General features: G+C 36.1%; 1 long non-coding RNA gene across 2 annotated transcripts; it reads right to left on the bottom strand.

Annotated features, from left to right (window-relative positions):
• Nucleotides 1–40,718: 40,718 nt before the first annotated feature.
• On the bottom strand, nucleotides 40,719–57,264 carry LOC306657043. Of its 2 annotated transcripts, none has more exons than XR_013762703.1 (4): nucleotides 57,200–57,264; nucleotides 45,552–45,691; nucleotides 44,708–44,873; nucleotides 40,719–41,086 (listed from the first exon to the last, which is right to left on the bottom strand). It is a non-coding gene; the product is annotated as an uncharacterized lncRNA (long non-coding RNA). The 2 variants fall into 2 exon arrangements; XR_013762704.1 differs by lacking the exon at nucleotides 57,200–57,264 and adding an exon at nucleotides 55,065–55,121.
• Nucleotides 57,265–72,089: the final 14,825 nt, after the last annotated feature.

The raw sequence follows: 72,089 nt of genomic DNA, 5'->3' as shown, positions 1-72,089 counted from the left end.
TCATCAAGAAGACAAAAGATAAAAACTGTTGGTAAGGATGTGGAGAAAAGGGATGAGAGGAATGAAAATTATTATAGCATGTGAAACTTTGGTGGTTCAAAAGTCAGTTCCCATTAGGAACTTCCAGAGAGAAAGAAAGGCAGGCTGAGCAGATACTCCTGGAATAAATAAAAGCATGTTCTTTAGTCTCCATGAGGTACAAAATTAATGATACTTGAGCACTTTTGCAAAGCAGAAGTTGAAATTTATTTTTTTATTTTATGAAAAAACTTATAATCATAAGAATGCTCAACATTTCCCATTGTTTGGCAATTTCTGTCACTCTCAGTGTTTGATAAATCTGCCCTGGGTTCCCACTTTCATAACACCCATGGCCCTCAACAACCATTCCAGAAAACAGAGATGATCTAACATTACCTGCTTTTAATTTCATCTACTACGTTTAAAATTCTTCCTCTCCTAAGAATCATTAAAATGTTTCATGCCTCTCATGAAAGGCTTGATGTCTCATACAAAGGTCCCCTTATTTGTAAGCGAGGACAAGTTTCCATTATAGTCTGTTCATCATAAAAAAAAGAAGACCATATTTCTTGAGGGTTTTTTTTTCTCCAAAATCTGAATTTCTTATAAATCTATAATGAACCAAATACAAGATCCACACTTCTTACTGGAATTATTTTTCTTATTTGAGTGTTTTTATTTATTTTTTCAATCCTGAATTTCTTCAAATCTACAAAGACCCAACCACATGATTGGAAACACTGCTTCTGATAAAAATACATTTTCTGATGAGAAAGTCCAATTCCAACTGGGGAAATCTACCTGAGTCCCACTTCTTAAAATACATTCACTTATCATACATATTTTGTTCAAGTCCTGACCTAAATGCAGAACTGATTCTATCATTAATCTATTCAATACTCAGAAATCATTGTGGGACAGGAGGAATTTCTTTACAGTTCTTTTGTCCAGTCATTCTAATCAGCCCTACAACCTCAAGCAGAGTTGACTGAGCCAAGCATATATCAATACAAATAAAACATTGCAAGAGACTTGGCAGGTCTGTGTGGTGGTGTCTGAATATTTTCCACTAGGCAACGCCAGCTCCACCACTATTTAACTGCTCCTATTCTACTTGCAATCAAAACTCCAACATCTGGAAAGAATAATTGTGAATTTTAACATGTTAATCCGTAGAGAGCTCAAGAAAATAGAGAAAATAAGAAGCCCCGAAGGATGTCTAAGTCACTTAGAAAATTAAGTTGTAAAAAATACTCTTTCTTTCCCCTACATTTGTAGTTAAGAGGAAGATCAACACTTAAATATGCTACTTTTATTGTCGTTTTCAATGACTAACAAATCTTATAGACTTTTACTGGCACTGTGGTAGTAGCAGGAATAGTTTCCGAGTGAACACTTAAAGGCCAGCTTTAGGATAATGTCATTCTTGCCTATTGAATCCCCTAAAGTCTTGAGTGACAGTGATACTGGCAGCACCCATCCTGGGAAGTAAGAGAAAGAACTCAGGCCCTGAGATCAGATGAACCACAATTTTCAATCCCAGCTCTGCCACTTTGTAGTTTGGTCACACTGGGCAAGCTACTTAGGTCTTAGATCCTAGGTGCTCTCATCTGCAATAGAGGGCTAATGGTAATATTATATGAATCACTCTATAGTCTAGCCCAGTTCTGAAACATCATAATAAGTACTGATTGAGATAAAATCAAATGAAAAATCTACATGTATCAGACCCTTAAGGTCCCTTGGAAAATTAATGGAGAAGAATATGAATATCACGTTCTAGATTAATTCACTAAGGATAACAAACTATGGCCCTATTCCATGTAGGAAATTCCCACCTAAACATAGGAAATTCATCCCAAAGTAGGACAATGCCACTCAGAGTTCTGGTAAAGGGTGGTGACTTTGAGTTCTGAAGGGATGAGACCCATCATGACCTCAGGGTACCTTCTGTGGGCCCCCAAGCTCATACTCAGAGGAAGAGTATTTCCCAGTTATGAGAAGTGGGCCACCGGCACTGCTGCTGGAGTGTGGCAGAAGTGGAGACATGACAGCATCCCCAGAAGTGGAGAAACAGGGCAGCAGCCGTGATAGAAACCCAGCCCACATCCAGGAGCCCTGGGGACCCACAGACCAGAGCCTAAAGAGACCAGAAGTACTGCCTGGTAGGGCTGAGAGCACAGACCATCACCATGCCTACCCATGCTTATGGTGAACCTGGACAGAAGTGAAGCCAGAATTGGGGACAGGCAGTTAGTGTAGAAATAGGGATGGGGTCAAATCAAGGAAATGAAGACCATGGAGGCCATCAAGAGTCTGGGAAGTTGGAGACTGCCCCTGGGAGATTGGAATGTCAGTGTCTCCAGAGCCCATGGATTACCAAATTCACCTGCCCTTGTCAAGGACTACAGGCAGGGAGCTGCTAATTAATGACCCCTGGGCCCTTACCTGCCTGAATCACTTTGACCCTCCACCTGCCATCTGCTGCTCACCTTTTTTGCTATTTTACAGGTAACTAACTCCTGGACCTAAGTAGGCAGGAAGGAGAGAGATAAGGGGGAAAGAAATGGAGAAAAAAAGAGACCTTAACCTACAAAAGATGTAGGGCGTGCTCATTTCTTGGGACTCTAGAATATCAGCCACGGCCCCTTTCTCCCTCCTGGGAGAAGTCAGTATTATTACCTTTAAATAAAACCTGCTTGATATGCTTATCTTGGCGCGCTTCTCTGATGTTATACTTCAACACCCGAGGAAGCAGAACTCGTCACTCCTAAACGGCGGTATCAGGACTAGAGAGAGGAATCCTATTTTATTCAATCAGTATTTGTTCAGTGCAGTGTAGAAGTCACAGCTTGGGTTCCACTACAGATCTGACTACAGTTTTACAGAAAGGAAAATAATTCTGTAATTTTTCACGTAAACAAATGGCAGGATGGATACAAAGTCGCAGAGGCGAGAACAATAAAACAATCATAATGCCAACGTTTTGTTTTGAAACAAGCACTACAAAGATGAGCGCTTCAGATTCCTTGATAGTACATTGGATAGAGTTGTTTGCCTTGAACGCTCCACAAAGTACTTCTTTAATTGTGTGATGATGTCTCATTCACAGAAGCAGTGAACTAATGTTTGAGAGTTCTTTAGTGAAGAGGGGTTTAACCAAAGGATCACTGTGGCAGACATGAGTCGGGTAGGGCGATAAGACATTCCAGGTAAAAGGAACCATGTGAACAAAAAGCAGAGGGCTTAAAGCCCATGATATGCTTGGTCAGCAAGTCCTATTGCTTGTCCACTTGTTACCGAAAGCTCAGTCCTTTTCCCCAATGCCAATTCATGCCAATTTAATAATGAGGACACAGTTTCAAGAAAAAGGAAAAAGAAGGTTTATTGCTTTGCTAGTAAAGGAGGAAACTAGTCCCAAAGGCTGTGATTTTCCCAATCAGGGAAAACAGAGGGCTTTTAAAGAAGCTATTCGAAGGCTACATTCCAGGTGTGCCCTGGCAGGGGGTCCCAAGTGCACCCTGATGGTGTGTTGAAATTCACTTGTTAATTTGGAAGATAGTCCACTTCCTAAATTCTTCTGGTGCCATCTTCCTGTGGAGAATAGATTACTCAAGGTAGTCTTGCTCCCCACCCCTAGGTTAGGGATGGGGAGAGGGAAAAGAGGAAAAGAAAAAACATGTCCCTTTTAAAATAAGCAGCCAGGGCTATATTTGAAAGGTAAAGTGTACCACAGCCTATGACACATGAGGAGTAGACACTAGAAAATGAGTCAAAGGTCAGAGTGCAAAGCCAGGCTAAGTGATTTGGTCTTTTGTCATTAGGCAATGAGAATGCCACTCAAGGTTTTGAAGCAAGAAAAGTGACATAATCAGATTCCTGCCTCAGAGAATTCAACCCAACAACAGTAAGCAAAACAAATTGGAGATAATTATAAAGGGCCTTATATTAATGCCAAATATGTGTCACTCAAGTACTTTGTCTCAGGAGACCAAGAAGAACGCACATCTTGTTTACTGCTGTATCTTGTTGGATACAGTGCTTCATACAGTGCCTGGCCTACAACAGGGTTTCATAAATATTTGTGAAATTAATTCATTGTTACTGGAATGTTATTTGTTGCAGAGATTTCCACAGATTTCCTTTACCCTTATTAACCCTTAAAGCTACAACATCTGGCACTATTCTCACATATTAACATCCTAGTCCTGTTTGTGTTTACAAGAAGTGACTCACCCTTCAGCATATGATAGAACCTTAATTAATCCTTGAGAACTGAAGAACTTTCGCAAGATCTATTCAAATGAACACAGAGAATGTGATGCTGTTGATCTTTAGCAAAATAAATGTGTCCCAATTATTTCCTACATATGTCATTTTGACCTGAATTTGTACAATAGTGAAGTCCACTCCTGAAAAGCAAAATAGTCACCCTGCAAAAGGCATATACATGCTTTTACTGGCACACACACTTTCAGGAACAAAACATGACCAATCAGCTAACTAGACAACAGCAGAAGCCCGTTACTATCCAAATGGAAGTTAATAAGCACAGTGTTTTCATTGCTTAATTGTGATAAGAACATTAAATTTAGGGGGGAAATCAATGAGTTTATGAAAATAATCATTAGAAATGTTAGTAAGTAAAAAGTATCCCAATATAAGTCATTTCACATAGCTCAAGCTGATGTTTGCTCAACACAGATTGTCATGTTTATTGAACAACTCTTCATGACAATGTGTCCAAATGAGTTCAAAGACAAAAAAAAAAAAAATTGTCTTTCTTCCTTTACATTTGAAAGAAAGCCAAGTATTTCAGGAGAAACATATTGATTAAATTCTAAAATGTTTAGCAATGTTAGATAAAGCATAAAGGCAAATTTCATTTACTTTATGTTAAAGATTTTTTAAAAAGTCATTCTAAAACTTTCATTGAAATTTTTACATAGGCTAACAATTCTTATCAGCTCTTTATTCAGAACTAAATCCAACAGTCAAAAATTTGAAAGCACCATCAAACTGGTTACTCATCATCACATAAAATAATGAAATCTGATTGTTTTTGCTAAATTCAATCAAATTTATTTGCATGTACCAACACAACCATATTGTGGGACAAACTTACAAATGGTGTTAAAGACTTCTTGTGGCCTAAAATAGCTTACCCCAGAAGGTAATTAATCTGGTAAACAAATAGGATAATTTATAAACAAATTGAGTTTAGCAGTCCAACAATGGCCACTGGAACAAAGAACAACTCATTAGGAGAAAAAATACAAAACACAAAACCAGGAAAAAACAACTGTGGCTTTTTAGGGGAAGTATTTGCAAAATTCAGGCAGAGGCGTGTTAAATATGGAGAATAAGAACAGTCACACTGCACACAAATCTCATGGAACAAAAGGAAAGGAGGAAAGACCCTAGAGTTCTCTTCCCCACAAATCCCTGAATTTCATCATTAGCAATTTCTTGTGTCCTGTAAGTTCCGGTGCCTTCTGACTATTGATGCTTTAAGAAATATTATTCCTTCCCAGGAAGGATGACACCCTATTTGGCAGAGACTGGGGCCTTCATGTAAGAACATAGTGTCCATATTATGAGCTCAGGATTCAAGAGTTAATGGGCACAAAGAGAGAATATAGGATTGCTGAAGACAAAAACCTGACTTCCCACCATTTACACTGATAAATCACAAAGACAACATACAACAAAAAAATACCCCCAACCAAATCCTAAACAATGCATTATGTGATTCAGTAAAAATCATTTTAGGACCCAGTAGCCTGTCTTTTTACTAAGTATCCCTCCAACAGTTAAGATACGAAAGGTCACAACTGCTTAAAGATAAAATGTCCAATACACCAGATTCCAACATCAGCAGAGATGTGACTTTAGGTCCAGTACAAGTCAGCAGTGTGGCCAAATCTTCCCTGCCATACCACAAATCTACCAGAATCTTCTCAGTGATTCTAAATTGATTTGGGAAACTTGGTTTAATAATCCCAGTATCTACAATTCATTGAGAGTTTATTGCTGCTGAGTCATCTGACAAGCATGCTATGTAATCTTGGGTATGCATATTCATACCTGTCTTATAGATGAGGAAATAGACCCAGAGTGAGTCAAGTTGCTTAAATTACCAAACTAGAAGAAGTGGGCCCTGAGCCACACTATAATCAAAATTAAAGGGAATTGAGTATAGGTAGAACTGCCTGTAGAAATGTATTGCTTCTTAAATTAGGCACATGATAAACATGTGACAGAATAAGAACCTCTGCCATTAAAAAATAAGAGGGCCAGGGATATAGCTCAGTTGGTAGAGTACTTGCCTAGCATGGCCCTGGGTTCAATCTCCAGCATCACCAAAAAAAAAAAAAAAATAGAAGAAGAAAGTATAGTATAGAATAGTAAAGCAGTGGAACTAGAGATGCATTTCATCCTATCTATTCAAACAGAAGTGCATCATCCAAAAATTTGTAAATATTCATGGAGTGATTGATTACCTCTCCCTTTGCACTAACATTCAAACTAAGATATAATCAAGGAGGTAATTGTAGCTGCAATTGATTGCTCATGACTATGGCAGGTAATGGAGACAGCTAATTCAATTTTAAACATTTACCTTTATTTGCTAAGAAATCAAGTACTGTGAATCAGCAGGCTAGATATATACATGGTAGATATAAATAGAGGTGAAAAAGAAAATATTTCTGCAAATAGGGAAGGACTAGATTATTTTTATAACATAGTCCTGGGAAATTACTAAGGAAGATGATTATTTAACTTTCAGATTATTTATCAAAATAAATTCCAGTTCTATTATCAAGGTAGGTGAAAACTGAAGTAACACACTATTGAAAAAAAATTAACAGACCTCAAGTTAAGGAAAGATGCTCTAATGTGAAAGCAATAGAAGAAATCACAAACTATCAGAAGATTTGTCTATATAAAAATGCTAAACTCTAGTTCTTCCAAAATATAGAAAAAAATGAAAAAAAAATCAATTTTCTGTGAACCTAAAACTGCTTTTTAAAAAATTAAGTCTTTAAAGAAAATGATGAAGCCCAAGCATGAAGAGGTTAGGAAAGTTGCCTGAGAGCACCAGCTAGTCGTTGAATAATCTGAGTAAAAATGCAAATATTCTTGACCAGAGTACATACTCCCAAATCCTGTAGCAGCTGGTTCTCTAAAGTGACCAGTATTTGCCTTAGTGTTTCTGTAATTCATTTTTTACTGAAAATAGAAGGGACTGCAACATATTTACTGTTTAGATATTTAGAATTTCTAATGATTTTTATTAAGCACTAATTTACACATATTCAAAAACAACAATTTTTAACTATAAATAGGCAGTACAATCTGTTTAAAAAAATTACAAAACATAATTACAAAAAATATCTATTAATGGACTAAGAGCTCAACAAATCAGTAAGATAAATATTAATATCCAACAGAAAAAATGAGAAAAGTCAGGGAACAACAGTTCATAGAAAAATTTAATTAGCCAGTAAAATGTTCAAATCACTATCATCCAAATACAAATTTAAGCAAATCTTGGTATATTCAAATTATGAAATACTATTAAGGCCACAAAAAGTCATACTTTGAAATGAAACAATGTAGCAAAAAGCTTACCATAAATATCAGATCAAAACATTTACATTAACTCCATTTACAATTTATCCAAATTTGTTGAAAGAAAAATAGGAAAATCTATATAGCAAAAAGTTATGGTCAGTGGAATCACTGATATTTAATTTCTTCCAAATAGTTTTATATTTCCTAATTTTCTACAATGACTATACAATATCAACATTTTTAAAAGAGTGTAATTATACTTTTGAAAACAAAGGATAAAGGAAAACAAACCAATTTTACATTAGAACACAGATTTTAAAGTCATGCAGGTATAATAGGGAAGGCAAATTTATTAGCAAGAATGTATCTTACAGTGAAAACAGCATTTCTAAGAAAGGTCAGTGCTTCTTAATTTTTGTTCACATAAAATAAACTGAATTAATAAATCATAGCATTTGATAATGAAATAGAACAAAAGGAAATGGTTTCCTCAATCAAAAAAGAACAGTCTAGAAATATTCTTCTAGAACATCATAAAATTGTAGTATAGGACCAGTATAACTCCACATCATGTACAACCACAAAAATGGGAACTTATACTCCATGTATGTATGATTTGTCAAAATCCATTCTACTGTCACGTATAACTAAATAGGACAAATAAAAATTGTAGTATAGGACATTCTCAATGAAATCAGCCATTTTACCAATTAAAAAACAACCTAAAAGTCAGTTTCCATGACAAACCACTTTCATGTACTTGAATTTTTATGGCAATATGGCATAATATATTTTTCTCTTTGTAACTGAATACAGAATTGAAAAATATAACAGTTATAAAACATAGAAAGACTATTCATCCATTAGTATTCTAGCCAAGATAACTACAGTTAACATTTTCATGTATTTCTTTTCACCTTTTTTCTATTTACATTTTAAATACTTAGGATCATCTACTTTGCATGTTCTTACTATGCTGTTGTTTGTAACTGAATGCTACAGCACAGGCCTGTTTCTACGTCTATAACACAAGGTGCTCTTCTTAAACATCACATAGATGGCTAGGTAATATGATGGCTAGGTGATTTATAAGTATGTAATGGGGGCCTGGCATTTGAAAGCACTCACCAATACTGAGCATTGTTGAGAAATGCTGCTGCTCCTGTCTGTCCTGGAATCATAACAGGATCCTCACAAGGCAGGTGAAGTCACAGGACAGATAACTAGCTGAAGTTTTCTAAGCATATGAATCTAAATTTTTCTGAATCCAGAGTCAAATAACATTACAGCAGACATGCATAGCCTTGTATTTTTTGTTGTTGTTCTAATTTCCTTAGCACACATTTCCAAGGGAGTGAGAATCTGAAGGCAGGAGTGGGCCATGAATAAGGAATGGGTCAAAAAAACGTGACATATGTTACCATTCTGTCTTTCAAAAGTGTAGTCAATTGGTTCTTTTATTCCCTCCCAGATACTAGAATATTATCATTTTCAATATTTACTAATTTACTAGGTAAAATGAAATCTTTATCTTGTCTTTTCATTTATTTATTAACTGTACTAAAGATGATTTTATATGTTTATTGGCCATTCATGCTTCTTTCTTTAAGGAATTTATTCTGTTCATGCCCTTTAACATGTCACAACTGAGATCTCAGAATTTCTATCATCCATTTCTATACATACTATATATGATAAGAATAATCCTACTTTATCACATTTATTCTGCTTTCCCTTTTATTTTTTAAAACTTATTTATTTTTAAGTACATAAAGACATTTTAAATATGTATAATATGTATTCAAATCTGTGGAACTTCACATTTTATAGCACAATATATTTTTAAAAGAAACTTCACCCTGTCTCTCAGCTCACTTGGGAAAAAAAGAAGAAGAAGAAGATGTAATGTGAGATCTTGTTTTCTTTTATTTGGACAGAGTAATCAATCCTACAACATGACCTTCTGCAGGATGAGGTTCAAATAGGAGAGTCCAAAGTACAAGACAGAATAACAGTCATCTTCCCAGATCAGTCAGTTAAAGAAAAAAAAAGGAGCAACTTGGAATGGGAGAAAAATGCAAGGCTAGTGCTTTCCAAATCTAAGAATCTCACCACTATTTTTTCTGGGAAATCTTACTCTTCCAAAAGACCACAAACCACTTCTAGGCCTCATAATTGTAGGAAAATTATGCCAACAAAGCTTTGAAATTCACAGTATATAAATACAAGATAATAATCACTGCAGGGCAACCACACGTTACCATCAACATTCTTACCCAATCGATTACCAAGAAGACAGGGCTATTCTAGAGACAAGATCATTCCATTCTTTCTACCTGAAATATCATTCTGCTTTCTCCCCCGTTACTTCTACCTATGAAACCCATTCCAAATCCAGGTCACTATTTACTGTTTTGTGAAGTCCTCTGTGATCACTCTGCTAGACATAATCTCCCTCTGAAAGCCTAACTGCATATCCCACCCATGTGGCCCCTATCACACATCTTCATTTTTCCCTATACCCTGTTCAGCCCCGCCCCCTCTTATCTTGGATACAATACTCACAAAATATTTTCTGAATATGTGAAAAGATGAGGGTTTTTTTTTTTTTTTTAAACACTTTACTAGTTCCTCAAGAATCTCAAACAGAAAATACAAACTTAGTGAATAACAAAGCTGATTCCTTTATGACAAATGAAGTTTTCTGGGTAATTTTCCATGACCATACCATTGTTAAGTCATCGTTAAGCATAAGAGGATTCAGGAACTGTTTTCCCCCTAGTCCTATATCTTATTATAGTCCTAATTCCTGTTATAGGAATATACTCTGCTGTGGGACATGGCTGTACAGATAAGCCAGATGACAGAGGTGGAAGTGACTCCCTTAGCTCAGCAAATGTTTGAAATGAAAATTCACGTCTTTCAGCTTTCCCTGCTCTTTGACTCTGCTGGACATCAGACTTCCTGAAAACCCGGAACTTGAGGCCATTGACTCCCTTACTATATCATTCAAGTCCCACACCTGTCCAAGTCAGCAAAATTGTTATTCTCCCAACCTCTTCCTGAAAAGATTTTCTAGTTTTTCACCTTATGACACCACTGAGCTTATTTGATTATTTATTCTTCTTTAAACAAATATTTATTATCTACTGTGTGCTCAGTACTAGAGAAACAATTGTGTGTATGAACACACAGTTCCTTAGCAAAACTAATAGTAACAGGAAGAACATAAAATTAAACAAGCCTAAGACTAGTTAATGAGAAGTTAATTGTGTATATATGTATATATGTATTTATATTTATTGTATTTTTAAGTACAACTTTTTGTCTTGTGTGAACTCTCCAACAAAGCTGATGTTTACCTTCTGTGTTTCAGAGTTTGGAATACCTTGTCTAAGGAGCTTGCTTTATGCTTGCTGTATTTCAAAATGTAAACCAAGTGAGGAAACCATATCAAACAAGTTGAGAGGGTGATACAAAGAAGTTGATACTTCCCAGGGAAGAGAAGTAATCCAAAACCAAAGTGTGTGTGTGTGTGTGTGTGTGTGTGAGAGAGAGAGAGAGAGAGAGAGAGAAAGAGAGAGAGAGAGAGAGAGAATTGTGGGAGAGGTGTTGGGAGCAGAAGGAACAAGGAAGGAAAAAGAAAGTTTACTGGAGTCACTTTATATCCAACCCCACCCAATGTAACAGGAGGAGGTGGGACTGAGTAAGAAGATGCCTTTTGAAAGATGTAAGCACTAACCACCTTGGATTCAAAGACGGAACTTGTGGTGAAAGAATTAGATGACTCAGCAGTCTCTACCTTTGAAAGACCCAGGTGGAGCCTGGAAATGAGCGTCTCAGGAGTGACTGTAACAAATTACTGACCTCTGCTCCATCTGTCCTGTACTGACTGCCTAAGTCCCACGGCTGTACCTAAACCCAAAGGGGAAGGAAGAACCTCAAAAAATATATGAAATTTTTTCTCTTGCCAGCTCTAGTACAGAAGCCCAACTTCAACAGAGAGAAATACAATATTTCTTACACCCTGTGTGTCACAATTTGCAATCATTTACTACACAGCAATTATAATACATTGTGAGAAACAAACTAAGTCTTAAGTCTTAACTATTTCAGGTTTTGCCCCTTCTAAATTCTTTTTCTTTACAGCTCCACACTCACCAGTCTCATTAGTCCATGGAACTGCCCAGAATTCATTTCTGTTGGTCCCATTAACAAGTCTAAAACATTCATTCAGTCCCTTTTTCCTGCACTAGTATAGTGTCTCTTTGTTGATCTATTTGTTTTCATAGCGAGTTGTTTATTAATTTGAGCAAGGAAGCACAGCTTTTCATACACAAGACCAAAGAAAGGTCTTTTTCTTGTTTGGAATGTCATTCCTTTTAATTGAACACAAACTCTGTGAGAGTTGTCACACAAAGATGAATTAGGATGAGGATACATGCCCAACTACCCAGATCATACAGATATACCCTGGGGAGCCTAGAGGTGGCAAATACTGCAACTAAACAAGGCTTGAATTCTACTGCAAACCTAAAGCACAACCTATTTACACACATTACAACTCTCCCAAGATTTGAGGTTCTCAAGTAATCCATGACAATTTGAAGAAAGGAAACTTTGTCTTTATAGTTACCCCAAAAGTGTCCATAATGATGGAACCCAGTAAGCCATCCATTGCTACAATTCAAATCATTGGCAATGCCACATTAATGGTACACTCACTGTTTTAGTAAGCTTTTTCATTGCTGTGATCAAAAGGTCTGACAAAAGCAATTTTAGAGGAGGAAAAGCTTATTTAGATCTCATGGTTTTAGAGGTCTCAGTCCACAGATGACCAACTCTACTGCTCTGGGCCTGAGGTAAGGCAGAACATCAAGGTAGAAGGGTGTGATGGAGGAAAGCACCTCAGGACATGACAATCAGGAAGCAGAGAGAGAGTCTCTCTTCCCAGGGACAAAAATATGTACCCCAAAGGCTCAACTCCAGAGACCTCTTCTAGTCACACCCTACCTGCCTGCAGTTATGGCACAGTAATTCTTCAAATGGATTAATGCACTGATTAGATCAAGACACTCATACCCAATTATTTCACTTCTGAACCTTCTTTCTTTGTTTCATATATGACCTTTTGCAGGACACCTCATATCTAAATGATAACACTCGCCTTTCATGTCAGTTCCTGTCACCCAGACATTTATTATGTTAAACTCTTTAAAGTCAACTAATTACTAACGAACCTTGCCATGCCACTTTGAACATTCTTTAATTCAAACTTTCCAAAATGTTTCCTAGGAGACATGGTTCTAAATTAATAAATCATAGGTTGTTTTACATACTGGCCTCCAAAAACATTTCTTCTTAGCTACACATAAATAAAGAAAATTCAGGAACACCACCACATTTAGCCATTATGAAAATTATTTTCAGATCATTGACCATTAACTCTTTTTAACTGATATTTGTTTGTGAAATGAATGATTAAAGAAGAAAAAGAAGAGAATTGCTTAACAAATATATGCTGTTCTGAGGCTTTAATCCTCATAAAGATTAGCTTTGTTTTAATTTAAATTTTATTTTAACAAGTACATGAAAACACAAAAATTGTCCATGTTTATATGTTCATATGATGTTTCAATACATTTATACCTTGGGTAATGTTTCAATCAGGTAATGTTAAACGTATCTATCACCTTAAACATTTATCATTATGATGAAAACATTCAAACTCCATTCTTCCAGGTTTTTTAAATGTACAGCACATTATAATTATCTACAGTCCACTGGGAAATAGTACACCAGAACCTGGCTTATTTCATTTATTATCATGACCTCCAAGTTCTATCCATGTTGAAATAAAGGACAGAATTTCATTCTCCCTCATGGCTGAAGAGTATGAAAGGACAACTAGGAGGCATTATACTATCTGGCTTTAAACTATACTACAAAGCCATAGTAATCAGAACAGCAGGGTATTGGTGTAAAAACAAACATACAGAACAATGGAACAGAACAGAGATATTCTGTATCTTTATACCAATTTTCTTTATCCATTCATCAGTTGATGAACACTTAGGTTCATTTCTTAGCTATTTTGAATAGTGCTGCAATAACATGTGAATGCAGATGTCTCTTCATTGATCTTATTTCCTTTTGAGATATATTCCATTGTGGAATAGCTAAACCTTAAAGTGTTTTGTCACAGGGTGAGAGGGTTGTTTTGTTTTGTTTTTTAGGAAACTCCAAACTGTTTTCTGCATGACTCTCCTAATTTATATTTTCACCAACAGTATGCCTGGGTTCCCTTATTCCTACATCCCACATTTTGTCCACAGCACTTGTTATCTTTGTCTTTTTTAAATAATTTTATTTATATATATATATATATATTTGTGTGTGATGTGTGTGTGTGTGTGCATATGTATATATTTCTTTTCTTTTCTTTTTTTATTTTTATTTTTTCTAGGTAGTGCTTTACCACTGAGCTACGGGAGCTGGAGACAGCTAGGGAGTCTTCTCTTTGTATTTTGGATAATAGCCATTCCTACCAAAGTGAGGTGATAGTGTATTGTGGTTTTGACTTGCATTTCCTAAATGATTAGGAACATTAAGTATTTTTTCCATATACCTGCTGAACATCTATATGTCTTCTTTTGAGAATGTTAATTTAGGTCTATTGTCCATATTTTATAAGTTGGTTATTTTTTTTCTATTGAGCTTTTTATGAATACCTTGTAATTCTGAATGTTAACACTGTGTCAGAAGTATAGGATAGTTTTCAAATATTTTCTCCTACTCTGTAGGCAATCTCTTCATTCATTTGATTATTTCCTTTGCTGAGCAGAAGTTTTCTTGTTTGATGTAATCCATTTGTCTATTTTGCTTTGGTTTCATGTGCTTCCAGTGTTTGTCCAAAAAATCCTTGCCCATTCCAATGTCCTGAAACATTTCCCTATGTTTTCTTCTAGTACTTTCACAATTTCAGGTCTCATGTTTAAGCTTTTAGACCATTTTGAACTGATTTTTGTAATTGGTTATCCAATTTTCCCAGCACCATTTATTAAAGAGACTGTCTTTTCTCCAATGCTTATTCTCAGTACCCTTGTTGAAATCAGTTAGCTGCAGACACGTAGGTTTATTGCCCCCACTCTCTGTTCTGTTCCATTGGTCTGTATGTTTGTTTTTATGCCATTACCCTGCTGTTCTGATTACTATGGCTTTGTAGTTTTGTTTGTTTGTTTGTTTGTTTGTTTGTTTTGTGTTGCTGGGGATTGAACCCAGGGCCTTGTGCTTGCAAGGAAAGCACTCTACCAACTGAGCTATAGCCCCAGCCCCCTCTGTAGTATATTTTAAAGCCAGAGAGTATAATGCCTCCTAGTTTGTTCTTTCACCCGAGATGACTTTGGCTACTGGGGTTGTTTTGTTATGCTTTGTTGTTTGTAGTTCCACTGTGAATTTTAGGGCTGTTGTTTTAGTTTTGATTTGTGTTGTTTTGTTTCTAGTTCTAGGGGATTGTATTGATTCTGTAGATCCCTCTGGGTGGGATAGACATTTTAACGATATTGATTCCTCTAATCCTTGAACATAGGATGTGATGCCATATTTTTGTGTCCTCTTCAATTACGTTTATCAATATTTTATCATTTTCATTATAGAGATCTTTCACCTCTTTAGTTAAATTTATTCCCAGGGTTTTGTTGTTGTTGTTCACTGTTTTATTTGTAGCTATTATAAATGGGATTGCTTTCTTGATTTCTAGTTCAGAGAATTCACTATTGATGTGTAGCAACACTACCAATGTTTGTATGTTGATCTTGTATCCTGCAAATTTGCTAAATGAATTTATTAGTTCTTACAGTTTTTTGGTAGTCTTTGGGATTTCCTATATAAAGATTATTATGTCATCTGAAAGCAGTGACAATTTGACTACCTCCTTTCCATTTGGATACCCTTTCTTTCTATCTCTTGCTTAATTTCTCTGCCTAGGACTTTCACTACAACATTAAATGAAAGTGGTAGAAGTGTGCATCCTGATCTTGTTCCAGATCTTAGAGAAAAAACTTTCAGACTTTCCCCATTCAGAACTATGTTAGCTATCGGCTTATGGTAAATTGTCTTTAGCATGTTAAGAATGCTCCTCCTATACTTAATATGTTCAGAGTTTTTATCATGAAAGGATGTTGAGTTTCATCAGATGACTTTTCTGCATCTATTGAGGTAATTAAATGGTTTCTGTCCATTCTCTTGTTTTGTATCATGTTTATTGATTTGTGCATGTTGACATAAGGGATTAACTTTCACAAAAGTTAACATCATTCCTCTTTTACAAAAGTTCAGGAAAATTCATTCTCAGGGCCTCTGAGTGAGTGATTGCCCAAGGTCAAAGTGAGAAGTCTGTTGTTAGCAACTTTTTGAGTGCTTCCTCCTCACTTAGTCATCTGGTAGGACATTGAAATAGGGGTTTGAACCCAGGTTTATCCATTCAAGGTTTAAACACTATGTTGTTCTGATGGGTCACAAAGGGTTGTTTTGGGAAATAATCCCTAAATAAATGAAGGACCTTCTGTGTTTTAATCAAATACTTGATGTAGAAAGGATTTCTATCATCTTATCTACACTTAATCAAATCTGCTAGTGTTATCTCCACAATATTTCTCTGTCCAATACAAATATGCATACCAGAAGAGGTATGAAATGTGGGAGTGGGGTTTTTCCAGCAGAGTTTTGAAATTACCAGGACGTCCTATCCAAATAAAAAAATAAATTAAATAAATTACATATTGAAAAAAAGACTTAGTACTAAGTCTCCATTTAAACATTGGCAACCTCTCCAGTGTTCTAGTTAAAGCAGGCAGATTTGTGTGCCTGAACTATTTGTCACTGAAAACAGGCTTCCATGATAAATGGCTAGAAAGCACTTTCCCATTTCAAAGTATTACATAAGTACTGATTGACAAAAACACAAAACTATGCCAAATTGCAACAGAATGCCCCTTATGAATTATATAAGCAAAACCAGCATCAAGCAAGTCAGCCACTCTTTTCTATATCCTTCACAAATTTAGCAGATTAAAAAAGACTGTTGCACATTTTCAAGAAAACTGTTTAAATAAAAGCAACTTTTTCTTACCTCCTAAACATTCAGGATCCTTCATTTAGATTTTTTAACATGCATCTTAGCTATCTTTTCTTTCAAAGAAATTTTAAACCTTTACCTTCCACAGGACTTTAAATAAAGTTCCTTGACTCTAGAGAAACAAAATCTATGACAGGTGAGCTGAGAAGGATGCTCTGGGCTGAGATTTTCCTGGCTAGAAAGGAAAGAACCCATGGTAGAAAAAGAACCTATGATCTGAGAAAGATGTACAAAAAGATGCCACAGCACACAGCGTGGACCAAGTGTTTACAATGTTCCAGAACTTTTTACATCTGCTCAACCATTTAGATTTTTTGTAAGATCCTACAAGAGCAAGAACTTAGATTTTTCCAGTTCTCCTATCAGAAAGCAGTAAAAAGGAATTTTTTTTTTAAATCTTTTTCCTTTTTTACAAGACCTCACTGTAGGCCAAAACAAAGCCAGGCCACTGATAGACAAGCCATCTGTTTCTGAACATGACTGTTTTTATGGAAAGGAAAGTAATGAACTGGCAGAATTTCAGAGTAAAATGTAAAACCAACTACTCTTTAACATTCTTCAAATAAATGAATATATTTTTCACCCAAGTATTTTTAAGTTACTAGATGAATAAGCATAGAAATCCTATACTCTGATACTATAGCCAAATATTAGCTGCATGCAACCACCTGTTTAACAGTGTACCTTATCTACTGAGATAAAATTATCCTTATATCCCTCTAATTTTGTCTCTTTCCATGATTATCACCTTCTAAAGATAATGGTTTGGTTAGACTTTACATACACATATAGGATATTTCATTCATCAATGACTGAATATACTTTCTTCTCAGCAGCACACAGATCCTTCTCTAAAATAGACCATGTTATATAAGCTATCACATATGTTGGCATGCAATTGCAATATTTCCCTAATATATTTTTAGTATCTGTAGGGTTATTTTGATAGCTCCCTTTCCATTGATACTAACTTTTCTGTCCCTCCTTTTTTTCTTGATGAGATTTTATTTTTTTTATCAACTTTTAGCTGTATTATTTCTTCTCTGTTTCATATATTTCTGCTCTTACCCTTAATTTTTTTCCTTCCTACTACCTAATTTGAAAATAATTTGATTGCTAATCTAGCTTCTTTCTGATACAAGTACTTTAATATATAAATGTTCATCTGAGTTCTGTTTCATCCCAGATATTCTATTTTAAGCTTTTATTATCACTTAGTTCAAAGCACTTTTTATTTACTTTCTTATGCTTTCTTCATTGACCTGTGAGACATTTATAAGTGTGCCATTTAATTTTGAAGTAGTTGAAATGTGGGAGTGGGGGTCTATATATCTTAAGGTAATTGATTTCTAATGTAATAAGTCATGCAGGAAACACAGCCTGTGTGATTTCAAATTTTAAAAAAATTAATGGAAATGTTTTTTATACTGATTGTATTGGTTACATATGGGTCAAAACTGATCAAATTGCATACTTCAAATATGTGCATTTTGTTGTACTTCCATTTTACCTCAATAAAGTTATGAAAAAAAAAAGATTATGGTTTAGGTAGGAGATTTCCCCCCATTGTTAGTGACAGAAGTGAAATGATTAGATTATCATAGCTGTAACCTATTCGGTCCATCCTAGTTTGAATGGGCTAACTGGATGGAAAATATAGGCAGGTGGACCATGGCTGGAGGAGGTGGGTCACTGGAGAGCATACCCTAGAAGTGCTCATCTTACTTGCCACCCCTTCCCTTCTCTCTTTCTGCTTCCTGGCTGCTATGAATGGAGCACCATCGCTCTTCATCACATTCTTCTACCATAATGATTGGCCTCACCTAGGGCCCACAGCTATGTGGTTAGGAACCATAGACTGAACCTCTGAAATCATGATCCAAAATAAACTTTTCTTCCTCAAAGTTGTTCTTGTCAATATGTTGGTCAAAGCAACAAGAAGTTGGCAATCACATAAAGTACAACATAATTTACTTATTTTTATGCTTATTATTTTTGGTCTGTTCCCACTGCTAGAATGGAAGTTCCACAAAAGCAAGGCCGTCATTAGCTCAAAGCAGGTGCTCAATAAATATTTGCTAAATGAATGGATGGTTAACTTATTTTAACATTCATATTCAAAGAGTTTCTGAGCTAACTCTATTGTAGTACTGATATTGTTACCTGGATAGTTAAAAGATGGAACATAAAAATGCTTATATTAAATTCAGTTTTGATTTCTAAATGGGCCTCAATTGTTAAACTATTAAAGAAAACTTTTACAAGAAAGTTTTTCTGAATGCCTCTTGGCCTAATATCTTACTGGTTAGCTTTTTGTTTGTAACAGTAGTTATAGCTATATAGATCTGATTCAACTTCCAGGTTTATTATCCTACCTAAGTTACCTAGATATAACTTCTGATATATATATCTACCATTGCCAATGTATTGAATTATGGAATTTTAGAACAGGATGAGAATTGCGCTGATCATTTAATATCTCCACCTCAGTATCCAAATAAGGGTTACCAAAACCTCAAAGAATTCAACTTTCTTCCCCAAGAGCACACCAAAACTTATATGTGGTACAAGGACTGGACATCTAGACCAGTGTTTCCTATATTTCCACCTCAGACAGCACATTTTCAAAGAACGTCCTAAAGATTTTTTTTTTTTTTCTGTGCTGGGGATTGCATTTGCAAAGCAAGCACTCCACCAACTGAGCTATATATACCCAGCCCATATCTTACAGATTCTGAACAATGCACAATTATTTGTATTTTCTCACCAACCTTTTTTTTAAAAGTTAATTGGCTGTTTTCATGTTCTCTTCAAACATCTAGCTAATGTAACAAATTATAAGGGATTTTTTTTCCTTTTTGTGAGTCATCCTGCTCAACTAACATCATTAAAGATATCTTAACTTTGAATTATGCAGCTTTTTACAAAGTATTTTGCCACTGTGGTAGTAAATGGAAACTTCGTAATGAAAATATCAAATTTTCTGGTTTCTAGAGTTTTGTGGTCTGTTATTGCACAAAGTAGCTCAACTATTAGACTATATTGCCTGTAAGCATTTGTTCAATTTGAATGTTAGCATTAAAATACCATAAACAATGGTATTAAAGTGTAGTTAAGTGGTAGAACATTTTCCTATTGTGAATAAGGCCCTGAGTTTATCCCAAGCACTGCCAAATAGATAAACAAAAATACCTATGTAATAGTTTGTGCCTTTCACATGGCTTTAATCTTAATAAGATTTTCTTTCATTGAGATTGCTAATATACCTCTGAAGCAGCATAAAATTTGAATCTTACTGAATTAATTCATTAGTTTAACCATTAATGTTGCAACATTTGACTGTTCTTACATATTCATATCATTTTCATGTTAATATTCTTTTTATTAAGTTATGATTCTCATATCACAAAATTCAGCATTTCAAGTGTACAATCCTGTGTATATTCACAGTGTGGCAACAATTGACATTAATTTCAAAGCCTTTTTATCAGCCAATAAGAAATGACATCTCATTCTCATGGTAAGAGCTCTTTTTTAAATAAAATAAATTTGTATTTTCCTTAATATTTTCCTGAGTAAAATAAAAATTATACCTTCTAATATATTCCCTATTGGGACTTCGTCTTTCATAGTTGATCTCAAGCATATTGACTTCAAAATCTTCCAATAAGTTCAACTGAGGTCTTGGAGTTTCTGCTAAAATAAAAGACTTCCAAAGCATATTTGGAAAGTAAATATATAGGAAAGTATTATCTTCCAGCGGTTAATAATTTGGACTTTAATGTCCTAATAAATTATCCTTCCTAGTCATCCAGTAAGCTAATAGTCATTGAATGCCTACCACATGTCAACTGTCCATAGGAAGTACCCTGAGTAATAAGACCAGTGTGGAAGGAAGATGCTCAATATAACAGCAGATCATATCCATACATAATGTGTTAATCAGCACTTGAGTACAAATGAAAAAGCAGTCAACATACAACTCATGTAGCATCATTAGCATCTAAATCTTGGTAATACAGATGACCTATTGCTTTATTCATTCGATTTTTGCTATGACACTGTAAGATTATAACATGGCTTAAAAATTACAGTACAGATAGAACAATTTTGGTCCTAAACACATCTATGTGTATCAGAAACCGAAAGTTAAGTAAAGTGAAAATGTCACAGTTGATGTTGTGGAATTGTTTCTTAAATGCAAAAGAAATGATTCTTTATGTACTGTGGTTACATATAGTTTATTTTTCCCTATGCTTTCCCTTTAAGTTGTTATACAATTATATGTCGAATTTCTTAAAGAAGAACACAGAAATGTAGTTCATTCAACCAAGAATATCTATTAAACGTTGAAAAAGACATGTTTTTAGTATCTTTTCCTTTGGATAACAAGTGCTACCCATTCCATGAAAACCCTGCTCAGTCTGTGAGACCAGATCTCCTTTTGTGGACTTGTACTGTCTTAAATCATTTGAGCAGTCTTGTTTAGATGACTAAAAGTTCTTAAATTTTGAAATGAATTCCAAGTATCTGAAAGAGTTACTACAAGGTACTCTTAGAAGATCATAAATAGGTCAATGGCAATAAAATTGCACCCACCTGTCAAGAGAAATTTCTATTTAATGAGAACACCAAACAGCATCACTGTCAAGGAATCCAAAAAACTTAAGGGAGATCAGCATAGGATGTTGAGCCAAATTTTTCCAGTGCTTGAAAGAGCAAAGAGCATGTTAAACTGCTTCAGCCATCTCCATTTGATATGTAAATACAAAGAGGTAGCACTCCAGCCAGTTGTGCAGGAGACAGCAAGAAAGTCATTTCTGTCCCAGGGAGATGACCACATTAACAAGATTGCACCATAAACAAACACAGTAGCAGGTATAGAGCCATGAGCCATTTCAACTGTCAGAGGACTTGCTATATATTAATTGTAACACTACTATCCTCAGCAAATGAAATCAAGGCAATTATGATGTTAATGAAAACTGGAAAACATGATTAACTCTTTTCAACTTCTTTTACTTAAAGAACGCTTTCTCTTTTATCAATATAATCATCTTCTACATTAAGAATGGGTTCTGGTATCAAAGTTTTATTTCCCTATATTGCCATTTCCTAATTTCCCAGTGTTTCAGCAGGACTCATGATGGGGAGTGAACAATTGTGCCTCCTCCCATCCACAGACAAGGTCAGTTTGATGGGACACTTTTTATTTGACCCTCTCAGCACCCACTTATACCTATTGTGACATTCACACAGAAATACAAGGAAGCTCTGCAGGAATTTTCAACCAAATCATTAATATTGCCAGAGATCTTGACAGCTATGGCAAGGCAGCCAAAGAATCAGTCCACTTGAATGAAAAAGATTTTCTGAAAAAAATACAACTCAAATATCAGGTTATTAATAACTATAAGTCATATCATTTGTGCCACATTTAAGAATGTGAACTGATAAAAGAACTAAGGAGGAATATATACTTATAGAGTCTATTTTGCATAACTGTAATTATACATAATTGAATGAAGGTCATTTTGCAAATATATAAAAATAATAGTTTTTTAAATTTTTATCTCTTCTATTAAAGTTCACTTCAAAACTACAATTAAGTATGTCTCACTTCTCTCACTCCACTAGGGAACTCCCAGAAACCTCATTACCTTTTAAGCTTTAACCTTAGAGCATTCCTTAAATCCTCTCTTAGGAAGTAATATTTTATCTTATCTGTTCACTATACTTCTGCTGTTTTCTTCAGTAACCTTTCCACTTTGTGAAAACAACAAAGTTTCTAAACTACATAGACCTCTGAAAGAGCAATCCTCCCTTTTTTTACAAATATATGCAAATAATACACCTCTTGACAATATTAGTTATAGTAATTATAGTTAGTATAATTTATAGTAATCTTATTATTATTAATGCTAGTAATCTTATTTGAGTTTTCACCTCTGTTTTATCTCCACTCTCTCACTAGAAAATCTTATCCACTCTTTCATTCGTTTATGCAGCCATTCAACAATTGGGAACATAAGAATAAGTAAGAATTGCATTCATTCTTACTCAAACACAAGAAGGCAAATAACTGGAAAGATGTAAGAAAGGGAAATATCATAGACACCTCTAAAGACTATAGACCAGAAGAAGGAAGCACCACACAAATGGGTATCTTTTACTGAGTGAGACTGACAAAAGGAGTCAAGAAAGATTGCCAGATAGGGTGAGAAGACTTACCTGAAGAACAAGACTTCAGGTACGTCATCTTTCACCAGGAGATGAGAGGGAAGAGAGGAAACAATATGAGAAAAAGAATGGTTTCAATTATCATTTGTGAATTAAAATATCAACTGATTGCTACCTTGTTGCTGATGATGTGCATTCCATCACTCAGTGACTTGATGTGCTTTGTACAGAATCCTTTAAGACATCATTGCTGGCTCTGCTGTTAGTCTTTCATATGTCTGTAATCCAAGTAAACACAGGTAACAGTATGTTGGAAGTCCAATCACACTGTACAGATATGTGTGTTAGCTTGTCATTCCTATGACAAAACACTTGAGTAAAAAACAAAGAAAACACTTATTTTTGACTCTCAGTTTCAGAGGTTTCAATCCATGCTTAGCTGACTCCATTGTTTTTGGGCATGTGGTACGACAGACTATCATGGCAGAAAGGTATGGCAGAGCAAAACTGCTTACTTCATGACAGTTGAAATGAGAGGGAGAGAGAGAGAAAGACAAAGGGGCCAAAGACAAGATATAGTCCCCAAAGGCACACACACAGGACTCATGCCTTTCAACTAGATCCTACCTCCTACAATTTCACCACCACCCGACAATCCATTCAACTATGGATCCCTCAATGGATTAATCTACTGATGAGGTCAGAGCCCTCATGATCTAATAACTTCCCTGAAGCCCCACCTCTGAACATTGCTGCACTGAGGACCAAGCCCTCAACATATGAGCCTTTGGGAGACACTCTAGATCCAAACCATAAAGGTACAAGTATAAAACTCCAGACTGAGGATATAGCTCAGTGGTAGAGCACTTGCCTAGCATGTGTGAGGTCCTGGGTTTATCCCCAGCACCACACAAAAAAATTAAAAATTCCCACCAATTCTGATTTTGATTCAAAAATTCAGAACACAAGGAACTGCAATTATGTCACAAATGTTCTCCTTCCTTTTTACACACCCACCTCAAGACCCCTTTCCAACAGCTTTATGGCCCCACCACATACAAAATAAGAGAGAAAGGAAAACAGAACCTGAAGACAGAGAATTTCACTAATTTACTCAGTAAAAGAAAGCAAAACCAAAGATGGTATCATCCCATTTTCAAAACTTGATACAAAGCCACTTGATACAAAAACCACACTAATCGAAACAGCTAGCATGCAGGCAAAAGGATACATATGAAGACCAATCAAATGGAATAGAGAGTCCAGAAATAAGCTTTCCTATCCAGGGTCAAATGATTTTTTTTTTTTTTATGTGATTGCCAGGACCTTCAATGAGAAGAGTCTTCAATAAATGGTGGTAGGACAACCATATGCAAAAAAATGAAGTTGGACCTCATAAATAAAAATTAACTCCACATGAATCAAAAACCTAAATTTAAGAACTAAAACTTTAAACTAATATATTTAAACATAATAATCATAAAAGAAAACACAGGTGTACATCTTTACTACCTTGAATTTTGCAATGATTTCTAGACATGCCATTGAAAGCACAAAGAAACCAAGAAAAATAAGTAAGCTGGTCTTCAGCAAAATTATAAACTTTTGTTCATCAAAGGACATCAAACTTTTGTTCATCAAAGAGAGTGAAAAAAATCCACAGAGTGGAAAAAAATGTACAAATCATATGTGTAAATAAGATTATATAAAGAACTCTTACAAATCAAAAACAACAAAAGGAACAACCCGACTTTTAAAAGGGATAGGGTATTGGAATAGATATTTATCTGAAGAAAATATGAAAATAGTCAGCAAGGACATGGAAAAATGCTTAATGTCATTAGTCATCAAGGAAATACAAATCAAAACCACAGAAGATACCAATTCATACCCACTAGGGTGGTTGTAATCAAATAAATGGAAAATAACAAATGTTGGAGAGAGCAGAAGAAATTGGAGCCCTTATACAGTAATGGTAAAAATGTAAAATCATACAGCTGCTGTGGAAAACAATTTGGCCATTTCTCAATAAGTTAAAAGTGGCAGCACCATATGACCCAGCAAATCTAGTCCTGGGTATATGTGCAAGAGAATTGAGAACAAAAATATATACATGAATATTTGTAGTAGCACTATTCACTATAGCAAATAGTGAAAATAATTCAAATGCCCATCCAATGGGATAAATGGATAAACAAAATGTGGCATATCTTTACAATGAAATAGTATTATTTAACCATAAAAAGGAATGAAGTTGATAATAGTTACAACATGGACAAACTTGGAAAACATCATGCTAAGTGAAAGTTAAGTGAAGCAAAAAACAAAAGGCCACATATTGTGTGATTAATTTATATAAAATGTTCAGAACAGTCAAATCCTTAAGACAGAGAGATTGGTGGTTACCAGGAGCTGGAAGAAGCAGGGAATAGGGAGTGACTACTTAATGGGTACATCATCCCCTTGGGGTGATGAAAACTACCACTGAATTTTATACTTCATAATAGTTAAAATGATAAATTTCATTTTAATGTAAATTTTACTTCACTAAAAAAGAAAGTAAAAATATTGTCATCAATTTATTGTTCATTACAGAAATTATATTTCTCAGTTTGGGGCCACTATAATAAAATAACTGAGGCAATTAACTTATAAAGTGAAAAGACTGATTTGGGCTCATGGTTCCAGAGATCTAGTCCAAAATTGAGTGGCCTCATTGCTTGGGGTCTGTGGTGAAGACAGCACACCATGGAGGAGTGTGCAGTGGAGGAAACCACTCACCTCATGAGCCAGGAAGCCAAGCATACAGGGTAGAGCCAGCATTTCAGTGATATGCTACCAGTGATGCAAAGAATTCCCACTACATGCCACTTGCTCAAGGTCCATAAAACTTCACAGTATTGCCGCCTTGGGTACCAAGTCTTTTATACGTTAAATAAAAAATTATTAAAGTCAATAAATAAAAAATTATTTAGTGTGAGTGTGTGCATTTTAAGCTGAAAGATCACAGAGTCAGTTCTTGTGTTCCTGGAATGAAATTCTAGTTAGATGCTCATAGAGCAGAGAATAACAGCAAGAACAAGTCAAAGAAGGATGCAGGAATGGTACTAAATGATGTGACTATGTGTTACTCTTGATAAAACCATCTACTTGAGTATTTAACTACAACAAAATTAACTTCAAACCTCAAACAAGAACTGCTAACCACATTTTGTACATACATTTTTTTCATTATAAGTTGATTTTCAGAATTGGAATTTCTCCAAAAGCTGTTGTTTATTCCCAGATTTAAATATCTAGAAACACTTTCCTCTAACTCTATCAGTCTATAGCATCACTCTGTAGCAAAACCAGAAAAGTCCTGTGTTCTCACTGTGCAGCACACCTCCTATTATAAACTTCTGAAGAGCTCAAGGTAGCTTCCACTAGCCAACTCTACCAAAGAAGTTCTGATTTTGAATCCTCAAGTATACACAATGTGCTTCTACAGTAGGTGGCAGAGTTTTTGTGAGAGAAATAAAATGACTTTCCAATTAGAAATTGTGTCTATTTCAGCTTCTGCCTTCTGTACTTATTTATGACTGAGCAGATTATTCAATCTCTCTATACTTTCATTTTCTTGCCCATAAAATCAGGTGATAATAATAGAACCCATCTTATACTATCTGTACTATTTAATACACACAAAGCACTTAAAACAGTTTGGCATATTTTAAAAGTTAGCTTTCATTATTATCATTGTTGAGTCTTACCTCAGACTTATAGAACTGAGAAGGTAATTTAGACTCTTAGAAGACTAATAAAACCATGGTAGAGACCTGGAGAAGAAGAAGTGGTCGTGCATGTTAGTTTCTGTCACTGTGACAAAATACCTGGGATACACAACTTAAAAAGAAGAAAATTGTATTTTGGCCCATGGTTTCAGAGATTTCAGTCAATGGGTTCTTGGACATGTTGCTTTGGGCTCATGTCAATATTGTACATCATGGTGGGAAAACATAGCACAGGAGGTTTATTAGCCTCATGGCACTTGGGAAGCAAAGAAAAAGACAGGATGGCCCACCTCCTAAAAGTTCCATAACTGCCAAGTAGTTCCACAGTTTAGCAATGAAGCCTTTAGTATATTGACCTTCTGGAGACATTTAAGGTCTAACTCATTACAGTGTGGCAAAATATTTTTAATTTGGATACATGACAAAAATGGTGTAGCAGGTGGATAAAAACTGCATGTAGCAAAAATCTGAATCTTGAAGTATGAATTATGGGTCAAGCTATAAGAAATTAAATTGTGAACAATGCACTTTTTATCAAATGGACTAGAGAGAAAACATCAAACTTGTGCTGGTCAGATACCTTCTCTTTTATGATTAGGTATGCATAAAACAAGCAAATACTTTGGTCTAAATACATATTATTGCTTGAGTTTTCTTATTGCTAACTTAAAATGAGGGAGTAGAAAACTTTTGGGAAATAATAATTCCCCTATTTGGAAGATTTTATTTGTGGTGGAAATTTATTTTGTTTTAATAAATACCTGCCCATGATAAACTCCACAACTGAAATGAAAGTAAATCCACAAACCAAATCAAGTAGCAAAATGTCTGCTAACTTGAAACAGCATTTTAACTACAGAGTACACTGCTATTATATCTTAACAACCTTCAAACAAGACCTAATTCTTAGGTAATCTGGACAAGGAGATGGTCACAAAGATTGACTTCCATTCATGGTGAATTAATCCTGCACCATCAAGGTTCATGGCTCAGCAGGATATGGCTATCATAATGAGGTATTCCTTCTGGTGAGAAGCAAACTTCTGAAGCCACCACTGAACAATTTCATCTATGTCTAATTTTATGGCTGTGCAATAAGGTTTAAAACATGCATGGCAGATTTAAGTCACAGCTCCTTCCTACAAAGGAAACACCACCCCATGAAGAAAGGAATGAAGATGGTCCATTTCCGACAGCTCAGAGAAGTCCCTTCAACCCTGGTGATGAATGAGGTGGCAACTAGAAGACATGTGGAAGCACATGACAGATGGTTGAAATCTGCACACTGGGACACATTTGGGAGTCTTATATTGGTTTGGTTACTCAAAGAGTTCCACATTTAAATGTAAGTTATACAGTGCGAACAGTGAAGAATTAAAGGAATCTGAGCCATGAGTTCTGCAATCTTTCCATGTTTGAAGGAAAGTTTAGAAGTAGAAAATGAAGGGGAGAATATTTATTTGCATTTCCCATGATGGCACTTGCTATGAATCCATTGTGTCTCCCCAGTTTAGATGTTGAAGCCTTAACAATGTGATGCTCAAGGTTGCCTTCAAATACACCACTGTGGTGGTATTTAGAGACAGGGCCTTTGGGAGATAAATGGGTTTAGATGGAGCCCTCATGATGGAATTAGTGCCCTTACAAAAAGAGGTACAAAGTAACTCTCTCTCTCTCTCTCTCTTTCTCTCTCTCTCTCTCTCTCTTCCTCCCCATATGAATGCGCAGAAAGATAGCCACCTACAAGCCAAGGAAAAAACCTTCATCAGAAGCCAGCCATGCTGACACCCTGGTCTTGAACTTCACCCTTCAGAACTGTGAGAAAATAAGTTTTTGTTGTTTAAGCCACGCAGTTTATGATATTTTGTTGTGGAAACCTAAGATGATTCAGACAATCCTTTCCCAAAGTATGCCTCCAGTTTTCAGTTCCTCCCTCCAGAGACATAGGTGTGCTTCACCTGTTATGCCAGGCGCAGCTTCAAAGACTACACTCCCCCAGTGCCAACCAGAATGCAGAGACCCATTTTCTAAGGCTTTGTCCTCACTTTCTATCCTAAAGATTTCTCTGCCTGTTGTTCTTTCTTCCCTTTTGGGTCCTGCTTGTTACTTCTCAAAATTATGGCAATTTACTTGATAATCACACTGCCTTAAAAGAATTCATAGGTCATCATAAACTTCTAGTTGCTCAGAACATTATCTTTTCAACCAGGAACCACCATAATGACTTTCCTAAGATGAGAGTCCCTAATGGTTCCTATTTGGAATATTATGATAACTTCTCTCCAAAGATAAGTATGAGTAAAAATACATGTAGATTTCCATCAAGACATGCTTCCTCCATGCACAAAGTCAACCTTCATTGTAACAGTGCTCTTATATCTGACATTTATTGCTGGACATTTTCCTATTTTGAGCCCTTATCACTTTGAAGAAAGTGTTTGAGACTTACATAAAGTCAAGAAATAGACTTATTTAATATACATTTTTGTTTATATATACATTCTAACACAAAAATAAATGACATTGTTTTAGCTGTTTGCTTAAAGAGAATTTTTACAATCATTAATCTTTTTTAATCCGCAACCATTAAAACTTTGTAATTTAAATAATGCTGTAGCCAGAACAGACCTCAAGAAACAGGTAGTTACATAAGAAAATGTATAAAACTAATTGGGGCTGAATACAGTTCTGGCTCATAGTAAACACTCAAGCACACAATGAAATAATAAATTACTATCCTCAAATCCTAGTGGAGTCTAACATTACAGAAGTTCACCTGAGGAAAGGCAAAGAATTGAAGAAGCATAGGCACCAAGGGCTTCTGCGTATCAGGGCAGAAGATGATGCAGAGAGGAGCAGGAGGTAAGAGATGTGCCACAACTAGGTTATAGACCCAGTGGGTGACTAAGCAAAAACAAGATTTCAGGGCAGAGGACCATCTGAAACTTGACAACCCATGATAAAAGATTGGATAGGAGAGCTGAAGTCTGAAATTCACCTAAGTGCCCCTTGGACCAAGATTTTCCCAGCCCAGACACTAGTCATACAGCATCACTATCAAGCTTCTCCTAATAACTGAGAGGGAGTTTGAAACCAAAATCTAGAACTTCTTGTAGCTGCCTAGTGGCTTTCAGGGCACTACGTGAGCACATAGCAAGTTAGAAGTTGCAGTGGGGCCAAGCCAGAGGCAGCAGAGACTGATAGACATGTCATTACACTCATTTTGCTGGATAAAACTAGAGTGTAGTGAAATTAACTGATTTATATAAGACCACATTGCCAGGAAGTGACAGGTCCAAAGATGCAACCCAAAATTGAAATATTCAAATCACAGATTTGCTTAGCACAATAGAACTTTCGAGTTGCTTGCAGCTAACCTGCAGCAAGATTATTATCAACAGCAGTACTAAGATGAAAATCTGTTAGAAAAGCAGAATCTCAGTCCCCACCCACACCTACTCAATTGGAGTGGTTTTCACAGGATTCCTGGTGATCTGCGTGCGTTTAAAGTTTGAGGTGCTCTGCTCCACACAACACTCCTGCTTAGCCAGGAGTTTCTTCCTTTTTTCTCTCCTGTCCTCCTTCTTCCTTCCTTCTTTCCTTCCTTTCTACTTTCCTTCCTAAACACTTATCTTATAATTTAAGAGCAAAAATATTTTGTATCAGGAGGAAAAGAGAAGTTCATCTATGCAGAGTGTTCGGAGGAGGCAGAGAATTTCCAGCTAAAGGGACTTGGAGGTAGTGCATTTGACCTGATCTTTGAAGAAAGGTGGGATCTGCACAGGCAGTAACAGGATGTTCCTTGCAAAGGAAACAGAGCAAGTGAAAACACCTAGGCGGGAGAGTGCAGAACTATGGGAAAATGGTCGGTCGTTCTGGCTGGAGCATAGGATATATGAAGAACAACAGAAATACATGCTTCAAAGACAAATAAGGAGCACACGAGGAATTGAATAACAGGAGTTATAGAGTTTTATTGGGTAAATTTTGCTGTACAATTGAAGGGTTTTGAGCAGAGGACCAACAATTTCAAAATTAACCTTTAATAAGGTTGATTTATATCAAGTTGCAGAAATTAAAGTGGAAGATCAAAAAGGAAACTAGAATTCTAATGATAGATGAAATGTAAAAAACAAAACTTGTGGGGTAGAAGTGGGAATAAAGAGGAGAGGAAAGATTTAAGAGACATAGTATGTTAAACTTCAAGCTGATGCAGTTAGAAAGGTGGAGCTCTTCAAATGCTCACCTTATTTAGCACCTGTTCATTCATGCCACAGTGCCACAACCAAAAGTACATTTATCATTAAAACAAAAGCATTTAAAATCCAGCAAACCTGAAAAACAGGATTAGAAAAAAAAAAAAAAAAGTCCAGCAAACCGCAAACCCCTATAGTGCCTGATTCATTGTAAATACTCCCAAATTGGCAATGAATACTGCTGAATACCTCCTGGATATTGCCACAAAGCCATCTCTTTAGGCAACAAATAATATGTGACCTGAGAGCCAAGACCTGAAAAACCTATTCTGTACTTGGTAATTGTCACTCTTGGTAGGATTCTCTCCCTTCATAGATTTTATAAAAAAAAAAAAAAAAAAAGTTTCATTGATCTCAGAAGAAACATAGAAATAGCTATTTACATTGAAAATTGTTGAGTTTAAATAAGTGCTGCAGCAAACTTTCTCCCCTCCCCACCCCCATATGAATGGAAAAACTCTTGAAAAGAACAATCAGGATTGCTTCTTAGTTATGACTAGACCTGTTTTCTAACCTGGATTGATATTTGGGGTCAGATAATTCTCTGCCCCAGAAGGGGGCAGTTCTGTGAGCTGTAGGATGTTTAGCAATATCCCAGACCTCTTGCAGTAGACACATCACTTGCAACCCATCACTGTCCCCACCTCTTGATCCATTCCGCCACCAGGTGTGATAACCAAACATGTCTCTGGTCTTGCAATGGTCCCCTGGGATGAGGAGAAGCAAAATTACTCTCTAATCAAGAACCATCACTCTAAAGAACATGAAATTACAGGCATGATTCACATTAAGCAACATTGTGAATATGTGAGAGGACTGGGGATCACTTAGAAGTCTGAGAACCCTGATGGCATTTCTTTGCATTTATTATTTGGAATAGTTCAGTGTAATCAAACCACCAACCTGTCAAATTTTACTATCTCATTGACAACATCCATACTAACACTTCCTAAATCTCCCATAGACTTGTCTGTGTTACATTGGAAAATGTTTGCTTTGCTTTAGAAACTAGTACTTGAGTCCCATATCATCAGGACATAAAATACAAAAGCATCCTTTTAAGAGACTGCACATATACTAACAAATTAAAGATCTTTTTGACAAGAACTCTAGAGTTGTGAATAAAAACAAGAAAAGGAGACTACACCCAGCATAGCAGGAATTATACCACAGGGCTGTGGAACTTGAGAAGAAATGAGTCCCATCAATATGCCTTTTCATCAGGTTCAGTTCTCATAGCCTCAAACTTAAGAAGCTTCATCCAACACTTTAAATGCATTTCAGCAGGAGCCAAGCCACACAAGTGAAACACTGAACTCCATGTAAAGAGAAACCAGGACAAGTTTTGCTAGCTCAGGCCAGAGCCATAGTTGCAAAGATGGCCAATTCAGTCAGAAAGTTAGTGTGGAAATGGGGTTTTCAGCATTTCTGCATTTGCCGGCACTAGTTATTGGTCTTGCCAAGGCTTCAGTAACACATTTAAGTTCTTGAAAACTTAGAACCCTTTGGGATTCTAGAAAGTCATTCATATATTTTCTGTCTGTTACTTGGGGCCACTGAGTAAATAAATAGTGCTGCAAATCTTCCACAGTTATCTTAATGTTGATAGACTTCAGAATTTGGAAGGAATAACTACAGATTTTTTTTCTAAAAAAACTTAGTTGAACTATTATGATCTGTTTCTCATTATATTTGTGCTATTCAAACCATACATAACTCATAACATCGCAAAAAGAGTCACAAGTAAAATTGCAAGAGTTGGAAAAGCATAATCTAATTTGATACTCCCAAATTGTTCATAGAAAGAGCTGCAAAAATGTAACAGCTCCTATTTGCCTCCCTCTGTACCAAAGTCTATATAATCATTCTCATAGAAATGCCTCCCTATCCTATAAGAAGAGTACAAATAACAAATACTCAGAAAATAAACAAACAATGAGGATACAAAAATGGATAACCAAATGCATGCCCAAGTGACTGGGGCAACCCTCCTGTGTTGTGATCATACACAGGGCTAGGCATGGAAATGCCACCACTACAATTCCCATTCGGCAGAATAATATTCAGGAGGTATTAGATATTATATCCACTTCCACAGAGACTCCCCATCATGGATTTACTACTGTTCATTCACTTGAGAAGATTTCTTGAATACTTATGGCTAAGATGTGTTTTCTGGCTTAAATGGCTTATGGTATAAAGAAAAAATAAATTCATTACAATGACCTATTAGATGAGGCATAAGAATAATAAGCCCAGTAACTTGTTATAGCTCAAATGCCTTCCTGTAGGAAGCCCTCACAATTTCTACTATCAAAATACTTCCTAGAGACATTCTCCAAACTGTACTATAGCTCTGTCATTGCTAAATATCTGTGCTTCCCAGTAGATGAAAGCTCCCTGAGGGATAGGGTGTGTTTTTGTGTTGCTTTTATTCTATCTGTTGGTGTCTAGTGTAATACATTATCACAATATCCATGGCTGCTATTTTGTAAGCACTGTGGATTTGATCTGACCTGAAAAGTGGGATTTTGTGTTGAATATTTCTTTTATTTGTATGATTCTGTGGAGGGTAAGCTTGCTGCCCTTTGCTTCTGACCTGGCCTTGAAGTTGGTACAGTCCCTCATGAGCAATTAAGAATATAATTCCCAATAATTACATTTTGAATGAAACCTGACTACCATACACCTCTAACGCTCCATAAAACTTCCCTTAATGCTCTTCTCTTTGCTCAGTTCACTCCAGAAAATAAGGAACAGTGTATCAGACTGATGAATTTGGGAATAATTTGGCAGGCTGCCCACTTTCTTCTTCTTGGGAGCTAACTGTTGGCACAGCTATGCATGATGGCCTATCTCAGTTCAGCATTGCCAGGAAATGGGTGGGAATTCTGCCTAGTCACAGGATTCTAGTTACAGACAAAATTTGAGTCACACACTAATCTATTTCTTCCACCAACCTTTATTGTTGACACAGATAATTCTTTGTTTTCTACATATTCTTAGTAGAATGTAACTACCACATAACAAGGAATTTGTGTCTGTTTTGTTCAGTGATTAAATCCAAGTTTTTAGAGCAGTTCCTGATGTATAAAGGGCAACCAATAAATATTTGACTACATATTGAACAAATTTGTCCATAACCTGGTTAAGAAAGAGAGTACTACTTATTGGATCCCATCAGAGAGCCCCAAACTACCTCAAATGGCTATTTGACAAATGTTTGCTAAGTAAGTGAATGAATGATCCTCTCACCAATTATAGCTTTTATGTATTTGCAAAATTCTCATCTTGGTCATGATAGTTAAGATATATGGCTTAATATATGAATTTTTATGTATCCTAACACCATAGATTTATTTATCTATAGAAAAGAGTTGAACTTCCCCTATAATACTAAGTTACATAGCAAATGGTCCAGGCTCAAAATCTAATTAGCACCCAGATTCAGCTCCAGTTTTTGACCTGTGAAATAGGTTTGGCCAGGGATACTTGATCTCCTGTTCAGTCAATCAAGCGTATTCTCATGTACCATCAAACTATAAGCTATACGGAGAAAAATAATGTGTGTTTTTAGCTAAAAAGGATCTTAACTCTGAGATTCTAATCTAAAGCTTTCCATTTTGAGCGTTAAGTAGCAAGAAAATTGGAACATGTACTTCTAGAACCTGACCTTCAGCAGATAATGATGTGAAACAACCTTGTTATCTTGTCATCTTTTTACTTTTGTGTAATTTATTATTTAAGAAAAAAGTGAGGAAAATGAAGACAGAAAGAACATTACTTTTTTCCTCTTTAGAAATGAATCATACAGTTATTTTGATAAATTAAGACCAAAATAAATATCCAAAATAATGTATTGTCAATAAAAAGTTTTTAAATAATTTATTCAATGTGTTAAAGTATTTTTTGTACTTAGATTAGTTTTAAAACAATTAGTCTAATTTTATGTTTGGGCTAATTTAAGACTCCCCATGTGGGCAAGAACATTAGTGAAATTAAACAATGCCCCTTAACCTCTTCATAAGTTTAAAACTGACAAAGAAATCCAACATACTAATGAACAGATGGAAGTATGTTTAATGTATCTAAATATTACAGTAGTATTAGTTGCCTGATAAATGATTCTGGCAAAATGCTTTGGGGCCCAAGGTGACAAGATATTACCATTTGCTGTTTCTCTATGATGAAGCACTTTTAAGTCAATCACTTGCCTTCTCCACAAGGCAAATATGGTAACCAAAAAACAAACAAACAAACAAACTTTTTTTCACCATATTTGTAACATTTAAATTATGGAGAAATAGGTGTGAAACGATAAAAGAGAGAAACAATACAGTTAATTGTATGAACTGAATGAATGGAGAAAAAAGCAATTACTAGTTTTAGAAATGAGCACAAAGCAATAAATAGGGATAAATGTTTGCTAAGAAAAACAAAATTGGATTCCAGAGTTAGGCAAAGACAAAAGCCTGAGAAAGACAAAGAACAAAGCAACTGCTTCTAGAATAATGAGTCCACTGAAATGGACCTGAAGGGAATCTTTCCCATCCCTTGTCTCTGTCCCCATGTATCTTTCCCTGGGAAAGGCAGTATCATCAAAATGCAGTAAAAATCATTTACAGAAGTAGTAGCCTGGTGTATGTGGACTTATCCTTCTAGCCCATCTATTCCTCAGTGTGAATTTTTCCTCCCACCATTGGCCCTCTTTGTGCTTAACAATAACAGAAATAAGATCAGGTTTTGGCCTTTGTGCAGATTAAAGATATCCACAAATACTTTGACCCTGCTCCCATAAGGAAGTGAAGCCTATGTCCTCTCCTCCTGAATGTGGGTGGGCTTAATATCTACCTTGCCCAATAGTTGGAAATAACACTGCAACAGTTTCTGGGGCCAGTCCTTAGTAGAGTGGTAGTTCTATTTCTTGTCTCTTGGAACACCCTGCTCCAAGAACCCAGATACCATGTTTTGAGAATATTCAAGCATCAAGGCCTCCAGCCCTATTTCCCAGCTGAGTTACCAGCCAACAGTCAGCCCCAACTTGATAGCCATGAATAAGCCAGCTTGGAAAAGGGTCCACAAGTCCCAAAGTTCCCCAGATGGTATTCTGCGGAAAGAGAACAGTCATCCCCAGCAGTTCCTGCCCAAATCTCAGATTTGTAAGCAAAATGAGCAATGTCATTTTAAGCCACTAAGTTTTGGTGTGGTTTATTACACAACAATAAATAACTGGAATAGATTTCTAGCAGAATGAGCACGTTTCACATGAGGGAAAAATTTCTGAAAGTGGGTAAAGGTTGAAAAAGGAAAGATATTTTAGCCCCTAGATGAAGTGAGGAAACTGTCCATCCATCCGTCTTTCTCTATCTTTAAAATTCTTACAATCTTTTGTTTTAATATTGTGAAAGTAAAAAAAGGCAGTCTCAGCTGGAACCTTCTGTCCTTGGTTTCATGTGGTTCGTTGACTCACAAGGCTCTTTGAGACCTCAAAACATAAGAAACAATGACTAAGCAAAGCAACTAAGAGAGGCTCACATGTACTAGTCCATTTGTTCCTAAGATGCCTGTTTGCCATTTGTAGCCGAAGCCTTTAGAAAAGTCTTAGTGACAGAGGTGTTCCTACAGAGGATGTTAAAACTGATCTATTTTGATTCTAGATAGCTAGCCAAAGATATCTGTATAAGCAACTTCCTAGACATTCGGGCATGGCCTACTTTACTTTCCTTGGTAGATATCAATTCAAACAGCAACAGCAAGCCAACCAAAATCAAGCAACTCTGGTTCATTCAATGGTGTAATTGGCTTCTGCTTTTAGAAATACTTTCCTCTCTGTCCAAGTCACATGGCACCATGAACTTCTTTTGTTCTGGTGTGTCCCATTCTACCTTGTAATATAAACTTACCTGTCTCCCACATTGGTCTTGCTATGTCTGGAAAGAAAGAAGCAGGCCTCATAGTCTTTATATGCCCATTTCTTAACAGTGCTTATCATACTTGAAGTGCTCAATAAGAGTTCATAAGTGAACTACAGGAAAATGAATAAATGCATGTTTAAATGTAGATGTATGATCTATCAAAATGTATAAATACATTCTACTGTCATGTACAACTAATTAGAACAAATTAAATTTAAAAATTTTTTAAATTTTAAAAAAGATTCACAAAAAAAAAAAAAAAAAAAAAATGTAGATGAGCAGTGAACTCCTGGAGGAGAAATAAGAGAATAACTTTTCTCCAGAATTTTTCAATTGACTTTTTCTAAACCCAAACACAAATCTTATCCCTAAGCATCTTTGGATTATACTTAGATTTTTGTACTTAGAATTTTGTGATTATGGCCAAAGTACATCACTTATTCTTAATAATATTTAATTTTTAAAAATTGGGTCTACTTAATTCAAACCAGAACCAACGGATGATTTAGATATGAACGAATAAGATTAGCTAAGGGATCTGCATTTAATGGGTCCTGTGCTTCTGTTTGGAGTTCATTTCTCATAGGTAATAATGCTTATTAACTCAAGTAGGAAGACATTAAAATTTTATAACATTTTGAACTGAAGAAAATTTTATTTCTAAAAAAGTGGTTTCCCCTTATTTTTAGAATAGGCATCAGAAATTTCAGATGTAATTTACATTAAGAAAGAAATGGAGAGGTGCTATAGTTCTAGAGTGTCATAATTCTTTCAATAGAACAGCAAAAATAAATTTAACAGACTTTTTATTCTTACAAATGATTGCTTCAAATTTTGTTTTGCATAATACTGATGTTTCTAACCCAAGCTTTCTTTGTTAATATTATTCCAGCACATCTTTTTTATGCCTTTAATTTTCAAGCTTCATTGCTTTATTTGTGTATTTTGTAAGCATCTCAAAGAGCTGGACTGTTTTAATACAATCACATAGATCTAATGTATGGGCTTAATGTATTTACATTTCCTGTGATGACTGATATATTTGGAATGAATTCTGCCATTTTATGTTTCATTTTCTCTCTGCCATCATCTTTTCATGGTATTTTTGCCTTTTCTGCCTTCTATTGGGTGAATAAAGATTTCTGTGGTCCCTGTTTTTCTTCTGCAAGTGTGGAAGTTACAGATTATAACTTTATTCTTTGGATGGTACTTTTAATTATTAAAATACATGTTTGTGACAAAGACTGGCTAACTTTCCATTCTCCTTTTCTCCTGAGCACACAGCTAAATTTATTTTTGCAGTCCCTCCTGAAGTTGGATAGGTGTGACTATGTAACTGAGCTATAGTCTAGCCACCCACAATGTGTATAGAAGTGAGGAATGCCACACCCAAGCTTGACTTACTAAAACTTCCATTCCTTCTACCTCAGCCATCTGTATGTCAATGTCTGGATGTAGGTGGAGCTTTGAAAGCCTTACAGTGTTTATCAACCTGGGTCACTAAATAATACTATGAAACAAAAATACTACTGCCATCTGTCTCACCCACCACCTGGAATATATGTTGCCAAAAAATGAACTAACGTGGCATTATAATACTGTAATAAAATACAGTGCTTCTTTTCTTATCCAAGATTTTGCTTTTCATGGTTTCAGCTACCCCTTAGTAAAGTGGGTCAAAAATATTAAATGGAAAATTCCAGAAATAAACAATTCATAGTATTAAACTGCACACCAATGTGAGTAGTGTAATGAAATTCTGCTCTAGCCGGTTCCATCCATCCCAGGGTGTGAAGCATACCTTTGTCCACTGTATCTACACTGTATACCATTTGTTACTTGGTAGCCATCTCAGCTCTAAAATCAACTGTCATAGTGTCCTAGTGCTTGTGTTCAGGTAACCTTTATTTTCCTTAATATTATCTCCAAAGTACAAGAATAGTAATGCTGGCAATTTTATTACAGCATTTCCTTTAAAAGGCTCGATTGATTATTATTTCTTGTTGTTAATATCTTACTTTGCCTAATTTTTAATTTATGTTTTATCAGAGGTATGTAAGCATAGGAAAAAAACATAATATACAGTACATATTGTTTGGTACTCTGCAGTCTCAGGCCTCCACCGGTGATGTTGGAATGTATTACCCACTGTTAAGGAGGGACTACTATAAATATTTACATTCACACATATAAAATATGTTTACAAGAGTGCTACTTGCTTGACACATTGAGAACTGGGAAATAACATCAATGTATCTGGTTTTTTAAAAAAAAGAAAGAGAAGTAAATAAACTACACTGAAACACTGAGTTTCAGCAACTAAGTTTTTAATTAATGCTTACTAATTAATAGCATAAAATAGACCTATTTAGTATCTCTATTACAAATAATAACTGAATATGATATTACTCTCTGAATTTCTTCCTCTTATAATAGTATTGTTAGAACTTTTTGATATTCTTTTTAACAAATAAACTTACTTTCACAGTCACTAATTAATTGCATTTATTCACATATTGGTAGCAAATTATTTTTTACTACTGATTCTGTGTCCTGTACCTTCCTCTGTGTTCATTTTTCTACTTGTCAAGGTATAACAAACAAGTGCCTGTGGGTAATAAACTTTCTTATATTGTCTTCACCTCAGTGATAGCTAAGCCAGTTTGAAGTATAGATTGACAGCTGTTTTCTTTCAGTTCATTAGAGATCGTACTCTACTATCATGGGACAATCTATTGTTGCTGATGAGAAATCTGCAGTGATCTGTTGGTTGTTCCATTGTAGGTCAGCTTCCTTTCTCTTTGGTAAGTCTTAAGGTTTCCCTGCATCACTAATGTCTCACAGACCCACCACAATGTGCATTTGTTCCTGTTCTCTCATTTGGGGTTCAGAGTGCTCCTTCAGTGCAAAGACTCATGCCTTTTGTCAAATCTCATCCATTATTTCCCTAATTAATGCTTCACCACCACCCACCTTGCCACATTCTTCTGAAACTCCTATTAAATATATATTAAAGTTGCCCCTTTTTTCATTTCTTTTATACTGCTTCTTTATGGTTTTAAAAACCTATTGTTTCTCTGTGCTTTCTAGTTGAGTTCCTCATTGTTGAATTCATTTATTTTCTTATCAACTCAAAACGATGTAGATTTATCCTCTGTTGAAATTTACTTTGTTTTTTTATTTTTTATTTTATTTTTACAGACTGCATTTTGATTCATTGTACACAAGTGGAGTATAAATTTTCATTTCTATGGTTGGCAAGATGTAGATTCATTGTGTAATCATATATATACATAGGGTAATGATGTCTGTATCATTCCACCATTTTTCATACCCACTCCCTCTCATTTCCCTCTATGTAATCTAAAGTTCCTCCATTCTTCTTTCACCCCCACCCCACCCCCACCCCCATTATATATCATCATCCACTTATCAGGGAAAACATTCAACCTTTGGTTTTTTGGGGAATTGGCTTATTTAACTTAGCATGATATTCTCCAATTCCATCCATTTATCTACAATGCCATAATATTATTCTTCCTTATGGCTGAATAATATTCCATATTCTTATTTTTTATTTCCATGATTCTTGTCTCTTTTTTTCATGTTCATGTATTATTCATTCTCATTTCTGACTATTTTATTTCAAGCTGTACCTTTTTAACATTTTAAATACATTTTCTCTATTCTTGTTAGGTATTTGAAGTGTATGGAAAACATCAAAGAGTGAACTTAAAGCACCATCTTTACCAAAAGTTTAAAGTAGGTGAAAGACAAAGAAGAAACTAATGATCCAGAATTCAATGATTCAAACAAAAAAGAAGTTTATTTTTGTTTTTGTTGTTGTTTTTGTCTTCTTGTTGGTTCATCTTCTCATCCAAACCAGGATTGACAGGTTGGTGGGATTAAGGAAAGTAATAGATCTTCTCCACTCAGCATTCAGGGACCTGGGCTTCCAGATGTATTTTTATCTTCAATATAAGTTTCTGTGGTCACTCTGGATGTCCCCACTCTATGGGATCCCACGGGAAAGTCCACACAGGAGCCACATGAAATGTCTTGTAGGCCAAGTGTGGAAATACCACACCATCACTCTGCGGATGTCCCCCAGGAGACATGGTCAAATGAACATGCTCAACCACAGGCCGGAAGGAAGGCTGAGAATCCAGGGAAGCTGTACCACTCTAATCTTGTTCCCAAGAGTGGAATGGCTTTTGGTAATTTCTCCTACAGAATCAAAAGGTCACTTCATTGAAATTTGTGCTACGCTGATAACTGTAACTTCTAACATTCCCCAGGACCTTAAAGTATCAACGGCGACAAAGATCTTTCTCTGAGTAGAGCCTACTTATTACATTCAAACATATAACCCCTATCACTCTCTACTGTGAGAGTAACAAAAGAGCCCACTGAGATTATCTTATGCTTATTTTTAAGATTAAAAGACAATTTATATTAAATCCGATATGTTATTGAAATGCCCTAATTCTACCCGAATGTCGTTTTCCTAATCTGCCCCCATCAACCATTAAATGTGACCCAGAAGAGTTACTCTAAAAGAAAAGCTCCCTCAGGCACGTCTTTGGAATTGAGATATCTTATTTCTTTTTTTCCTACATATGTGTTCTCTATAAGATGATGTTATCTCTAAAGTGATTTTTAAAATCCTTTCTTCTGATTATTTTCTAAAAGTCCCATTTTCTCTTGAATCCAAGAAAAAAAATTTAACTAGGAACTCATGGGAGTTGTAGTGGTAATAGCGACAATGTATTATGTGCCTGTCATAAAGGGCAGACCCAGCTGCGCTACAAGCTGTCCTGTTCATTTTCTCACTGCGTTCTCTCGACAATACTGAAGATGCTCATCGTTACGCTCATTGTATAAATGAAAAAACTCAGGCTCACAGAGTTTAGGAAATGTGTTCCATGCCCCAGTTAGAGCGTGGCTGAGCTGGAACTCAACAAGACTGACTAGATCTTACACTTTGTCTGCTTTACAAACTGCTCACACTTATTCTAAGTAAAAGTAACTATTTTCAGCTAAGTTTCCACCCCAATTCCCACAGCTCCTTTACTTCAGTGAGCTAAGTTGTGCCCAGTAAACGTCAAGGGTCCCTCTGCCCATTTAACTCAAGGTCTGGACTAACTGTAGGCCTTCAGCAACCTAGTCCATAACCCTTCCCCTTGGCCGTGGCTGTCAGGATCTTTCCATTCTAATGCAAGGGAAAGAAAGGGGGGGAAGGAAAGGGAACACTCTTATTCATAAGGCTTCACTCTGATCATCCTGTTCAGAAAGAAAACTACAGGTTCCCTAGACACCAAGAGCACGGAAAGAAGAAAGACGAGAGGACAAATCCTGGAAGAGAGAAAACTCTGACTCTACTGTTCTGTAACCCTGTATTAATGTCTCCTATGTGACCCTTTTAGAGCTTCTTCTAGAGGGGAGAAGTGAGGGCAGGAAAAGGATGCCTGGAACTCCCTCTAGAGCAGAGCTGGCTGATGGTTGCCCTTATCTCCAGAAGTCGGTTTACTGCTCTCCTGGGGAGAGAACGCCACCACAGAGAATCACTGTGGCCTGCCTGTAGCATTAACCCAGATTCTGTTGGATTTTGCTCCTTCATCCGTGTTACCTAAACAACAGGTCACTTCTTCATTCTCAGATGTAACCCTGTCTTATGAATCTGAATGGACAGAGTTTTATGTTAGTTTTATGTTATTTCTCCTTGCTTGAAAAAGACAGTGATTAATCAGCTGTCACACATTTAGCACATACTATTTTATGAATTTGCCATAAATAGAGATTTGAGGCTATGAAATAAGATTAAATAACTTTTAGTCTTGTTTTTCTCTTATCTAAAAATGGCCAAAGCATTTTTCCTATTGTTTAAATTTGTTGCCAGAGCATTTTAGTAAGTTCATGGCATTCCTACTATGGATTTTACTATAAATAAATCTTACTTTTCATACATAATAAGTCTAATAAAGCTAATAAAGCTGGCATTTATTGAGTGCTTATAAGTTCCAGACACTGGATCATGGGCTTTTATGCTAAGAGTAGTGATAGAATTCTTACCCACAAGTCCATTAGCAACTTCTGTTGTCTCTGTCTACAATACAAACAGAATCAGTTCATGTCTGTCCATCTTTACGGCTAATACTAAATCCCCAGCCATCATCCTCTCCTACCCTGTTTCTGCAATAATCTCCTAACCAGTCTCCCTCCTTACATCCTTTTTTTTTTTTTCCAGTGAGCTTTTTATTGAACTTGGCAAACAAATGATGACATTCATATTCTTTTTTTTTTTTTACAGACTGCATTTTGATTCATTGTACACAAATGGGGTACATCATTTTGTTTCCATGGTTGTACACAATGTAGCCTCCTTACATTCTTGACATATTATAGTCCATTCTCTAGAGTACATATTATACCATAATCAGTCTTACTATGATATAGGTCATCTTAAACCCTTTCTATATACACACGACCCACCTGCACCTTACCATGCCCTGGCTTAAAAATTTGAAATGACTAATTATAGCACTTAGAATATAATCCAACTCCTCCTGATTTTGAAGGCCCTACTTAATCTCCCACCATGTCCAACCCTGTGCTTTGTCACTCACCCAACTGTAGTAACTTTCATTTTCCCAAAACACACCAAGATATCTCCTCCTTTAGTGGATTTTGCAACCTATTCTCTCTGATCAGCAAGCTTTTCTTGCTGATCTTCTTACAGTAAGTTACTTCTCATCCTCCAACTCTCAGTTCAAGCATCAGCTCTTTAGAGAGTCTTTCCTCAGAGAGTTGCCATATTTAGCAAATATGTAGGTCCCCAAGGTATATTTAGATTTATGATAAACAATAAATAATACTTAGTATAAGTATATCCTGTGCAATATTTGGAATATATTAATACTAAAAAATTGATTGTTCATCTGAAATTTAGTTTTAACCCTAGGAGTTCTATGTTTTATCTACCAATTCTACTTTTTTGACCATCCAACCAGAAATACTCCCCGGTAATGCCATTCTCCATCAAATCCTCCAGTTTCTTATTTCCAACTCACCACTACCTTATATTATCTTGCCTATGTGTTTATTGCTCACTTCCTCTGTATGTTTCTGTATTGATATCAAATTTAAGCAAGATGTCAATTATTCTCTACCACATATATTCCTCCCAAAGTTTGTTCAAGATCTATCATAATGTATAAGCTTGAAAGTATAAAACATATCACTACTTTGAGAATATCAAAAGTTTTCTGTTATCAAATATGTGTATTAATTATGTAACTTTTAAATTTTATTATTATTGGCCCACAAAAGAATACCCAACTTTCATTTGAAAAAAGAATATATATAATTTTTATCAAATTAAGTTTTTGACAGTAGAAAAAAAGTATATGGCCTAAAAGTTATTTTCAGGGAAATAAAAAGAGAGAGAGAGAGAGAGAGAAGAGAAGCAATAGAATGGAATAACCTTTTAGAGGCATCTAATGATAAATAATTGAACCCATGCTATGCTTGCACTTAAGAATCTATTTGGCCATTTCCAGGATTCTTGGTTCTCCTGAAGTTCTTTTCTGTTGTTCTGAATATGAAAAATATATCCAAATACTTCTAACTTCATAGCACAAACGAAAAGAAAGAATTACTATTTAGATGAGCTTGAAAGGCTAAAGTATGGATTGAAGGAAAACAGCGTAAGACACATACGCACACACATAAAATTCTAGGGTTCAAGGGCAAAAGAAAACAGATGTCCGAGCTCAAGCAGAAAGCAAATTAACTATTCCTCCACGTTTTCCTTTTAGTCAGGCTCTCAACACATTGAACGATACCCACCTGCATTGGTAGGAATGATATTTACTCAGTCTACCAGTTCAAATGCCGATCTCTTCTGGAAATCTCCTCACAGACACACCTAGAAATAATGTTTCATCAACTTCAATCTCTGCCCCTGTCTTCACACGGCTGTCATCTTTGTATCTGGGGCCAAATTTTCTTCCTCCTGTAAGGATACTCATCATTGGATTAAGACCAACTCTAATCCAGTATTATAACATTTTAACCTGATTATATCTGTAAACACCCTGTTTCCAAATTGGATCACATTCACAGGTATTGAGGGCTAGGACTTCAATATCTTCTAGGAAAACTGATGTATCCCATAACACAACCCCTTTCTGTATTGATATTGTCAATGTGAAAGTGTGTCATGAAGTGAAAAATGAAAATAGGGAGGAAGGATTTGCTAAGTAATTGGGCTTGGAGGAATCACTCATATATCATGTTACCAGTGTAGACAGTTATTTGCCTGCTACACTAGACTACGCTCTCTTAAAAGAGAATCAGGAAGGATTGAAGTGACAGGGCTGAGGAGAATCAGGGAGATGTAGGGAGCCCCCTACTTCTTAGAAAAATGGTCAGGCCAGCACTCAGATCCAGGCCACTTTGGACTCTGAATAATGGTGGGGATTCTCTTTTTGTTTGTTCATTTGTATTTCCCTCAGGATGGTTTGTGCCTTTCACAGTGTCACTGTGATGAAAGAGTTGCTCCCTAATGGTGCTGTCAGGAGTGAGCAGAGCCTTTGAATTTGAGTGGGAGGTCCTTAGGTTACTGAGGTCCTTGGTAGTTCTTGTTGACCCCTTGAATTCTTGACAGAATTTTTACAAAAGAAGCACAAACTTGGTTCCACCCAGCCTCTTCTCTCTGCTCCTGTTCAAGATGTGGCTGTGCCCCTTCTTGCATACCCAGTGTGTTGTGCTGCCACCTGCCTCTCTCACGGAGTCCAAATCAGTGGGGCCAGCTGATCTTGCGTTTTGGACCTGGAGTTGAATAAACATCAGCTTCTTCATAATTAGTCTGTGTTGGGTATTTTGCCATAGTGACACAAGTCTGAATATACGAGCCCTCACAAATTATCCTTAACCCTCAAACTGTAATGACTTCTATTCATTCCTCCCTGAACAAAAACAGGAATAAAATGTACTGCTTACCCAGGAGTGTCATGTCCCCTCCAGTCTTCCCCAATGAGTGACCATAAGAGGCCAGTATGAACTATTCTCAGTCATTATGACCTCAATTCTTTAAACTGAAGTCCCCAAAATACATGGATTTTATTGCTATTGTTGTTGTTGCTGTTCAAGAAACTAAGGTAACTGAAATGATTAAATAAATTAAATGCTAAAGCCACAGTAACTAAAACTAAAAACAGAATTAAGATTGCTTCAGGCTTAATTTAATTAAGATTGCTTCAGGCTGAAGAATATAAACTTGTTACCTTGAACTATTTTTCCAAACTTGCCATTCTTACCATATTTACAAAACTGGGTTTTTTTGGTCATCTTTCAAACAAACATGGTTACAGAATCAGCAACAAAAAAAAAAAAAAATGAAGTTTATGTTTATGCTGTGACCCAGACCTCTGGTCAGCACAGGATGGTTCCAGGGACAAGTTTTGAATAATTTACTTAGAGTTCCCTGATGAAGGCGACCAGTCAGATGTATCATAAATGCATCCTGCCTCCTCATTAGATGAATCCAGAAGGTGTAAGTGATGCCTTTCAATGCTCTTGTAGGTTTAAAAAAATAAACTGAGAAAGTGTATTAAATGAGAATCTCAGATTTGAAAGTATCAGCTAGATAAATTATTCGTCCCTCTGTAGCATTCCTGACTGGAACAACGTCTAGCCCATGCTTATATACTTGCTTCTCCAATTCAGAAGCACTCTGTGGGATCCTTCATTATGTTCGCACAAAACCTATCACCTTATAACTTCCTTCTGTTTGACCTAATTCTGTATTTGCAATATGACAGCTCTTCAGATGTTTGAAGACAACTCTCTTGTTCCCTGAGACTTCTCATCTGTCTTCAACCATCACCTATGGCCTGGTTTCTCCTCCCCCATCTTGCTCATTTTCTCTCTTGCTTTGCACCAAATTCTTTTTTGTGTGGGATTAATTCTTGGCACCCCAACACTCCATGTGCAATTTGACCAATATTATGTAAACAATGACTACTGCTTTCTTCATTCTGGACCCTGCACTCCTACTAATGTGACCACTAATAAAGCTGGTTTTCTTGGTGACCACATGTTGATTCACATTAAAGTTGCTGACATCTTCAAATAATTTTTAGATGGACAGCTAAGCCATACTTCTTTAATCTAATAGTTTCACAACTTATTTGGGGATAAATATAATTTACATTTTTTTCCAGGTTTCATCTCAGTAAATCTTGCTTAGACTGTATTTTTATGCTAAGTATTTTCACATCATATGTTCCTACTACTTACCCTATGCAAATTCAGTTAAGCCTAAAACACCTACTCTGGGGTCACTGATAAATTTGAAAAGCTTTGAACTAGTGAAGAATTTTGCCATTATTTCCCTCAGTCTCCAAATGATCCATTTATAGATACTGTGGGGGCAGTCTGTCCAACAGGTACACAGTCATCTAATTTTACAAACATCCAATTCACGTTTATCTACAGGAATATCTTCATATCTACAGGAATGTGATGAGAAACATACCATATAAAATGTTTCTTTATCCACAGTTTCAATAAAAGAAAGGATTAATTCAGGATCATATAAAATGTCTTAATGAATTCACACTGATTCTAGGTCTTAGTGAATACATACTGATTCTAGTGATCACTTCACACACGTTGTTTCAACAATACATTCTAGAAATTTTTCTGAAATTGAAACCAAGCTTGTCAGTCTATAATCTGTAAAGTTTCTCTTCCCCTTTTTGAAAATTAAAACCATATTTATTCATCATCATTCTTTCTGCTCTACTTCTTGCAAGACTGTTCAAAGACAATGCAATTAGGGCTCTTTCCCAGTTCTTTTGCTGATCATTTCAGAATTCTAGGACCTAAGTCTCATCAAAGCAAAATCACTGGGAATCACTTAGCCAGTTTCTTTACTTGTCTGAAATTCAGTTTTCACTCTGCAGTGTATATTTTATATTTTTAGTCCAAGGTGCATTTTCATTGACAAAGGTATTAAAAACAAAAAGAAAGTTGAGAAACTCTGCCTTCTCAAACAGTCCACAAACATTACACTTTTATTGATGGATATCATCAAAAAAATGAGAAGACAGGGTTTCCTAAGCAAGGCACCAAAGGCAGAAATCATAAAGCACATCAGTTGCTTACTTAAAATTCAAAATGTCTGTATATCCGAAAATACAACAAAAATTTTAAGCAAATGACAAATCTTGAAAAATACTCAAAAATTAAATTCACAAATATTTGATAGCTTTATGTAAAAGGAGTTATTTTAAATTGGTAAGTATAGATACAACGATAGAAAAATATGTAAAGTTCAAGAAAAGGAAATAAAGAAAAAAGAAATCAACAACCATTTTTTTTAAAGTCTTTTAAAAGTCTGTATTTATTAATGTCAAACAAATGTAAATTTAAGCAAAATACTTTATATTTAATAAACAAGGAAAGTGCTTTGTTTTGTCAAATACATAACACTTTGACTTTGGTAAAGTCTAAGATCTAGGAAAACTGACATTTTCATGTCCACTGGTATAAACTGGAGCTCTAAGAAGTAACTTGTTAATACTTATCCAAAAACTTATATGGTTATTTACGTATGTTATCCTATTTAATGTTCCTTCAAACACTCACTTCTCTTATGGCTAAAGTTTACCTTACAAATCCAGAGATTCAGGCACCAAAGAATACTAAGATAACAAGGTCAATTTGTCAAAAGATTCTAATTACTCATTAACCAAGTCAATTCTCATGCCTATTGGAAAATGAAACAGTCAGCAGTGCAAGTTGAACAGTCTTCATTAAATGTTCTCGATTTTTAGCCTAAGACTCCCAACATATGTCTCAACAGTTGAAGCATTCCTGACTATAACATCCAACCTCAAGTCAAACTTGTACTTTAAATTAGAAGCACATTGCTTTTTTTGTCTATTCATATAGTATCATATTATGATCTCAAAATGGTAGTTTACATATGATCCTCTCATTTATATCCTTTTTTTTTTTTTTTAATACCAGGAATTGAACCCAGGGGCGCTCAACCACTGAGCCACATCCCCAGCCCTTTTATTTTTTGAGACAGGGTATTGCTAAGTTGCTGAGGCTGGCTTTGAACTTGCAATCCTCCTGCCTCAGTCTCCCAAGTTGCTGGGATTATAGGCAGGTGCACCACCATGCCCAGCTCTCAATTTTCCTTACTTGGAATTTTCAACCGTATATATCAACCTTACAATGGATTTCCACATAGGTATTAAATGTGTAGAATAGCTCTTCCCTCTTCTTTAGCAATTCTGTATCTTTTCTAACATAAATTTCTAATTTTAGATTCCAATCCATTAGATATCATTTTCTCCTCTTTATTCCCCTATCTTATAAATGTCAAACAATTTTGAATATTAGATATGGTTTTAGAAATATCAGAAACATAAGTATTTTGTGAGTATTTTCTTACCAATTATTTTCTTAAATGCATTACTATAAGTAATTCCAACCTATGTTTTTATTTCCATAATAAACTGTTTTATAGCTCTACTTGGAGGGGTTGCTAATTCCTGTTCCACATTCATTTTGAATTGTTCTTACTTAGGACAAAAGAAATAGTTCAGGGGGAAAAAAAAAAAAAAAGAAGAAATAGAGTCCAAGGAGACAGACAAAATTCAAAAGACAAAGTCAAGGTGGAGTTGAACACAAATTTTTCTTCCAAGTTAAAAGATGTGAAGAAACTCTATAGCATTGGAATGTATATAAGAGCAAAATTGCCCATGAAAGTTTAATCCAAGTCTTACAAATAAGAGACAACAAGAAGAAGCTTAAAGCAGACCACACATATAAGGAATAAAGGAAACATGCCATCACATTCTGAGATGAAAGTAATGAAAGTAACACATCATAACAGCTGTAAAATACAGAGAGAGCTGAAAGAGCATTGTCCAACTAAGGTAGGCATTGGGCATATAATAGATAAGCAAGGCTAACATTTTATAATATCTCACAAAACACTTTCACATTAGTAGTTTATTTTAATCTTCAAAATCCAGGCAAAGCATGTATGATTACCTCATAGATAAGAGAACTTTCCTGAAGAAGTTAAGTAAAGGCTCAGTGCTAAAACTGACACTCTAACCTAACAAACAAACTCCTGTGTTTATGCTTTTTGCATTACTATACTAGAGTGCTCCTCAAAATAAATCAATATTGATAAATTGGCCCTGACTTTTTATGAAACCTAGTCTCAAGTTCCTCATCAGCCACCTCTCCCATACGATTCTTCAGCCATAAGTGGCACAAACAATACAGTGAGTCAGAGTGAGAAGTAGATCCAAGCATTTGAGTGGATAGTTTGGGGTACATGATGTTTTTGTGTTTTGTTTTTCACTAAACAAGCCAGTTCTTTTGGCAAAGAAATTCACTCACCATTAGCTTTCTTACTAAATGTTCCAACATTCATCTTTGATATCTGTGCCTTTGAATAGCTTTGTGGACTGAATTTATTGTCCAGATAATAGACACATTTTTGCTCACATACATAAAGTACAACCCCCAGCAACATTGACAAGGACCATGAGAAACATGCAATTCTGGGTCCATGTTTATGTTCGCTCATGAAATAATTAAATAATTAAAATATCTCTCTGATACTAAGTACTATCGTCTTTAACACCTGTACCCTATTAGTTCTGTTCTAATTTCAAACCAAGTCTGGAATATTTGTTTGGAGGGTTGTTTTTTAACATCAGAAAGGGAAGAAGTTTTGTGTTTCAGGGCGATGCTAGACTAAGACTGTTTTAAACCATGATTGGCAGGCGGTTTATGCCTTTTGTAATACCTCAGAGTTCCTGGAAGAGAGAGTTCTCTCAGAGTTGGAAGGGAAGATGAAAATAAAGACATCTGAATTCACTGAGCCTTCTCAGGCAGCAGCACAAGGCCATGCTCTGCACTGCTATCATTTGCTCTGTCCTACCAATGCAGTTCCAAGATTTTCATCACGGCCCAGCTCTCTGGAACCCAAACTCAAAACCCTAAATCTTTGCGGAGAACCCCAGGCTTCCAACAAAATTGCTAATACTGCTATGCTGAAGAGAAGCTGTTTCTAATCTAGTACTTTCACAAACAACATTCCTTTTATGTGGTGTTGATAAAGTGCCAGATTTTGTACTTCTGAGTACTCTTTTTACAATATATGAGATCAGATTCTGTGGGGAAGAAAAGCTCCTTTTACTTTTGCCATCATTAAGGATATTTTTCTCAATTAAACTTTCTGAACTTCTTCATTCCTATAAGAGCTTTCTGTTCACTCTACCCTACCCACCTCAATGTGATGTGGGAGAAGAACACTGGACTGAAAAACAGGAGTAGTGAATTCTGATACCTGTTCTTCCACTGAGTAGCTGTGTGACTTGGAAGTTTTTAACCTTCCCTGTGCCCCTTCTTTCTCCAGAGTAAACCGAGAGTTCAGACTAGAGCCTTGGCTTTAGTGGTTATCCTGGGACTAGAGAGACCACAGGAAATAGCAAAGAATGATCTGTTTAAAAAAGTAGAGGAAGAAGAAAAAGAGAAGGTGAAAGAGGAGTAAGGGAAGGGAAAGAAGGAAATGGGGAAGGGGAAAGAAGGAAGAGACCTAGGAATGGAGGGAGAGAGGGAAAGTGAAAGACAAGGAGGAGATGGAAGGGAAAGAGAAGAAAACTCATACCACCCAAGGGTCAGTCTACTGCTTTTATCTTTACATGGATTGAGGGTCTTCATGAAGTTCTGCAAAAGATTTTATTCAGCACTATAAAAATGTAGTTCTGCTACTGAAGGAAGAAAAAATCACTGACCGCAATGATTTTTGATGGTCTTTACTGCTTTAATATTATATTGATGATCATAATGATTACTTTAGCTACCTTTTATTGAGTGTGTCTTACATGTCAGGCCCTGGACTAGGCTGTTTTTCTTCATTATATCATTTCATCTTCACAGCAGTTCTATAAGGTACATATCTATTATTCCATTTTTCTTTTCTATGACTTCCAACTTGATGGACAAGGAGCCAAGATTTACATCATGATCTCTCAGGTCCAAGGCCCATGTCTTTTCTATTCATACTATTTAGGCTCCATAATTGAAGTTATCCTAAAGGAAATTACTCAAAATGTTAGCAGAATGTAGGCAGAATCATAGTCCCTAAACATGTCCACAACCTAATGCACAAAATCTGCGAATGGAACTTTACAGGTGTGATTAAGTTAAAGATTTTTGAGATGGGGATATTATTCTGAATAATTGGAGGTGGACCCAATGTGAGCAGAAGAGTATTTATAAAAGAAAAGAAGAGGGAGACTAGATGTCTCTGAGAAGGAGATGTGATGATGAAAGCAGAGAACCAGAGTGGTGAAGGTAAGGAAGACTCCTCTAGCCACTGCTGGCTTTAAAGATGGCGGAACGAGGGCAGGATCCAGAAGCTGAGAAAGACAAGGACGCAGATTCTCCTCCACATTCTCCAGAAAGAACACAGCCTTGCCAATACATGGAATTCAGTTTCTTACAGAACTGTAAGATAATAAATCTGTGTTGTTCAACACACAAAGTTTGCCTGTGGTAATTTGTTACAACAGCGATAGGAAACTAACACATAGGGAATTTTGAATAGTGGTCTCTAATTTTCTTTAAAAGACTTCAGCGTAGATAGTGTGGTTTATTGTGATCATTTATTAGGTCAAGTAACAAGTGAGGTACAATTAGATGCTCTAATCAGGAATTTGTGCTTCAGAGGAGGTCAGCTGGCTATATACCTGAAGGCTACACCCAATGTAGCTATTATAAGTGCTTCTGTTACCAGTATTACAAATTGTCAACAGGTATTTTATTAGTTTTCATAATTTATGCCAAAATAAGATTTTATTGGTGAAATCTATGACTTAACAAAGTGAATGTTAGAAACATGTTCTCATGTGGTGTTTTAAAGCATTCAAGATACAGATTGGCCAAAATATTTTAGAAAACTTCACTGTCCCCAGCATGAAAGAATAAAAGAATCTAGTGAAACTTCTGGCCTCAGTCCCTCAAGATGGCATCTGTGGCTTGAGCCCTAAATGGTCCTAGGTCAAGTTATTGTAGGATATCTTGTTGCCTAATAGCAACTGTACAAGAAGCAGAATCCTGCCTCTAAAATGTTGTTTTTTCTTCCTTGAGAGAATCACCCTTGCAAAGTGGTATCAAAACATCATAAAGATCAAAAACCTTCACCAGTATTGGATCTATGATGTATTGTGTGCGTTCTGGCTACCAAATGTTTGTTTACAAGTGTCTACTTGTGAGGCCCAATTTGGACTGAGGCATATTTCATAAAACCTTTATAGCAAGGCTGTGTAGGCAAGTAGTTAACCCTTACCTACCTGAAATTTTTTGGCAGCAATCATTAATCATCAAAGAAACTTAAAAATAGGGAGCCATTAAATTAACCCAGGATAGTTTGCAACAATAGGAACCACATACCTTAGAAAAACATAAAATTGAGTCTTCTTTTCCTTTTGCAGCAATAAAGACATGTTCCATTACTATTGAGATCTATAATGGTAAATTGTAACTATGGGTTTCTAGACTTTCACTAAATTATATACCATGCATTTCAGTGGATCAAAAATGACCCAGATCTTCATCATAGACCAAATTCTCTTGACAGCATTCCCCAAGCCATAGCTGTGAATATTCTAGATTTAGACTTCCATTATAGGCCATGATGAGGCCAGCAGACTTTCTGCAATGTTCCTAGCAGAAAATGTCTACAAAGTTATAAGAAGGAAAGTCAAAAAGTCAAAAAACTGGTCAAGAAGCCGTTAGGTAGTAAGGAATAAGGAGCAGCCAAGAGCTATAATATAGCAAACTTTGGCACATGTGAAGTTATGCCAAATTTCAAACCACTTATTCTTCCCTCCTCATGGACTTCTGGGGGAAAGATCAGAAAGCAAATCCAAATGGGATCAAATGTATTTGACAGAGCCTTCATTTGTGTGAAAGATATTTGAGGAGGGATGAAAGTAAAATAGATGACAGGGGACATGATAAATCAGATTTTTCACACACATTTGAAAACCACCCTAAGAAATGTTTCATTGAAACATACTGTTTCAATTCTCTATTCTCTGCAATATTTTCAGGGGAAGTTTCCAGGCAAAATGCCGTAGGATGGCTACCAATAGGCCATATGGAAACAATAAGCAGAGTGTCTCTATTTGTTTCCACACACATGAACCAGTCTAAATGATGATTAGGTTTGTCAGACTTCTCAGTCAAAAAGAGAATCTGTAGAGTCAGTTGCCTGTTTGTTTTGCTTCACAGAATGTTAGGCTAGAACAAATCTTAAAATCCATCTATTCCAGTCCTCTAATATTACCAAGAAACTAACTTGCCCCATATAACACAGCCAATTAGTGGCAAAATTAAGCAATCATTCTATACTGCCAATTGTTCTGTCATATTTATTTGATGTATTTTTCTATTTTTCTTTTATATATAATAATATATATAATTTATATAAAACTGATAATGTGTATAATAGCAGTCTAAATAAGACTGCTTTATTAGTTTGTTGGCACTTCAAGTAAACAAAAATGGTATATTCATTATTGAAACATTGTTTCATTTCTATTCAAATACTACAAGTTATAAGTTCTTTTCCATTTGCCTTCATTTGCCTGGAATATGGTGGACTAAATTCTCTGCTTGGACAACTTTCTTCCAAACAATGACCCAAGTCACCTGTCAGCCCCTCTGGAAAATCGTCCCTGAGTAGCCCCATGAAGTCAGAAAATTTGTTGCTTCCTCTGATTTTCCTTGAGCTCTGCACGCCCCCAACTCCCTAACACTTCTGGAGCAGGATTATAAACATTTTTATGTATTGACCTCTCCCACTAAATTGTCAACTACCTGAAGACTGGGATTGTTGCTAAAATTCAGTTTTCTGTCCATACTCTGCCTTCTTCACTAGTACCTAGCACACTGTTGGTTACATAACACAGGTTAAAAAAGTGAATTAAATCTTGGAAATAAACATACATTTCTTGTGTAAAAATTATCAATATTTAAAATATACTCTTTCATTTACTATATAAGACATGAGAAAGGGAAATAAAGCAGATCGTCCCCATAGAAGCTCTAACAAATACCAAATAAATAGCCGCAACATCTGTAACATTTGAGATACCTCTTGTACAGTGCTTGCCTAGCATGTGTGAGGCCCTGAGTTCAAGTTCTGGTACTGCAAAAACAAACAAACAAAAACTTCTTAATTTCTTTTTCTTTTTCCATTATTTTCAGCAGAATCTGGTGGCTAATTTTGAAATGAGCTAGCCAGTGGTAGACTTGATATGAATTTGAGCAGTAGAATATATATGTGACCACTTACATTTGCATAATTTCTATCCCAAATTTACATTTTAAAATATTTTGATAGATGTGGTAGGCACAATAATGGTACCCAAAAATGACCATTTCCTGCAAATCAAAACTACACTAAGATTTTATCTCACTCTAGTCAGAATGGCAATTATCAAGAACACAAATAATAATAATAAATGCTGATGAGGATATAAGGAAAAAGGTACACTCATATATTATTGGTGGGACTGCAAATTAGGACAACCACTCTGAAAATCAGTGTGGCGATGTCTCTAGAAATTAGGAATCGAACCACCATATGACCCAGTTATCCTTCTCCTTGGTATTTATCAAAAGGTTTAAAATCAACATATTATGATGAAACAGTCACTTCGATGTCTATAGTAGCACAATTCACAATAACTGAATTGTGGAGTCAACCCAGGTGCCCATCAATAGATGAATAGATTAAGAAAATGTGGTATATATACACAATGGCGTTTTTCCCAACCATAAAAAAAAGAATGAAATAATGGTGTTTGCCAATAAATAGACGGGAATAGAGGAAATCATGCTAAGCAAAGTAAGCCAGATTCAGAAAATCAAGGGTCTAGCTGGGTATGGTAGCGTGCGTCTGTAATCCCAGCAACTCAAGAGGCTGAGGCAGGAGGGATTGTGAGTTCAAAGCCAGCCTTAGCAAAAGCAAGGTAAGATCCTATCTCTAAATAAACCACAAAATAGGGCTGGGGATGTGGCTCAGTGATCAAGTGCCCCTGAGGTCAATCCCCCGTACTCCTTCAAAAAATTGAGGGTCTAATATTTTCTCTCATATGTGGAAACTAGAGCAAAATAAGGGAAAGAAGGTGGGTGGCTGGGGAGGGGATCAGATATCATAAAAATACAGGGAAGATCAGTGGAGTTGAAGAAGGAGATCAAGAATGAAGGTGGAAGGAGAGGAAAGGGAAGAAAGATGGAATGAATTTAACAAAATCTTGTTATATTCATATGTAAAGGTATCAAAGGAATTTTACCCTTATGTATATGTAGAAGAAAGGAAGTTTAGTAGAGGAAAGAAAGCAGGGGGAGGGAGGAGAGAGGGAAAAGGGGGGTGGGGATAGGAATCAACTTCTTTGCATATGTGATTTTGTCAAAATAAACCTAAATACTATGCATAATTACAATACTCTAGTAAAAAAAATTTAAATTACCATTTCTGAATCTTGAGAATTTGTAAATATGTTATTGTTACAGTTTAGATATGAGGTGTCCCCAAAAGTTCATGTGTGAAACAATGCAAGGAAGTTCAGAGGTGAAAGGATTGGGTTATGACAGCCTTAACCTAATCAGTGCATTAATCTCCTGATAGGGATTAACTGGGTGGTAACTGTAGGCAGGGTGTGGGTGGAGGAGGTAGGTCATTGGGGATATGCCTTTAGGAGTGTATATTTTGTCTCTGATAAGCAGTCTCTCTCTGCTTCCTGATTGCCATGCCCTTCTGCCTTGATGTTCTGCCTTACCTCAAGCCCAGAGTAATGCAGTCTACTGTCTATAGACTGAGATCTCTGAAATCATGAGCACCAAATAAACTTTTCCTCCTCTAAAATTGTTCTTGTCAAGTCCAATGGTCACAGTAATGAAAAAAACTGACTAAAATAGATGTCTTACATGACAAGAGGGAATTAGGTTCCAGATGAAATAAAATTGTTAACCAGTCAAACTTGAATGAGATTATTCTGTATTATCTGAGAAGGCCCTTAAATGAATAAGATCAAAGCAGAAGAATTATAATAAAGTCAGGTGCAAGGCCACATGCCTCTAGAACCACCTACTTGGAAGGCCTGAGCCCAAGAATTTGAGAACAAACTTGGAAACATGGTAAGACTCCATCTCAAACAAAAAAAAAAAGAGAAAGAAAAAGAAAAAGTGAGAACAAAAGAGATGATATCACAAGAAAAACTTTACCTGAGGATTTGAAGGTGGAGAAATGGGGCCATGAGCCACAAATGCAGCTGAGAATCCAAAACCTCCAGAGAGAGTGCAGCACTACTTGTACCTTGATTTTAACTCAGCAAAGCCCATCTTGGACTTTGATCCTCTTCTACAAAACAATAAGTTTGCATTTCTTAAGTCACTAAGTTCATACTAATTTGTTACAAAAGCAAAAGAAAATTATGCAGTGAGAATTTAGCCATGAAAAATAGTCGTACACGTAGGTACTTCAAAAGCTGAATAAACACAGCTCAGACTTTTAAATGACCACATGTCACAAATCACTAAGATATTTTCACTCTTTTATTTTTGACAAATAAATGTAGTTCAATTCACTTTTACTTACATATGGTAAAGACTCTGATTCCCTAAAAAAAGTTAGGTTGTAAAAGTAAGATAATGTCAGTGATTTAAAGTCTAACTACCAATGACTAGGCACTCCACTGCTGAATTTTTCCAGAGACATAAGGGAAAGAATATTTAGGAATAATTATAAAGTCTGAAGATTGGATAGTAAAAGGAGCAATACCCAAGATTACATTATATTATTAATGATACATGTTTTATCCTATTCAGAAACAAACTATGTTCCCAATCAGTTATTCTAAATGGATAATTTTCATAGATTTTTCCATAATCATTTATACAAAGCAAGAATAAGAGAATGCTCAAACAACTTCAATAACTATATGTACTTCTGCTTTCCTGGCCAGCGTTGTAAAAAAAAAAATGGTCCCCAAAACTATTTGAGAATACATATAACCATCCTGTTTAAATGACAAGCAGGAGGCTGGGGATATAGCTCAAGCTTGCAAGCACAAGGCCCTGGGTTCAATCCACAGCACCACAAAAAAAAAAAAAAAAAAAAAAAAAAAAGACAAGCAGTTTTATTTTTATTAACAAATACTCACATGCATTGTTGACTTTCAAGCTTTCAAGGGAAGGGTTGTAGCGTTGGCTCCCCAACCCAAGTATTTAATTATGTGAGATTGTGAATACTGAGAATAATTGAGTTCTGATGCAAATCTTTGTTCATCACTCCCTGGAACTAATCAAGTCAACAATGGTAATTATCTTAATTTCCAGGCTTTGTATTCTAACGTCAAGTTATGTTTCTCAAAAAAAAAAAAAAATCATACTCATCTTTCACCTTTTAAGTATATCAAAAACCAATTACATATAATCCATCAGCAAGATGTATTTTCTTGCAGTTCTAGAAGCAGGAAAGTCTAACATCAAGGTCTAGTGGTGTTCAGTTTCTGGTGAGGGTTCTCATACTACTTTGCAGATAGTCACCTTCTTGCTGTGTCTTCTTATGGTGAAGAAAGAAGGAACAAGCTCCCTGGTATTTCTTCTTTTGGGATCACTAATCCCTTCATGGGAGCCTCACTCTCATGACCTCAACTAACCCCAGTTACTTCTCAACCACCATCACATCTTAGGTGAGAACTTCAGTAGATTTCTGGAAGAAACAAGCATTTAGTCGGTAATAAGCACTGGTGACTTCTTCCTTGATATCACCCTCTCTATACTATCCCCATCTGAAATCCAGTAAATCATTTTCAAATCTGCATCAATGTTTTCTTTCCAATCTAATCTCCAATCCATCTCTATCACCAGTGTTTTAATTCAAGTTGTTAACTTCTCTTACCTCTAACTCACTGATCCAGTTCATTATCCACACTACCTACAACACAGTCTTTCTTCTCTGCTTAGAAATTTCTACCATCTCTCAATTTCCTATAGATTAATCATCAAATTATTTATCAAGCATGCAAGACCATCAACAGTTTGGGGCCAATCTACGTTTCCAGCATCATCACCAGTTGCTCCCATCTCCTACCTTCCAACTAAACAAAATTTCCCATTATAGCTCACAGATAAATTACACCCTTTGACATTTCAGTGTCTGCACCTTGAGTTCCATATTCATGCATTTCCTGCCTAGAAAGTCCTATAATCCCTTTAGACTTGATCCAAATGAGACATCCTTGAGAAGTCATCTCTAGTTTTCCTATACATCCAGTCCCTTTTCTGTGATTGCAAATGTTTTTGCTATAGTTCTATTATAATATTTATCATGTCAAATTATAATTATCCTACTACATATTGTGTTAGCAAAATACAGAGGTGTTCATATCTGTGATATGTACAGGGCTCCTTTTTACTTAAGCCAAATATCAAATAAATATTTTGCATCTTCCTTCTAGTCTGTGCAAAACAAATAGGGTATGTAATGGAATGGAATGTCCTTTTGATAGATACCAAGTCAAAGATTAAATTAATTTTTTTTCTCTTAAGAGGCAATTGCTAGTTACAGCTATGTTGTATGGATTTGTGTTCTTCTATGTATGTACATGAAGTAAATCATATATAGGTCAAAAGATCAAGTTGTAACATCTAAATATAGCTTCCTTTGGAGGGCAGGCATAGAAGAAACAAAACAGTCCAGTAATCTGGGAAAAGAGGTGTTAGTTTTCAAGGATTGCTATAGTAAACTACTACAAATTTGGTGGCTTAAAACAACAAAAATTTTGTTCTGTCAAATTGCTGGAGACCAGAAGTCTGAAATCAAGCCAAAATCAAGGCTATGGCTAAGCAGCACTCCTTCTGGAGCCTCTGAGGAAGAATCTGATTTATGCATCTTCCAGATTCTGGTGGCTTTTGGCATCTTATGATTTGTGGCCTCGTGATTCCAATATGTGCCTCTGTGGTTACATTGACTCTCCTCCGTGTGTTTTTAAAATCTTCTTCTTCCTACCTCTTACTTGGATTCATGTGATGGCATTTAAGTCCTTCCTGGATACTCCAGGATAATCTTTTGTAAAAATCATTCCTAACAACTGCAAAGACGCTTTTCCTTTATAAGGTAACATTTACAGTCTCCAGGTATTAGGATCTTACACCCTTGGATGTCATAATACAGCCTAAAATAGGATGCTTTTTTCAAAATTCCCTGATTAAAAGAGAAAAATAAGAACAGGTGTTGCCACCAAACCAGTTGTCTCTTCATACACACACACACACACACACACACACACACACACACACACAATTAATAAGTTGTCAAAAGGCAACAGAACCACTCTGTTTGGAACTCTGGAATTAATTTTAAAAATGCATGTGCAAAGTCCTGGTTTTGATCCCACCATTGTTGAAAAAAGAAAGAAATGCACAACAACCAGAAGAATGTTTAATGAAAAAAGTTGCTAAATTTCAGTGTTTAAGAAAATCTTTCTCAAATCACTAGCTATCAGAACAGAGACTTTGATTATCACACACAACGAAGAATACACCTATCTAAAAATTTAGAAAGGTCATAGAAAAAAAAAACCACAACCAGCAGATGTGAGGGAAAGAGAATTTTATTTCCATAGTCAACATAATACACCATCAGAATGTTGGGTTTTCAACAACAACAAAAAAAAAAAATTATAAGCATGCAAAGAAACAAAAAAGTAGAGCTCATTCACAGGGAAAATCTAAAGTAGTGACGCTGTCCTCAAAGAAGCTCAGACATTGACTTTCCAGACAAAGACTTTAAATCAACCATCTTAAATATGCTTCTTAAATATAAGAAACCATGGACAAATAACTAAAGAAAACTAAGAGAATGATATCTCAATTGAGAATATCAATAAACAGAAATTTTAAAGAGAAGTAAAAAAATAAACAACAAACAAAAAACCCCTCTGGATCTAAAACATTTAATAACCAAAATGAAAACTTCAGTGAAGAGTTAAAATTAGATTAGATCAGGCATTAAAAAGAATCCACAAATTTTAAAGTAGGTCAGTTGAGATTATCCAGCCTAGGAGTAGAAAAGGGAATGATGAAAAATGAAGAGGCCTGAGGGACACCACCAAGCATACTGCCATATACAAAATGGAGTCCCAAAAGAAGCAGAGAAAGAGAAAGGGCAGAAAGATTATTGGAAGAAATAATGACTAAAAGTTTCCCAAATGTGATGAAATACATGACTGTACATATCAAAGAAGCTCCATAAACTCTAATTAGAGGAAATTCAGAAAGAATTGCACTGAGGCACATTATAATCAAGCTATCAAAGGAAAAGAGAGAATCTTGAAAATAGCAAAAGAAAAGGAACTCTCAAGGGAAATTAGAAAATATTTGAGGCAAATAAAACCAAAGCAAAACATGCCAGAAGTTATAGTATGCAGCAAAGTATGTGCTCAGAAGGAAATTTGCAGTTTTTAAAAGAGTTAAAATAATAATCTAAATTTGTATCCAGAGAAAAAGGGGAAAAAGAGCAAAATAAACCCAAAATGAGCATAAAGAGAAAATAATGAAGTTTAGATTAGAACAAGGATAAGTAAAACAGAGAACATGAAGCAATAGAAAAACAATAAAAACAAAAGTTGTTTGAAAAGATTAACAAAATTGACAAGTTTTTAGGTAGACTAAGCAAAGAGGAAGAGATTCAAAACACTGAAACTAAAAATGGAAATGGAGACATTAACACTGTCTTTATATAAATAAAAAAGGAATATAAGAGAATAGTGCAAATAACTACACACAAACAAATAAGATATTGTAGATAAAATGAGCAAATTCCCAGAAACACATGAACTATCAAAACTGATTAAAGAAGAAATACAAAATTTGAACAGATCTATGAGTAAAAAGGATTGAATTAGTAATCAAAACAAACTCAACAAAGTAAAGTCCAGAACAAAACAGTTTTACTGGTGAATTCTACCAAGAATCTAAACAATTAGCACCAATAGTTCTCAAACTCTTCCAAAACTTAAAAGAAAGGAAAACTTCCCCACTTATTCTATGATTGTAGCATCATCAGGATAACAAAGCCAAAGACAGTACAAGACTCTATGGATCGGGGTTTCAAGATGGCGGCCTAGAGGGTGGCTGCATTTCATGTTGCTCCAGGACTCAGGATTCAAAAGAGGAGATATTGAGACACTTGGGACCAACTAAAAGCAGCCGGGTGAGTCTCTCCCATTGGGGAGGTGTCCCGGATGGGACGGTGGTCCCGGAACGCAGGAAACTTTGTGAAGTAGAGCTGCCGGTGAGACGCCCCTCCCCCCGCTGGAGCAGTGAACTCGGAGAGCTGGGAGCACCGAAAAGGAGGCCGCTCGGCACAGCGCTGGGACTCGGAGCAACCACTGGGACTCCGGCGGCTGCCCAGGGGAGGAGTGGCGAGGAGAGCTGTGTGGACTCAGGACACCTGGGCCTGCCCTGAGGAGGAGGAGGAGGAGCGTGGCCGCTTGGATTTGGAGTGACTGCACCAGAGCTACAGGCGGTTGCCAGAGGAGAAGCTCCGCGGCGAGCTGTTTGGACTCAGAACGACGCTTCTGAACCCCGAGGCCTGCCCTGAGGACGAGGAGGAGGAAGAGGAACACGGCCGCTTGGATTCGGGGTGACTACACCAGAGCTTCAGGCGGTTGCCAGAGGAGGGGCTGCGTGGCGAGCTGTTTGGACTCAGACCACTTCTGAACCCCGGGGCCTGCCCGGAGGAGTAGGAGGAAGAGGAGGAGCGCGGCGGGTCGTTTGGACTCGCTATGACTGCATTAGCGCTCCAGGCGGCTGCTCAGAGGAGAAGGCGAGTGGTGAGTTGTTTGGACTTAAAGTGACAGTGCCTGAACACAGGGGGGCTGCCTGGAGGGGAAGCGTGGTGGGTCGCTTGGTCTTGAGTGGCCGCACCAAGAGCTCCGGGCGGTTGCCCATAGGACCCGTGCAGCGGGTCACGTGGATTCAGAGCCACTCAGAGCGACCACTCCTGAACACTCGGGGGGTTATCTGGAGAAGGAGGAGGAACGGGGAGGGTCACTTTGACTCGGAGTGATTGATTGCCCAGGGCTACGGGTGGTTGGTGGGAGGTGGAGGCACGCAGTGAGTTTCTTGGACTCCTAGTGACCGCACCGGAATACTGGGCGGCTGTCTGGAGGAAGAGGCCTGTGGCGGGTCTCTGGGACTCAGAGAGATTGTACGGGGCCCCAGGTGGCTGCTCAGAGGAGGGGCCGCATAGCCAGGCAATTAGGGGCAGAGCAGGGTCCCAGGATCTAGGAGGCTTCTGGGTGGAAGAGCCGCACAGAGACAGACTTAGGGCGGAGCGAAGGTTCCAGGCCTGCGGGCAGATTCTCTGAGGAGGGGCAGCCTAAGGAGATTCATCTGCGAAGGGTGAGGCTCCCAGGCCCAGGAGGTAGGGCCGGACCCCTGAGAACTTTGCAGAGGAAGGCAGCCCAGCCCAGTCGGTAGCTGTAACTGAGGGGAACCTCTAGGAGGGTACTGACCAGCGAGACCTCCCCACCGGGTGAGTCTTCCCTGCCGGGTGAGGTTTCCCCACAAGGACGGTAAAACTAGAGACTCAGGCCCAAACAGGCCTTGCCTCAGCCCGCAGCCTAGGTCCCCTTTGGATGACCATTGGTCAACAAGTGGAGGCACCTCTGCCCACTAGCAGGGATTATACCCCACCTGAAGGCCACCACTCCTAGAGAGGCACCTTCCTTGTGGAGCACCGCATTATCAACTTCCTCCAAGACTTCAGCCTACTGAAGGCTAAGGGGGGATATATATAGAAATCTTCAGGGACATTATAAGTCAACAGAGGAAATCGGCGGTCCACTGATACCTCAACAATATGAGAAAACAAGGAAAGAAAATGCTGCAAACAAATCTAGATGTTACATCAATAAAACCCAATGACAGCATGGCAGAAGAAATGACAGAAAAGGAGTTCAGAATGTACATAATTAAAATGATCAGAGAAGCAAACGATGAGATGAAAGAGCAAATGCAAGCATTGAATGATCGCACCAATCGACAGTTAAAAGAACAAATACAGGAAGCAAAAGATCATTTCAATAAAGAGTTAGAGATATTAAAAAAAAACCAAACAGAAATCCTTGAAATGAAGGAAACAATAAACCAAATAAAGAACTCCATAGAAAGCATATCCAATAGGATAGAACACCTGGAAGACAGAACCTCAGACATTGAAGACAAAATATTTAACCTTGAAAACAAAGTTGAACAAACAGAGAAGATGGTAAGAAATCATGAACAGAATCTACAAGAACTATGGGATATCATGAAAAGGCCAAATTTAAGAATTATTGGGATTGAGGAAGGCCTAGAGAAACAAGCCAAAGGAATGAACAATTTATTCAATGAAATAATATCAGAAAATTTCCCAAATCTGAAGAATGAAATGGAAAATCAAGTTCAAGAGGCTTATAGGACTCCAAATACACAAAATTACAACAAACCCACACCAAGGCACATTATAATGAAAATACCTAACATACAAAATAAAGACAGAATTTTAAAGGCTGTGAGAGAAAAGAACCAAATTACATTCAGGGGGAAACCAATACGGATACCAGCAGACTTTTCAATCCAGACCCTAAAAGCTAGAAGGGCCTGGAACAACATTTTTCAAGCCCTGAAAGAAAATGGATGCCAACCAAGAATCTTATACCCAGCAAAACTTACCTTCAAATTTGACGATGAAATAAAATCCTTCCATGATAAACAAAAGCTAAAAGAATTTACAAAAAGAAAGCCAGCATTACAGAACATTCTCAGCAAAATATTCCATGAGGAAGAGATGAAAAACAAAGAAGCAAATCAGCAAAGGGAGGAATTATCCTAAAGGAATTGTCAAATAAAGGAGGAAACAAGTTGTGTCAAACAAATAAATAAATAAAATTTAGAAAATGAACCAAATGACCGGGAAACCAAATCATATCTCTATAATAACCCTGAATGTTAATGGCCTGAATTCATCAATCAAAAGACATAGACTGGCAGATTGGATTAAAAAGAAAGATCCAACAATATGTTGCCTGCAAGAGACTCACCTCATAGAAAAAGATACCCATAGACTAAAGGTGAAAGGATGGGGAAAAACATACCATGCGCATGGACTCAGCAAAAAAGCTGGAGTATCCATCCTCATTTCTGATAATGTGGACTTCAAGCCAAAGTTAGTCAGAAGGGATAAAGAAGGTCATTTCATACTGCTTAAGGGAAGCATGAATCAGCAGGATATAACAATCATAAACATCTATGCCCCAAACAGTGGCTCATCCATGTATGTCAAACAAATCCTTCTCAATTTCAGAAACGAAATAGACCATAACACAATAATACTAGGTGATTTTAACACGCCTCTCTCACCACTGGACAGATCTTCCAGACAAAAATTGAACAAAGAAACCATAGATCTCAATAACACAATCAATAATTTAGACTTAATGGACATTTATAGAATATACCATCCAACCAAGAGCGAATACACTTTCTTCTCAGCAGCACATGGATCCTTCTCTAAAATAGACCATATATTATGCCACAAAGCTAATGTTAGCAAATACAAGAAGATAGAGACACTAGCATGTATTCTATCAGATCATAATGGATTGAAGTTAGAAATAAATGAAAGAGTAAAACACAGAAACTATTTCAACATCTGGAGATTAAACAATATGCTGTTATATGATGAATGGATAACAGAAGATATTAGGAAGGAAATTAAAAAATTCTTAGAGGTAAATGAGAACAAAGAAACATCATATCAAAATCTCTGGGACACTATGAAAGCAGTACTTAGAGGGAAATTTATTTCATGGAGCGCATTTAATAAAAGAAGTAAAACTCAACAAATAAACGACCTAACACTACAGCTCAAAGCCCTAGAAAAAGAAGAACAGAACAGCACCAAAAGTAGTAGAAGACAGGAAATAGTTAAACTCAGAGCTGAAATCAATGAAATTGAAACAAAAGAAACAATACAAAAAATTGACAAAATAAATAGTTGGTTCTTCGAAAAAATAAACAAAATTGATAAACCTTTAGCCACTCTAACAAAGAGAAGACGAGAGAAAACCCAAATCACTAAAATTAGGAATGAACAAGGAAATATCACAACAGACAGGATTGAAATACAAAACATAATTAGAAGCTATTTTGAAAATCTATACTCCAACAAAATAGAAAATTTCGAAGACATCAACAGGTTTCTAGAGACATATGAATTGCCTAAACTGAACGAGGAGGACATACACAATTTAAATAGACCAATTACAAGTACTGAAATAGAAGAAGTCATCAAAAGCCTTCCAACAAAGAAAAGTCTGGGACCAGATGGGTTCTCAGCCGAGTTCTACAAAACCTTTAAAGAAGAGCTCATTCCAATACTTCTCAAAGTATTCCATAAAATAGAAGAGGAGGGAACCCTCCCAAACTCATTCTATGAAGCCAATATCACACTGATACCTAAACCAGACCGAGACTCATCAAGGAAAGAAAATTTCAGACCAATATCCGTAATGAACATCGATGCAAAAATTCTCAACAAAATTTTAGCAAATCGCATACAAAAACATATTAAAAAGATAGTGCACCATGATCAAGTGGGCTTCATCCCAGGTATGCAAGGTTGGTTCAACATCAGGAAATCAATAAACGTAATTCACCACATTAATAGACTTAAAGTCAAGAATCACATGATTATTTCAATAGATGCAGAAAAAGCATTTGATAAAATACAGCACCCCTTCATGCTCAAAACACTAGAAAAAATAGGGATAGTGGGAACATTCCTTAACATTGTAAAGGCCATTTATGCTAAGCCCATGGCTAATATCACTCTAAATGGTGAAGAACTGAAAGCATTCCCCCCTAAAAACTGGAACAAGGCAGGGATGCCCTCTTTCACCACTTCTATTCAACATCGTTCTTGAGACTCTGGCCAGAGCAATTAGACAAACCAAAGAAATTAAAGGGATACGAATTGGAAAAGAAGAACTCAAACTATCCCTGTTCACTGATGACATGATTATATATTTAGAGGAACCTGGAAATTCCACCAGAAAACTCTTAGAACTCATAAGTGAATTCAGTAAAGTAGCAGGTTACAAGATCAATGTCCATAAATCCAACGCATTTTTATACATAAGTGATGAATCTTCAGAAAGAGAAATTAGGAAAACTACCCCATTCACAGTAGCCTCGAAAAAAATAAAATACTTGGGAATCAATCTCACAAAAGAGGTGAAAGACCTCTACAATGAGAACTATACAACACTAAAGAAAGAAATTAAAGAACACCTTAGAAGATGGAAAGATCTTCCATGTTCTTGGATAGGAAGAATTAATATTGTCAAAATGGCCATACTACCTAAAGTGCTATACAAATTCAATGCAATTCCAATTAAAATCCCAATGACGTACCTTACAGAAATAGAGCAAGCAATTATGAAATTCATCTGGAAGAATAAGAAACCCAGAATAGCTAAAGCAATCCTTAGCAGGAAGAGTGAAACAGGGGGTATTGCAATACCAGATCTTCAACTCTACTACAAAGCAATAGTAACAAAAACGGCATGGTATTGGTACCAAAATAGAAAGGTAGATCAATGGTACAGAATAGAGGACACGGACACAAACCCAAATAAATACAATTTTCTCATACTAGACAAAGGTGCCAAAAATATGCAATGGAGAAAAGATAGCCTCTTCAACAAATGGTGCTGGGAGAATTGGAAATCCATATGCAACAGAATGAAACTAAACCCATATCTCTCACCATGCACGAAACTAAACTCAAAATGGATTAAGGACCTCGGAATCAGACCAGAGACCCTGCAGATTATAGAAGAAAAAGTAGGTCCAAATCTTCACCTTGTTGGTCTAGGATCAGACTTCCTTAACAGGACTCCCATAGCACGAGAAATAAAAGCTAGAATCAACCACTGGGATAGATTCAAACTAAAAAGCTTTCTCTCAGCAAAGGAAACTATCAGCAATGCGAAGAAAGAGCCTACAGAGTGGGAGAATATCTTTGCCAATCATACTTCAGATAGAGCACTAATCTCCAGAATCTATAAAGAACTCAAAAAACTCTACACCAAGAATACAAATAATCCAATCAACAAATGGGCTAAGGAAATGAATAGACACTTCACAGAAGAAGATCTACAGGCAATCAACAAACATATGAAAAAATGTTCAACATCTCTAGTAATAAGAGAAATGCAAATCAAAACTACCCTAAGATTCCATCTCACCCCAATTAGAATGGCGATTATCAAGAATACGAGCAACAACAGGTGTTGGCGAGGATGTGGGGAGAAAGGTACACTCCTACATTGCTGGTGGTGCTGCAAATTAGTGCAGCCACTCTGGAAAGCAGTGTGGAGATTCCTTAGAAAACTCGGAATGGACCCTCCATTTGACCCAGCTATCCCACTCCTTGGCCTATACCCAAAAGACTTAAAATCAGCATACTACAGAGACACAGCCACATCAATGTTCATAGCTGCTCAATTCACAATAGCCAGACTGTGGAACCAACCTAGATGCCCTTCAATTGATGAGTGGATAAAGAAACTGTGGTATATATATATACAATGGAATATTACTCAGCCATAAAGAATGATAAAATTATGGCATTTGCAGGCAAATGGATGAAATTGGAGAATATCATGCTAAGTGAGATAAGCCAATCTCAAAAAGCCAAAGGACGAATGATATCGCTAATAAGTGGAGGATGCCACATAATGGGGTTGAGGGAAGGGTTAGTGTTAGGGTTAGAGTTAGGGTTAGGGAGGGGGTCAAGTATGGAGGAAGGAAGGACTGTATAGAGGGTAAAGAGGGGAGGGAGGGGTGGGGGGAAGGGAAAAAATAACAGAATGAATCAAACAACATTACTCTATGTAAATTTATGATTACACAAATGGTATTCCTTGACTCCATGTACAAACAGAGAAACAACATGTATCCCATTTGTTTACAATAAAAAAAATAAATAAAATGGACTTTAATGGTGTTAAAAAAAAAAAAGACTATGGATCAATGCATATTATGAACATAGTTGTAAAACTCTAAAAAAAAAAGAGAGAGAGGAGTAAATTGAGCCCAACAGCACATTAAAATGATAATGTACCATCACCAAGTGAAATGCATGGATCAGATATTAAAATATTAAAATCAATATGAAAATTTAAATCACATGAAAATGGTACATATGAAAGACAATTAACTTAATATAACACATAAATAAAATAAAAGGAAGAAAAGACACTTCATCTCAATTGACATACTATGCCATGAACTGAATGTTGAGTCTCCAAAAAATTCACATGTTGAAACTTAATGTCCAAGGCAGTGGTATTAGGAAATGGAGCCTTCAGGAGGAGATTATTTCATGAGGCCGAATTAGTGTCCCTCTAAGGGGATGAAGAAGCCAAAGTTTTCCACTTCTTCAATATGAGCACAAGAGTAAGGACACATCTTCTATAATTTAGAAAATGAGCCCTCATCAGTGAATCTGCTAGACTCCTGATCTTGGGTTTCCCAACCTCTAGAATTGTAAGAACAAATTTCTATTGTTTATAAGCCACCAATTTTTTATATTTTCATGTGGAAACCCAAAAGAACTAAGACACAGTAAAAGCATCTCACAAAATCCAACAAACTGATAAAAATGCTAAAAAAAAAAAAAAAGGAAAAAAACTAGAAAATAGAAAGAGACTTCTTCAGCACTATAAAAGGCATTTATTTATTTTAAAAAAAGCAGCAAATATCATACCAAAAAGCTGAAAACCTTAAGATAAGAAATAAGATCCAAATGCCTATTTTCACCATTTATAGTCAAGATTTCACTGGAGATTCTAACCAGAAATTAGGTAAAAATAAATTAATAAATAAAAGTCATCCAAATTGGAAAAAATAAAATAAGACTACCTCTATTCACAGATGATAGTATATTATCTATGGAAAAATCCCAGAGACTCCATCCAAAACGTTACTAAAAATAGAAAGTAAATTCAGGAAACTTGCAGTATACAAGATCAACAACAAACAAAAAGCTATATTTCTATTCATAGTAATGAAAAATCTATAAAGAAAATAAAATAATTACATTTATGGCAATATCAAAAAGAATTAAATTTTATTACTTAGTATAGGTCCAAGTCTGCATACTGAGAATTATAAACAAGGTTGAAGAAATTTTAAAAGACATAAGCAAATGGAAAGATATACTGTGTTCATGAATTGGAAGACAATATTGTTATGATGAAAATACCTCCCAAAGCTATAGAATTGATACTATAGAATTTATACTATAATATCCCAACAATTTTTTCAGAAATGTAAACATTGGTATTAAAAACAATATGAAATAGCAATGAACCCTGAATAACCAAAACAATCTTGGGGGGAAAAATAAGTGTGAAGACATATATTTACTCATTTCAAAACTTACCACAAAGCTATAGTAATCAAAGCTAGCATACTAGTATACCACTAGACATACAAATCAATAAAATAGCATTGACATGCCAGGAATAAATTCACATGTCTATGTTTAATGATTTCTGATAGGAGTTTCATCACCATTGAATAAGGGAAAGAATAGTCTCTTTCACAAATGATGCTAGGATAAGTAGATAGGCACACTTCAAAAAATGAAGTTAGATCCTTACCTCACCCCGTGCAAAAAAATTAACTCAAAATGGATCAAATGCCAAAATATGAGTTGAAACTATAAAAATATTAGAAGAAAGCTTAGGAGTAAATCTTCAGTAACTTGGCTTTGGCAATGATATATTCCACATGACACCAAAAGCACATATGACAAAAGAAAAATAATAAATTAGACTTCATCAAACTAAAATTTTTTTCATAATGGAATTGGAAAAAGTATTCGCAAATTATATAGTTGAGAAAGGTCTAGCATACAAAATATGTAACAAATTCTTAAAACCCAACAACAACATAGACAAAAATTTTGATTAAAATTTGAGCAAAAATTGACATATTTCTCAAAAGAATATATACAAATATCCAAAGAAATACATAAAAAGATATTCAACATCATTAGTCACAAGGCAAATAAAAAACAAAACTTTAGTGCAATACACTTTAGACCTACTAGGATAACTATCATCCAACAAAAAGAAAAAAAAGTAAATAACAAGTTTGGGAAAGGATTTCGAAAAATTGGAACTCATACGGCAGACAACATTTTGTATTTACTCAAAAAAAAAAAAAGCAAACAGTAATGGCTGGGGATGTAGCTCAGTAGTGAAGCATTTGCCTAGCATGTTCAATCTCTGTTATCAGCAAAAAAAAGAAAAGAAAAGTAAAAATAGAAGTACCATATGACCCAACAATTCCACCCTAGGTATATACTCAAAAGAATTAAAAAAGAGATACTTTACACAGAAGTTCATAGCTGCACTATTCACAATGATCAAAAGGTGTAAATAACTCATGTCCACTAGCTAATGCATAAATAAACGAAATGTGGCATATCCATGCAACAAAACTTTGTTCTGTCATAAAAAGGGACAGAACTACAAAGTGAACGAACCTTGAAAACACTATACTACATGCACAAAAAGCCAGGCACAAAAATTACACATACAGTATTGTGTTGTCAACTTTCTGTTGACAACAGAAAGTAACAAATACTGGAGATAATCCATTTATAAAGTGAAAAGTTTATTTGGGCTCTTATGGTTTTGGAGGTTTCAGTCCATGGTTGGTCAGTCCTGTTGTTTGGGGGCCTGTGGTAAGACAGTACATTCTGGCAGGGAGTATGTGGAGGAACAAAACAGCTCACCTCAAGGAAATGGGGAAACAAAAAAGGAGGAAGAGGAAGGAGCTAAGTTCCCAATATACTTTTTAAGGGCATACCCCAAGGACCAGAAGACCTCAAACGAGGCCCCACCTTTTAAAGATTCCACCAATTCCTAACAGCATCGCAGGCTGAGGACCAAGATTTTAACATGTGGGTTTTTAAGGGACACATGTGCAACCATAGCAAATATTACTCCACTTTTACAAAATATCCAAAATACAGAAATCCAAA

This window comes from Sciurus vulgaris (assembly GCF_902686455.1).
Source record: "Sciurus vulgaris genome assembly, chromosome: 1".
Taxonomy (NCBI): domain Eukaryota; kingdom Metazoa; phylum Chordata; class Mammalia; order Rodentia; family Sciuridae; genus Sciurus; species Sciurus vulgaris.
The sequence above is the reverse complement of the archived record's forward strand: the minus strand, read 5'-3'. Positions and strand labels throughout refer to the sequence as shown.